The 72,089-nt window shown below is 37.9% G+C and overlaps 1 protein-coding gene across 2 annotated transcripts; it reads right to left on the bottom strand.

Moving 5' to 3' along the window:
• Positions 1 to 31,059: 31,059 nt before the first annotated feature.
• Positions 31,060 to 65,392, bottom strand: SH3TC1 (SH3 domain and tetratricopeptide repeats 1). Of its 2 annotated transcripts, none has more exons than XR_001411264.1 (18): positions 65,293 to 65,392; positions 59,207 to 59,455; positions 57,267 to 57,341; positions 54,915 to 55,042; positions 52,339 to 52,444; positions 50,831 to 50,974; positions 50,007 to 50,184; positions 49,142 to 49,215; positions 48,069 to 48,264; positions 47,026 to 47,153; positions 45,018 to 45,059; positions 41,888 to 43,567; positions 41,036 to 41,216; positions 36,253 to 36,403; positions 34,038 to 34,122; positions 33,549 to 33,699; positions 32,476 to 32,672; positions 31,060 to 32,242 (listed from the first exon to the last, which is right to left on the bottom strand). XR_001411264.1 is itself a non-coding variant. In XM_014936046.1 (18 exons), the coding sequence occupies exons 2-18, from the start codon at positions 59,409 to 59,411 to the stop codon at positions 32,012 to 32,014; spliced, it is 3,990 nt and encodes a 1,329-aa protein (XP_014791532.1). In that variant the 5' UTR covers positions 59,412 to 59,455; positions 65,293 to 65,392; the 3' UTR covers positions 31,060 to 32,011. The 2 variants fall into 2 exon arrangements, 1 of the variants encoding a protein (XP_014791532.1); XM_014936046.1 differs by having other exon boundaries at positions 34,000 to 34,122.
• Between the last annotated feature and the right edge of the window lie 6,697 nt (positions 65,393 to 72,089).

Here is a 72,089-nt window from a genome sequence, read left to right as displayed (position 1 = left end):
AAGGAAACAGGAGACTAATAAAAATGAAGAGTGTTAGGTCTGAAACATGGATCGGAGAGAAACAAGAGCTCTGTGTGTAGGTAACATGAACATTTTCATTATTTATGGTGACAGTTACAAGGAAGAGGTTGGGGAAAATGTTTCAAATTACAAATAGCAGTCTGTGAGTTACTGCTGTTGGACTACAGAATCTTTCATAGCTCTATTGGTATTCCTATTAGTTGTCTCTTTCTGTAGTCACACTTGAAGACTTCAAACAGAATATAGGAAAACAGTGAATATGGACAGATAAATACAGCAATCTGTTTGCAATCTAGGATGAGTGTAAGGAGTTTCACGGAATCTTTCATAAGATCATAAGATGAGTCTGCATCTCATTAATTTAAAAAATCTTGTTAATTGAAAAAAAAAAATCTGAAAGTTATTTTCTGCTGACTATTGTCTTATAGCCAAAATAAAACACGACATAATTTCTCTCAGATAAACATATGTGTAATATTGCCACTGCTAGGACTGGGTATTAATTATATTCTGAGGGGTGCTGATCAGGTTCCTGTTTATTATAGGAGACAAAACAAGAACTACAAGGGATACCTCTGTCTCTGCAACCATTGTTTTTTTCTTTCAAAATTCATTATTCCAAAAAAAGACAGTGATGCAGACTATAAGGCTAGCAAAAAAAAAAAATGAAAGTCATGCCAAGTATTGGGTGTTCCTCTTGGGAATAGTGAGTAAGGTTTCGTGGCTCAGTGCTATTTGTTGAACACTTTTCACTAGAATTTGAATTAATTCAAAATTCAAATGTGACACTAAAAGCTATTTAAATGATAGCTCATTCAGTAATAGTTCTCCATCACTTGGAAAAATAACCGTTTCATGGGTTCTGAATCACCTCCGTCTGCTGGAAATGGTGCTTACTGCATAGCTGGAAGGGAGGTGCCTCAAGACAAATCCAAAGCAATGCAGGAAATGTTACTGGTGACTCAGTGGGTATCTGTCTTCTCTCTTGAGGGCCAAATTGTGATTTTATGCAAGTCCCAAAGGACAGTGAAGCCTGTAGTTGCCATGTCTTTAAGAGACGGAGTTTGCTCTAAAACTCACCTACTGCATTCCAAAGCCTTTTCTTCCCTTTTTCATGATAGGAAAAGAGTCCTTGTTGGCTTTTTATGAAGTTAATTTTCCTGTTGTCTCTGCTGTTTCCCTGGTGTACATGCAGGGCAGGTTTATGGTCCCTGGCTGTTCCTACTTCTGCCTGGCTGCATGTGTGTCATCAGAGCCATGAGTGCTGGTCTCCTTTGTGCCGTGTAGTCCACACAGCCATGACAGAGAAGTAGGGTAGCACATGGCACGACACAGAATTAATAGCAAAATCATGCCTTAGTGCTGCAATGGGGATCTATATGCTGCTGGTAAAGGAAGTGCCATTTGGATGATGTCTGAATCTAAAATTACGACCCCATAACCATTAAAATGCATACTTAATTGCTTGAGTATAAGAATATTTTCCACTCTGTCTTGTCCCAATCCAAACTGGGTAATTATGTATCAGCTGATTTAAATCTCTGCATGGCTCGCTCTCTCAGTTTAAATCACTGAGTATTCCAATTCACACAGTCCTATTATTGTAATTCATCTCTGTGTGTGCTTAAGAGTTATAAATTTCTTTGGAGTGAATTTCTATATAATTCTAATTTCTTGTTATTGTTTCCTTCCTATGGTTAAAGTTCAAAAACATTCACTTCTGTCATAACCTCACTATACAAATTGTGTAAGTTAAAACCACTCTGACCTCGCCATTGAGGTCTCTAAATTAGGAGCACATGTTTAATATTCATCTTCAGTTCCTCGTAGGAGTATTTTGAAAAGAAATCCAAAGCACACTTTAAACTGAAGTAATAAACACTGTTTATTTATCAGATTGTCTGCATCTCATTTCCTGAACTAAACAGCTAAAGTCTGTTTGCACTCCTGACATTGCAAGGCTCACAAGCTGATCCAAGAGAACATCTGTCAGTTTGTTTTCAAGACTGGACATTGCAGAAGAAAAGAAGGGGTGGGAGGAGAAATAGACTTTCACAAACACAACAGTTCAAGCAAAGTGAGAACTTCTCGGCTGCCTTCATAAGCCAGGCAAGCTGTGCCTTAGAGATACATTTTGTTTTCCTTTTTGTCCTTCCTTAACAGTAGCTGAATAGCAGAGGTCATTTTTCTTCTCTGTGTACTGCTCAAACTGATTCCAAGAAATGATTTTAGGAAGTGTTAATGAGTCTAAAACTGTATTGAAGAAATACTCTCACAGTGTACTGAAAGCAAATTAAAAAATCAAGAGCTTGTTTCCTCTAACATGAGACACAGCTACTCTGAACTCCTTGCGTTTGGCACAAGAGAAGAAAGGTAGGCTTTTGGCACAGAGACAGGATTATTTGCAGGAAATGCCACAGCCTGCTCAGTTCTTCACTCTGTTTCTAGCCAAAAGAACAGTTTGCGTTGGTATGTTTAAGGGGAGGAAATTCAGACCGTTAATAACAGAACTGGCCTAGAAATCATATGCTTTAAATTGTCAGTCTTTACAGGCCTTTTTCTTGCTGTAGAGGAGGAATTGTAGCTCAAACTTTATCATTAAATGTAAGGTCTGCAGTGAAAAGGTAAGTGTATATTTGAGCAGGTGTGTGGAAACAAAAAAAAAAAGTCTATTTTTTAATTAGAAAATACTGGTTCATAACAAAGAAAGGTTTCCAGAGGAACAAAGCATGACAACTTGTGTTTGGAAGAGCTGTTTGATGTGTGAGGGTGCCTATAAGGAGACAGGGGTAGTTCTGGTCAAAGTGTGTGTTTGAAGAGGGAAGAACAGAGAATGATAGAGGGAAAGAAAAGACCCGTTTGTTTTCCCCCTCTATGAGATCCAAGAACCAAAATTTCAATATTTTTTCTGAGCTGTAAAAGGTTCAGATTCAATTCTCTGATCTTTCTGGTCAAGAGCAGGGACTTGGATTTGATGTTTTGGTGTTGCAGGTCCTGTCCACTCTGGAAGATTCAGTTTCCTTATGTAGTGTTAGAAGCCTTAGTTTTATGCAAAAGCAAAAAGACAAATATCAAACCCATTGCTGAATGCAGGTTTCCTGCTTTGCAGCCCACCCTTCTTGTAGGGTCTTCTGGACTGTGAAGGGCCATTTTGCAAGAGCTACCAGGTCTGAAGCTGCAACATGCAAGTTCAGCCAGCTGCTGAGAGGGGTTAGGTGGACCAGGCAGACCTAAGGCCAAGCCACTGCTCAGCAGGATACCTGAGTTTGTAGTTCTCTAAAAATACTGCTGTACTGTTCTGTACCTCCTGTCAGCTCTCCAAAGAGAGGCACTGTGGCACCAGCTGCTCTCAGTTCAGTAAGTGGGGGGCTATCTGCAAGAAAGACAAATCTACTTCAATTCAAAACACGCTTCTGTGGGTTCTTCAGACAAGACGTGTAGCCAGAGCCACACCGCAGTCTGCTCTAGCTCATAGGTTTTTGTGTGTGATTCAAATTTGTTGAACCAACAGTCGCATGTAAATGATCATGAGCTGTAGAAACTCCTTATTCTTGGAGTTTGGCTATAGTGACTCAGAGAAAAAACATACAAATGTAAAAGGGATTTTGCTTCTCTCTGCTCCGTGCTCTGCTTTGCTGTTGAGCAGCTGCCTAGAATCTCAAATAACCTCACCCAATTGATGTGTCCCTGTGAAAATATATATATATATATATATATATATCTCCTGCAAGATTCTGCCACATGCAAGAAGGATACATTGCATTAAAGAATGGAATGGAACAGATCATTTGGAAGGGATCTACAACAATCAGCTAGTATAACTGCCTGACCACAGGGCTCACCAAAAGTTAAAGCAAACTATTAAGGGTATTGTCTAAATGTCTGTTAAATACTGACAGGCTTGTGGCATCCATTACCTCTCTAGGAAGCCTGTTCCAGGGTTTGACCACCCTCTCAGTAAAGAAATGCTTCCTAATGTCCAGTTTAAACTTTTCCTGGCGCAGCTTTGAACCATTCCCACGCGTCCTGTCACTGGATTGCGGGAAGAGGAGCTCAGCACATCCCTCTCCACTTACCCTCCTCAGGAAGCTGAGGAGAGCAGTGACATCAACACTCAGCTTCCGTTTCTCCAAACTGGAAAAGCCCAAAGTCCTCAGCCGCTCCTCTTAGGACATGCCTTCCAGCCTTGTCATCAGTTTTGTTGCCCTCCTCTGGACATATTCAAGGATCTTCACATCCTTCTTAAATTATGGAGCCCAGAATTGCACACAGTACTCAAGGTGAAGCTGCACCTACACTGAATACAGTGAAATAAAGAAAGAGGAATGGATTTGAATAGAATGAGTTAAAGGGAAAGAATCACTTTTAGAAGTTTTCTACTGGGCCCAATGCGTTTCACCGTAGGATGCTCTTAATGGACTGTCAGAAGCAACCTATAAGTGCAGTTCACAGTAAAGTGAAAATAAAGTAAATTTATAAGCTTCCAGAAGAACATAAAGTGGTCCATGATTGAGAACATACAATGTCTCACAAATCTAATTCCATCTATAAGAGACTAATAGAAACTGTAGTCTGGGTAAAAGCTGTGGACGTCATATAAATACATGCTGACATTATTAGTAATTTTTTTATACTGTCTAATAACATTTTTCTAAGCAAACAAATTAAAGCCTGTGTGAAGCCACATGATGTATAACTTACTGGAATTCTGCTGTCCAAAAAAAGTCATCAATCCCTCATAGTCTACCTGAAATTATGTCAGGTATTTCCATAGGGATATCTCCTGAGCCCAACGCTCAGGTCTTATAATAACTGCTGCTGGCTGCAAGACAAAAGAATAGAAAAATTGAAATTTAAAATGATTTTTTTTAAATGGAGAAATGTTCCCTATAAATAAGGTGCAATTCAATAAGGATAAGTGCAAAGCACTGCACTTTGGCACAAGTAATGAGCAGTCCAATAATGAAACAGGGACTGACTGGTTCTATACAGTTCTGTGTTCAAGTTTTTGAGCTTATGAGAGACCATCAGCCTACACACCGAGGGGAAAAAATCACACCAAAACCACCCAAGCCTCTTTCTCTTGTTGAAATACATAGAACGTTTGTAAATCTTACAAAAAAAACAACCTCAAATTTCCTCTTTCCTCACTGTGGTAATGTCTCAGTTGGAATTCTGTTCTTCAGTTTGCATTTCCCACTTCAAAAAAGATGTGAATCAGTTAGAGTGTGTAAATTTATTAGAGGTTTAAAAATATGCCTTACAAGCAAAGCTTGAAAGATCTGAAGTTGTTTAGTCTAAAGCAAAAGAAGACAGAATAGGGACATGATAAGAGCATTCAAATATGTAAAAGGTTGCTGAAATAAGAGAGTAACAAGCTGTTCTCCCTGTTCACTGGGGTAACTCAAGAAGTAAAAAAAAAAGACTCAAGATGATGCTAGGGCACTTTAGGGCTGATGTTACGAAAATCTTTTTAAATACATATAAAGATAGTAAAGCACTGGAACTGAGTTTTGTGAAGAGGTTGTGGAATCTCTTTGTTTTTAGAAGCCTTCTTTCTAAGAGAGCTTAGATAGTTTTTGTTCAGAAATTGCTTAGAAAGAACTTATCCTGCCTCGGGTAGGTAGGATCTTGAGCTCCCTTCCTACTTTTCTTCTGATTTTGTGACCATAATGCAGACAACCTGCCTGATTAAAGATTATATAATCAGATAGCAGAAGTTCTAAAATGAATTTAGGAAGCTTACTCAGAATTTCAAGAAAAAAAAAAGAAAGAAAGAGATGGATTAGAATTAGAGATGAAGAAGTACTCAGTTAAGGCTATCGGGGACTAGTAATTTCAGTAGTGTGATAAAACCACAAGGCAAAACCCAAGTAGAAATACAATGAGATTGAAAGTGAAAATGGTTGTAGAGCTAGAGTTTGAGGTCTAGGGATGATCAGAGGATAAAGTGCTGGGAATGGGGAGATCAAAGAGAAATATATAACAGATGGGAGGGTGAGGGAAAGAGAAACATTTCCTCCAGCTGGCATGTATTATCTCCTGGAAAGATTGGCAAGATTCTCTCATGTTGCCAAGAGGAGGATGTGCTGTGAAGAGAGGTATACCAAGTGTATTTTATTAAATTCTATTCAGCGAGTAAGAAAAGACTTCTTGTAAATGAGTTACTCTTATAAATGTGCAAATTCCGTGTATTAATCCAACTTGCTCCCTGTCTACTATCATTATTGGTGTCACTAGGTGGTCAGTGTATAACTATGGGTATTCTCTAAAACATCACAAAATCAACCTCCTTCTGTCTTCCATCTCTTCCCTAATTATTCTTGTTTATACCATCCCATATTCTGTGACTGTTTTTTTCCCTTGCTGGCAGAGCAGCAATGTTCAGAGGCCTGCAGATTTTATGAATCTTTTTATGGTGGCTTGGCGTTGTAGAAGGGTGGTGTGGATGTCGCTGGACGTCAGCCAGTCTTTCTCTGAGAGGGTCTGCACAGAGGGTGCCAAGAGGGATGAGGACTGGAAGGCTGAAAGAGAATTGTAGAATTGATTGCAGAAACAAATACAGAATTAATTCTAGAAATCAGAGTAAAAATTTATGAAGAAAGCTTTACTCTGCTTAATCCATGAAAGGACAAATTGTTCAGTTTCACTTGGAAAGGTTTAGGGGATTTGCCATAAAAATGGTCCCTGCCTAGGGTACACAAAAAAGTAGTATATGGCCAGTTGCTTTTCTCATCAAATTTATCTAATTAAGCAATCAGTCCAAAGGAAGTGGGTTTAGGAATATTGCCGATCTCAAGTTTTCAAACTCCTGAGCCTTTTTCTCATTATGAATTTAAAAATTAATTTTCTATATTTTGTTTCTTTTTATTCTCTTCCTTTTATAAGCCTATAAGTTGCGTTTTTGAGCTTTCCTCCATAAAATGAGAGCTAGAAAATTGTTCTATTATGGAATGGAGACTGTCAAATGATTGCAGTAGTTAATGTTTTAAGAAAAACACCGCATTTTCAAGATTTGCCATAAAACTACAAGACTTGGAAACTTTGATTTAAGTTAGAGTTCTAGAACTTGAAGGTAACTAGAACTACGTCTGAGGAATTAAAGAAAGGCAACAGAAGTATACAATGAAGAAAGTTATAACTCTGCCTGAATTTTCCCTGTGAAGGCTGAACGATGACAGGAGAGAGGAGCTAGCAGAACTCAAAAGCCAGGGTTGGAGAGGTTGATAGGCTGAGTGAAACCATAAAGTGGAGAACAATGGGTCAAGTGTGGAGAAGATAAGAACATAAATGTGGTCTTTCCAGGTCTGTCCAAAGGGCCAGTGTCCTCTTGCTTATGGTGATTTACAACAGATCCTTGGAGAAGAATAAAGAAAGTGAGAACTGACAGTTCTCACACTGGACGGTGCTGCTGGTTTGTCAGCAGCAGTTTTCTCACATCCTGCCACCACTACTACATTTTAAACTGGAACTCTCCACCTAACTCTGAGACTCAGACGGATTTTGAGCAAAAGGGTCGTTAGACCTTCTCACCCAAGCTATGGGCATTTTTATCAGCTGAGCCCTGTGAAATAATTGGCCAAGGCAAGTTAAGGAGACAGGTGTCACTGTTAGACCAAGCTGTTTGCCATAGGGTTTTATTTGCTTACCCTGGCACGTTTTGTATGATGTCAGCACACAAAGAATGTTTCTGCAGATAAAGCAAACGGCAAATGATTTCATGAGACTGTTTGTGACAGATGTGTGCAGTGTGAAGAAACACTGTAGCACAAACTACAGTACTCGTCAAGATCGTGTTATTCCAGCTCATTAATCACATTTCTCTGGTTTGTCTCCACAGATGACTATCTGTGAAAACTCACTAGCAGTCATGACAAGGCTTTCTGCTTGCCACCCCCTCTACATAGATGCCTGTTGAAATTATGTGTATCGTTATTGAAGCCACACTGAAGGACAGATGGGTGTTGTACCTCTTCCATGTCTGCTTCACACTCCTCTTCCATTCAGGGCCAAGAGCTGCCTGTATATCAAATCTCCCACAGCTTTTCATGCTGAAAAAAATTTGTTTTAATCAGTATTCTCACCAAATCCTTTTTATCAATGTGATTTAAAGAGATAGGTTAAAACCTGTCACGTGTTTTTTGGTGACAACTGCGTAAAAGAAGAGCAAATAATAGGTGCTAAGTTAGAGGAGTTTGCATAATGAAATTACTGACTCATTACAGTGAAATTAGAGCGTAAAATGTATTTGGAAACGTGCAGACCTTAAGGGTTTTTTTTTTATGCGAGGGAGGAAAAAGAGGAGATGCTTGCCTTCTCTCCACTCCAAAGAACCCAAGGGAATGTATATTTACTGCTATCCCCAGGACTTCTGTGTACTCCTGGCCCAGTCTTTGGAAAATTTTACTAGTCAAGGAGTCATGCGTGCCTGTTTTCTCATCCTTTACTTGTCATGGAGCAGCTGCATTTCAGAGTTGTTAGGAAAGAGCAGTGACTACATATGGAAGAGAACAAGATGAATATACCAGTATTTGCAGTTGAGATCAAATCTGAAACTTAAATAATGTGATGTTCATTGTTGCAAGAGAAAACCAGGATTGAAAAATTCCATCTGTAGCAGTGCACAGACTCATGAAGCTTGTCCACAGACAAACCTTTTAATTTTTGGATGGTTCTGGCAGGATGAGCCTCGGTTGGAAGGACAGGTTCTTTTATGGATCTGCCACTTTCATCATATTGAGGAACAACAGCAGTGAACCAGTGAGGTCCTAAATGGCATGCACATCTCTCTGTTGAACTTTGTTGAGCTGGCATTCAGTCTAAGAGTCTTGAAGCTTCATGTTCCTGTCCCTCTCTCCCCAGCCCTTCTTACTATTCTCAGAGAAGGAAGAAGGCTAACCCACAAATTAGGATTAGGGTGAGTTTCAGCTTTCAAAGACAGTAGAGGAGGTGCTTGGCATTACGCAGTCCCACAAAGACATGCGCAACTGAGAGGACATGGAATTCCTCACAACCAGGTAGCTGAAAATTTTAGAAACGGGCTGTGTGACATTGCTGGCTGTCAGTCACTGCAGTCAAATAAATTCAGGACTGAAATTGCTTCTGCACTTAGGCATCTGGGTGTCATCTTTGATTGCATGCTTGCTCAGCAGCTTAACAGTACCAAACAGCTTTCCTTCAGGGACAGGATTTTTTAAAAAAATGGATATCTCCCTATCAGCCCTTTCTGTAATGCCCTATCTGGTAGGTAAGTTCTAAAATCAAGCTATACTGTAAAATTCCACTATACGGATAATTTGTGTGTAAGAGGTAGCAAGAAAATGCTTTTGCTTGTGGTGTGTTTTTTTTTTTCTTGTGGGGAGGGGTTGTTGGTGTTTTTTTAAACTTGAGTGAAGACTTAGAATTTCATGCTGCAAAATCATAGCAAAGGGCTGAGTCCTCAGCAAGATCAATGTTTGGGAGCCACTATGTAGACCATGTATCATAGAGTAATTTATAGCAATAGTAGCTTAATTTCACTTACATGGAACAGCAGGCGTTAAGAAGGAGATAAGAGATATCCTTTAGACTGTCCCCACGTGGGATTGCAGAGGTATTTGCTGTTGGTGCAGAACTCTGCCATTTTTGCTGTATGACATCCTTCTCCTTCCTCTACATATTCCCAGGTAGGCCCACTGCTCGACTCCTACCTGCCACTGGCCCCTCATTATACACTCATTCTCCTCACTTGAAATTAGAACTTTTCATTCCCACCTCTGACCTTGAAAATACTATTATTTCTTTTCACCTCATCCACACTAGCTCCTCTTGGCTCCTCGTCTAGTCTATCAATAGTGACTTCCACAAGTTCTTGAGAGGTTATCTCATCAGAACTACTTTGTTTAACCTTACCTTTGTCTTCTCATCTGACACCTTAAAGAATCTCCCTCCTCCCCTCTCTCTCCATTTTTCCCTGTCTCCTTCCCCCTCTACATTTAAAGAACTAGATGATATTTAAGGCCCCTTCCAACCCAAACCATTCTATGATTCTATGACTCTTATCCCAGATATCTGACTTGGATGCAATGAACTTCACTAAATAAATTAAATTATTTGTTCATGTTAAATCAGTCCCTTTTTAATCTATAGCTAACTTTCCCAAGAATTCTGTATAAGGATCTAATTTTATAGTGCTTTATGTTTGAATGGCAAACTATTCCATGGAATAATGAACAAACTTCTCCTAAAGGCACAAGTCAGATGATATCTTAGGGACAAGTTGTGCCTTTCAGTGCAAATTCACACTGGTATGTCAGACACTTAGTGCAAGTATCCCAAAGTTTTAGTTTGCCAAGCTAATCAGTCAAGTCTGCCTGTTGTATCCAGTCCCCAGGGTATAACCAACCCATTGAATTGTGACCATATTTGTCCCTACATATCAAACTCCAGATACAAACAAAAGTTATGCTTGTTCATATGTAAACCAACCTGTCCACATCTTACAATATATTTCCCAAAAACTTTTATGTGAAAGCATTTATCATGTTAAAATGTTTTTATCAACAAATGGCAACTCATCTGGTATCAATATTTAGTAAGTAAATATGATTTAGCAACAGTAAAATTGGTTTTTCTGCATTTTTGTAATTCTCTTTTCTTGAAATGCACTAAGTGCCAACAATCTGTTTTTCTATTGCAATCAATGGTTTCTTATACAGACTTTTTAATTGCAGTGGGCTTAAAACATCTGCTTGTGGACAGAATGACTTGGGATTTAGGTTGCTTTTTGATTTCTACTTCTGTCTTTGGAGTTCAAATGACTCCCACTCACCTGACAGCATCAAAACCAAATCAGAACAAAACCTCTTCTGCTTCTCGTGAATTTCCCAATGGAAAGCTGACAGCAGATCTAGAAGGGAACTGATTGTAGGGCCAAATCCTATGTAGCTTTTAGTTGGTAGAATTCATATGAATTCAGAGGGCACCAGGAGGGATCCTGGCACCCAACTCTGAGGGAGGAATGCAAAACTACACCCCAAAATGTCCTGGACTTGTTTTTATAATACTGTATAATCTGGACAGGACATTGAGGCTAATGTCTTTCCCCTTGTGAAATGTTCCATGAGATCTTTAATTGACCACAAGTCACCAAGGGTCAGGTGTATCTTTCTCAGCAGTACAGTGACTCTTTGAAGGACTTCGGGCCCTGGTTCGATGCTGCCTTGGAGGGCAGACTGCTGTCTTCTGAATCACTGCCACCGTTCCACTGCAGCATCTGGCAGTTCTTTGAAGATCACAGCTTCCATTCAGAGTTTAGCCACTGTGAGCCTGTGCTCCTTTACCAGATCTGGAGAGATCATAACCTAAGTTTGTATAGTGGCTGACTTGAAGAAAGTGCTTTACAATTTAAGAAACCTTTAAATCAACAGCTGATAACTAGGTTATTTATTATACATGGAGGCTAAATTTTCCAGAGGATGTACAAGTTCCACAATGCAAACACAGCTTTCAGGACACAACTAGGAAGAGCAAACTGAGTTAGCTAGTGAAAAGGCAAAATGTATAGGGAACTTAGATCTCATATTAAAAAGTCTGGCTCTTCAGTCTGATGGCTCCCTCTTACATCTCTCAGTCTGTGGTTAAACTGAAGCAGCTTTACTCAATTTGGGGGAGATACAGAAAATCATTTGAGCTGGAGAGTTGTAACAGTTCTCTGAGGAGAGAAAATCCTTATGTATCAATCTGGAGGCACTGGCAGAGAAACAAAAACTTCAGCACAATGTCAGTGGTCAACCACAAAACAAAGGCTCTTTAGCTGTTTTTACTGTTACAGACTTCGAGTTATAGAAAAGGAGAACATTTAGTTCATTTGATTGATATATTGAATGGAGTTTAATTTGATCAAATGTGAGTGTCTACTTTCCAATTAGACAAATAATTTTCTGTATTTTACCGATATATTAAGTCTATTAATATTTAGGTTAACCTGGACACCCAAAGCACATGGCCAAGTGTAATAACTTGGAAGACTGAATAGCCCTCCAAAATGACACCATCCAGACTGCATTATTTCGTTTTAAATAAAAGTGAAGCTAGTCAGGATCAAAACTTACTCTCATCTAATGGGTGTTTGGTGTCTCAGTCCTGTAGATAGATATCTACATCCCCAGTGAAACCAATGAAGTTGATACTAGATATGTATCCAAGACTCAGATTTTATAATACAATAAGTGAAGTTTGATTCACCTTGCTAGCTCCAAAGGTGGAGTGGTACACTACTTGGTTGCCCCAGTGGACCAAGCAAGGGCCAAGCAGGCATAGCAATTGCCCTGACAGCTGAGCGTTGTACAGTTGAGGCCTATTGTATAGTGGAAAAATGTTGGTATGAAACTTTTTAGGAATTTCTGCCAGGGACTGAGCATCCACACTGCTTATTGGATTCAAAGAAATTTGAGAGGGGCTAGAGCGTTCTTAAAACATGCTGAATGATCCAACAAACCCACCCTCTCACTGACAGCAGTGGAGGCATTTCCACTGATTCCAGCATGAACAGGAGTGGGTCTCAAAAGCACACTTCTGCTGCCAGAACTCTCAGAGCAGAAGCTCTTTACAACCAAAAAAGTGCATTTAGGAGTTGAAATGCAATACGTGTCATTTGCCTGTTAAAACTTCCTTACACATATAAAGTTGTTCTTCTTGGCATGCACACAATTGTGCTGTCCTGACCAAGCTGGATGTCTAGCTGCCTGTTTCCTGATAAAGCCCCTTACAATTCACATGTTGCTATCTTTATGCCAAATTCCTTCAACAAATTTGTTTCACTAGGCATATTCATGTACACACGCAGAACAATGAGCAGCAGGCACCAGCAAATTAATTCATTAGTCCTAAATTCGTGCAAATGCTCAAAAGGAAGAATATGCTTTAAAAAGGAGACCAATATAGCTTTTTTGTGCTGTTGTAACACTATTTCAAATTTGGCTTCTCTTTGACAGAAGAGAGAGTAGTAGAACCTGTAAGGTTTATGAATTGTCCCTAATAAACTTGTATTTCATCTTTTAGCTACATTTTTTACATTTGAAAATAACATCTGCTCCTTCCCTCCTACTCAATAAGACTTCTTAGAAGAGATTAGATGCAACAATTTTCTAAAAGCCTAGTATAATGAAACAGCTGAAAGAGAAGCTTAAAAGAAGGCAACTGAAAAAGAAATGTATTCCCCACCATGACCATAACTCATAGCTATATTTTGTGAGAACTCTAACAAACTAATCCATCTGGTTTTGGTTTTCAGTCACAGATGAACTAATAGCCTCTCATTTAAGTTACTGTATGGAACCACTATGAGCTTAAAGAAGCATTAGTCATTTTATTTGCATTCAAAGGGTTGTGTTTTTTTTAATGTAAGAAATATCTCTTCCCTTAAGAAAGGAACATATCCTGCATAGCAGGGATTACCAGAGAGGCAGGAAAATCTGTGTTAGCTAAAAAATTGATTGCACAGACTCATTTGGGTTGGGCAAGGATCCTCCTGTGTCATCAATTCCATTCCACTGCACCAGTACCAAACTGATGATACCAATTGTATTGTGGGATGGAAGAAAGTATAATTTCAGGAAGACAGAACCTAAAATTATTTCCGTGTATGTGTACAAAATAAAGGACCTTTAACTGTTCTGATAGCTCTCCTGTAGAAAACACTAGCAAGATTTGCATTGTTATTGCCAACTTTCTCCTCATTTGATATTTAAATGATACATTTTAATCCTAAATATTTGTTGTCTGTCTTCTCACTGTTTTTTTCAATAATGTTATTAGAAGCCCTTCAGTAAGCAGCTGTGAGTAGATTAATTGAGATGTAGCAACCATATTTTTGCCAAAGAGCAAAGAAGGTAATGCAGGACTTTCAGTTTGCTTCATCAGGGCCCGCAGCAATTAATGTACCTCTCTTATGAAAGCAGTTTTAATTGTGGAAATATGCATCCATTCAAGGAAAGTCATACCGTAAGGGAGGAACTTTACTCACAACAGGCTTCCTCCTCCAAGGACTGTTTCAACCCTCACTCAAGTCTGTCGTAGTTTTTCCATTGCCTCCATTTGGCATTGGATCAGGCCTCTTCGCTGATGAGTTTGAAACACTGATAGATAGGAGAATGTTTATTCTATGCAATAATCATTCCTAAAATTACCATGTTACGGTGGACCATAATGAAGAATTTTGCTGTAGTAGGAATTCTAGTCTTTCATTTTGGTTTTGACCTAGAAATTATCTGACATGCTATAGACAGATAAATTGTTACCATTTTTTGATTGTATATATAGTTTTAAATAAGCTCAAGTAGCTGTTTTTCAGTACGCTTTCTATTTTTTCATATTAGACTCATTATCCCTTAGTCCAGTTCTATCATTATAGATTTCATAAGAAGGCAGAAATTATCTTAAAAAAAATATTAAATTATACTGTCCTAAACTTATCACCAATGTGTTCTTCATTTAAGAAAACTTCTTTTTCTCAGAGACTGACAAAGCAGCACTCATCTAGGCTCGGCAGTGTGTTACCTTTTGTTCAACACATGTCTAAGTCACAATGTGTCTTGTTTTCCTGTAGATAGAAAACCAAGCCTATATGTGTACTTGGCAATACATCATTTTGTTTCCCAGACTCACTGTAAGACATTTCATTTCCCCAAGGAACCTTAGGAGGTAACAGCTTTGTTCACAGTAAGCATTTTTAGGGCATCATTGTGTAAGGTCTTAGGGAAAAAGACTCTGTGTGTGTCTGCCTGCTCAAACAGCTCATGGAAAAGCTGCCTTATGCATAATTTATGTCAAAGATGCCCAGACTGTGGAATGGAAGGACAGAACGAAGCTCTGAATTTCTAGCCATAGACTCTATGAAATAATGATTTCTCCAGTCCTTGCTGTGGTACTTATGATGGTCATTTGGGGTTTTTTAAGGTTTTGGGAGTTGTTTGGGTTTTGGGGGTTTTTTTTGTGTGTATGTGTTTTGTTATTTTTTTTTAAATGATGTGTTCCTTACTCATTCTGCTTTCAGTGGTGGCTCTGTGACTTCTCTGAACTTAGAAGCATCAGACTTTTTCTGTGGCCCACATCTATCATTAGCTGTTTTTCTAATACTTAGTAGTTGTGTCATCTTTGCTATTAGACTATAACTATTTAGGGAAGAGGGTTATGGTCTTCATTCTACAGAGATAATTTTGTGGGCACACCTGGGAGTACATGGACATCTGTTTTAAGGAATTTCTTTTAGGAGGTGCTAGGGGCAATTTTTGGTTCTCTTTGAAGGCTTCAAGATTCTCTGTTCTGTGTGGTGTCTGCTCTGTTATAGTCTGGGTAATACTGGTAGAGATCCCAGAAGTTGTTTATGTGAGAGATTAGAAACTCATTTACATAAGGTTTTACTGTCACAACCAGCTTTATAGTTCTCTCCTACAGCAAATGGGTTTTGATTTGCTCTCCTTTAGGACTCATGACATAGGTCCAGATTTTCCATGGGCAAATACAATCAGCACCGTTATCAGTTCATAACTCAAAATGGCTCTTAAGTCCACAGAAATTTTCCATTGGAGAGACATCAAATTGTCCACAGAAATCTATTTTTATGAAACCCACAGACAAAATATTCTTGAAACCACCTCCTTTTCTATGCATGGTAATAGCCATTTTGCCTGACAGTGCATTTGTGATTGTTGGATTTATGGGTTACAACTTAATAAAAAGGAGCAAATTTTCAGTGAAAATAGAAGAGGAAAGAAAGGAATATATAAATCATTGTTCCTCTGTCCTCACTAAGTCACCAGTTCTTCAGAAAGACAAAAAATTCTGCACATTTCTAAAATTAAAAATTATATCAAATGCTTTATTTTTCAAGATTCTCTGTTCTGTGTGGTGTCTGCTCTGTTATAGTCTGGGTAATACTGGTAGAGATCCCAGAAGTTGTTTATGTGAGAGATTAGAAACTCATTTACATAAGGTTTTACTGTCACAACCAGCTTTATAGTTCTCTCCTACAGCAAATGGGTTTTGATTTGCTCTCCTTTAGGACTCATGACATAGGTCCAGATTTTCCATGGGCAAATACAATCAGCACCGTTATCAGTTCATAACTCAAAATGGCTCTTAAGTCCACAGAAATTTTCCATTGGAGAGACATCAAATTGTCCACAGAAATCTATTTTTATGAAACCCACAGACAAAATATTCTTGAAACCACCTCCTTTTCTATGCATGGTAATAGCCATTTTGCCTGACAGTGCATTTGTGATTGTTGGATTTATGGGTTACAACTTAATAAAAAGGAGCAAATTTTCAGTGAAAATAGAAGAGGAAAGAAAGGAATATATAAATCATTGTTCCTCTGTCCTCACTAAGTCACCAGTTCTTCAGAAAGACAAAAAATTCTGCACATTTCTAAAATTAAAAATTATATCAAATTATTATACCAATTTTTTATACACTTCACTTTTTCACCACAAGGAAAGTAATTTTTAATTAAAAAAATATTTCCAAATCATTTTAGATCAAACATACTGCTTACAGTAATAGGCTGGCTATTCTTAATAACAGAGCCAGGACCACATTCTCCCTTATGATACATAAGGGCAAACATGATGGTTGCAAACCAGAGCCTCAGTGTTGTCCTTTTGGTCCACTAGTCTTGGGCACAAATACAGATAAACATTAAAATTAAAGGAGCTCAGTAAGAGTAATAAGAAGACAGAAATTACAATTAAAGGCATCTAATTGGCATATTCTATAAATAACAGCAAACAAATTAACACTGAATGCAGTAATTGAAAAAAATCTGCTGCTAAATTACGCCTAGCACCTGTGGAAGATAGCGGTCAGCCACTCAGCCTGTAAATTTAGTATATTTTGTTCACATAAGCAAGTCTCAGTTCTTGCAGACTTGCTTCTGAGCTTTGCCATTACCTCACTGAGGATTTGTGCTCACGGGTGTGTTTGTGTTTGTGCAGCAGTGGAAATTTTTTTTCAACAAGTATGAAAATAAAGCCTGCGTGTTTTTCAATTTTGAAAATATTTTCCTTGGCAATGAAAGTGATAAACGCAGTGGCTAAAAATGGTGTACTTTCTAGGGTATATTTCTTGCTTTACACCTGAAACAGGACATCAAAGTCAATGACAACAGATGTCTCAGCTGGCAAAGTTAGTACAGTAGCATGAACTCAGCCAATTAAACATAAGAAAGCTCTCATTAGTCTAGATTTTTGGAGGTATGTAGCAATACAGAAATTTCTTGCCTATATTACTGTTTTGATACTATGGAATGATTGATTATGTCTTTGTGAACTTCACAGTGTTCCTGGATTAATACTGTAGTCACTGAAAAAGCAGTTGTCTTTTAGTCTGTAGGATGTTTGCTTGAGTTTTCATCAACTTCAAACCACAGTGCCCAAAGCTGAAAGGCCAGTGCAGGCAACAAAGCCAGTTGGATGTGTAATGGAAGTTTACAACACTGGGATCCTTGTACTGTTCATACAATTGAGACCCAGCAAAGATAGGCATATGGTAATTGCTCCAGTGTTTACTGGTATGACTTCCTCTTCCAAAAGAAAACTTTTCTTCCAAGAAGAACCTGCTTTTGGAACTGCAAAGCCCACATGTGATTATCTGGGACATTAGGATAAGTACTAAGATTTTCAATAGAGCTGCCCATTAGTTTATGGTAAACTACAAAGCCAGAGAGACTCCGTGTGATTTCACAGTCCTACTGGCCTGTGAACATACTGATAGAACTGCATCCATTTTCAGTTGCCTCGTGATGTGGGAACTATGGTTTATACCACAGGAAGAACATCTAGTCAAGAGAATCCAGTGGCCAAAAGCATAAGTGGACTTCAGACTGCTTAAAGCATCTTATAAGTGTGAGTTTGGACGAGTGGAGTTTTGGGGTCAGGTGCCTGGTATCTAACCTATTCATTCATTCATCTGTCCAACCCACACAGTAGTACTTTGAAGTATTTTCATTGAGGATGATGGATGGAAAAGAGATGTAAGCCAGCAGAAAGCCATGGCAAGAAAAAATACTGGAAAAGATTGTGTCATGCTTGACCTGCTATTGAATCTTGATTCTTCCTGATAAATATTGTAAAATTTTGGAAGTAGCTGCATTTTTTCAGTTAAAATTAGGGAGTGTTGCATTCAGCTGAAATAAAACTGCATATAAACCAATTCTGCTTATAAAAATGGTTTAGTAGTGGAAATGGGTTGCTGAACAGACCAGTAACATGCAACGGATGTTACATTTGTGTTATAAATTACGGGTTTAAAGTCCAAGGTGCTAATGACAGCTGTTCATTGGCCTCCACTCCTCTCTCAATCTCATTTCCTAGTGGACGGGCACCCATATCAGAATTGTTAGTCTTGGTAAGTAATTGTTTCTGCATCAGCCTGAAGACTAAACTATTGTCCCATAAACTGAGAAAACCCTTTAGCATCAGCATTGCCACTGTATTTCATGCTGTGCCTGTGCAGATAAAGAAATTATGTCTGTCTCTTTTGCTGTCATATCTGCTTTCATTCAAGAGCACTAAGCTTGTCTGAGCACAAGAATAATACAAATGTGAAACCTAAATCTTCCAAAAAGATTTTTTTATTGTTTAGCTTGGGTAGACCAAAGCCCATTCAGTCACTGTAGGATATGGGATTCCTTACTAAGCATCTATCCAGTGTTTTGGTATAACCACTATTCAAAATCTCTTCTGAACTCTTCAGCCTGATTAAATCCCATGTCCGCTTGCAGCTTTGGCACAGGTCACATACACATCAGCACTGGCAGTGCCAAAGGAACAGCTATAGCCTTACAAAATTGAAAGAAAACAGGTTTCCCCTATCTCTCACTCTAGTGATGTAAGCATGGTTTGTCCCTACAGAACACAACCAAATGAAATAATGCCTTTTTAGTTAGTGGTTGGACAGCTAGACATGAAAGAGTCTGAATCACCATCCCTTTTGGCTTATATCTGCTAGGCTCTGGGACGTCTACAGATGGAGGTCTTTTGATCCCTCCACAGCTTAAGCTGTTCTGTTTTGTCAAATTAAATCCTGAAAGCATGCAAATGCAAGGGATCAGAAGGATCTCTAGGGATCTAGTTCAACCGCGATGCTCTGAGGCACAAAACTACAACAGGATACCAGATATTAAAAAAAATATTTATCTAATGTTTTTAAAAGCTGTAATGAAGGAGACTCTCCTTATGTAACAGATCCTGGTACTTCATTACTCTACTATTATGAAAATATACAATATAAATCTTATTTTTCTTTCCCCTGCAGAAGAGCTATCTTCTTCATAAGAGGCTTTTACACTGTGAAGACTATAATATCTGCCTTCAGTCTGTTCCAGACTAAACAAACACTATTCTTTCAACCCTTCCTCAACGTTCGTATTTTCTAAACTTTTTATCAGTCTTATTGTTCCTCTTTGTACTCTAATTTGTCAACATCCTTCTAGTGTTGTGTTGTGCCCAAACTGGATACAGTTCTTTATCCAAGGTCTCACTGGACAGAGAATAAATTTCTCTATATGTTGTCCATGACACTTCTACTGATCTGAAGCCCACCATTTTTGCGCTACAGCCAAAATGTTTATTCATGTCTGACTGGTTGCCCATTATGGTTCTTTATTGCATTCTGTCACCCAGTCAGCTATTCCCCATTCCACATTTATTTTCCATAACACAGGTCTTTAGCACAAGTTTCCTTTCTCGAAGAGATTTGAATTCTGATCCTACCCTCAGTACTGCATTTAGCCCCTTTCAATTTACCATCATTGAGAAATTATAGACATCCAGACTTCTTCAAAACATGTAAACAAGCCCAAAATTCTCCTTCTGAAGGTTGCTGTTTAAAATCTTTTTCATTTTGATAGTATGAAGAACCAACAACTTATTTTCAAATTTTTAGTAAATCACATTTGCATGATGTATTCTTGTACAAGAGGATGTACGACCAGACACTATTTTATATAGTTTGGCATTTATTATTTCACTTTCATCCGTTGTCCCATTAAAGTACTTTTCCTGGCAAACTCTGACATGTGAGCTCTAAGACAGTTTACAATAATTTTGGTATTTTCTACTGCCACTCTCACATCACTAGCATATATTATGCCTTTTTTTAAAATTAAATCTCATTTCTGAAGTCTTTGGGGTTGCTGAAGAAAGGTGGCTACAGATTTTGCAAAGTATAAGGACAATGGTAATCTAGGAATTGCAGTGTTTTTGTCAAATCCAAACTGCAGAGACTTTATGCTTTTCTAGTGGACTCTTTATAAAAATAAAAAAGTCCATCCAAGTGTAGGCTCTGGGGATTGAACCAAATTTGTATGTTCTTTGGAAAAGGGTGTGTGAAATAAATGTGGAACAAGATCTTTTATTTTAATGAGTTCAATTATAAGTACATAAACATATTTCTAAGTGATGATTTAAGCCTCTATAATAATGAAATGGTTTATTTGCATGGTGAGGTCTTCCAGAGACTTCTATTAGTTTATTTTTATCCATGAAAGATGAATTTAAAGAATGAACATGAATTTAATGTACAATAGAGTATGGACCAACTGAAAAGTGATACTTGACTCCACCCAGCAAAGAAGAGCCACCTCCCCTTAATGGATTGAGCATTTGAAAGGAAGAAAAATAGCTTCAGGTTATTCTCAGATTTTTTCTAAAGTTGGATGAACTTAATCCATTTTGGTTTCCATCATTTTTTCAGAAGTATTGCCTCAGGATATGGATGATTTTAAACACTGATATTCCACCACACCCCATAATATGGAATACAGCAACTAGGCACCATAGTAAAAGTTCAGACATTGGCCAAGATTGCGTGCATATCTGAGACATTTATACTCAACTGACTGAACCTGGAGGCCTGGGGAACTCAAGGGTTGTAACTTTGGTACTATATTCCATGAGATGTAACAATTATCTTTGTTTTCACATATCTTCTACAGTGTCTCAATCCTCCTTCTACTGAATGAAAATAGTTTCGTGGTCACTTTAAGCAAAATAAAAAGAGGCCTAAAATGTTAACATGAATTGTATGTTTGCAACACTACAAACATGAGGAATTTCTGAGCTGGAGTAATGGAATAAAAGTGCCTAAGATCATGAAATCATCCCAAATCTTGGTTCTGCAATCTTTGATCTTTTTGGTACGCATTTTTGGTACATGTAATTTTTGCCAAGGACTTCATATGGGAATGTAGCTAGTGAATGCTTGAATCTTAGTGGCACACAGTTAACATTTTGAGGCTCTTCATTTAAACTGTGTTACTGGTAGTACAGGAGAGGGTTTAACAGCTTTATTCTTTGATTGCTATGGCATAACTAATCAATGCCATGAGAAAAAAAATTGTACTACTTTTGAAGATGCAATAACGATATTAAGGATACATTGCTTTTCTGTGCTTGTCAAGTTCACTTTTTTTTTTTTTCTGTAGTCTGAAAGGAACTGTTTGCTTAATTTATTCTAGAGATTTATGCTTGGGTTTTTGTGGAGTAGACATAAAGTGATTAGAACCAGTGTAGTAAAAATGCATTAGATAAAAATGAAAAAAAATAGATGATCTTCAAGTGTCATGAGACTGTTTTTCTTATATTTGAATTCTCCAAACTACTTTGCCCACAATGGAAAAGCACTGCTTGAATATCCCACAATGCATTGTTACTCTAATAAAACACCAGATGCTTATTGTTAGATTGCTCACAAGACTATTTTAAATGAGGTGAGTGATGTTGAGAATGTATTTGCTTGCTTAATCAGAATCTTTATATTAAGCTGTTTCAGCTTGAAGTTAAAATTTCTGAAATTCCAAAAGAATATGTGAAAATATGCCTTAATACCACTTTTGAGAAATAAAAATAATGCACAATTCCCCTTATATTTCCCCGTAATTCAGGGGAACTGAAGGCTCAATTTCACAATTTCCTGGCTTCCTAATATTCAGAATTAAATCAGGATAAATTTATCCTTTCATTGATTGTCAGTGTCTAACTGACAGACTTAACTGTGCAAGGTTTCTGCATAAGATAATAAAAGAGGTGAGGAAGAATCCAAGCAGGAATTGTCAAAATCACACTCCAGTAAAATCAGCCAACTATTAGCTTCACAAAAATGTAAACAGAGCAGACAGTATCTTGGCTTATGAATTGTGGAACGGGAGAGGACTCTAATTGCAGAAATACGCATCAGCCAATGGAGAAGTATAGATTTTTTTCAGGAAATAAAAATAAATTCCATAAGATCTTGAACTGTAAGGAAAGTGAGAGACTGGTTTTAGAGCATGCTCTTGTAACCTTCTTCCAGAATCAGACCTCTCTAATGGGTCTTATAAACCAAATCCTGTAAAATGTGTCCTACTCTGCAGCCCTCTTTCCAGTAGAACCTCTAATAAGGAGGGGGGAAGGTCACTGAGAGGACAATCGAGGAGGAGGATGTATAGGAATACGCCAAAACGTCTACATCCTGTGGAGAAGTGCTCCTCACAGCTTAGCATGAACACAGTGCTGAGGAAGTCTCTCCACAGAGCCCGCTCCCCCAGACTCACAGGGGAAAACACAGCCACCCACCAGGGCTGCTCAGCAGATACCAGATGGGAGGAAGGTTCAGTCTCTCAGCCCACATACACTCTCAGTTTCCAGGAGACCATTCAACTTGGACCTTTATGCAGGACCTCAGCACTTAGCTTTAATCTCCTGTGGCAGGGGAGTGTCATGTTAGATAGAGACATTTAGCCAAATCTCAAATTCTTAATTTGACCCAGATCTGGGGCTTTATTTTAACGGAGCTTAGCTGATTTATGTGAGCTGAGAATGTGGTGCATTGTCCAAATCAGAATTCCATATCTCAGCAACTGAGTAAAATAAAACCTTAACTTGTGAACGCAGAGGTCCAAAGGCAGCAGTTGAAGTATTTCTAAGTGCTCCATCTAAGTTTATATTAGGTTTAACTTGTTATAGGCCATACCCAGCATATTTAATACAGTCATTTAAAAATAGAAGACAGTTCAGAAAAGATCAACAAGTACATTTGGGTATAGATTTTAAAGTAAAGTTAAGAAGCACTAAACAAGCAGTTTGCAACATTGTAGATATTTGCACATTACAAAGATCAAAATTACTCCTTAGAGTTTTACTTCTTGACAATTAAAAAGAATGTGTTTTGGGCTGTTAACAAAAAAATGACAGAGAATCTGAAGCTTCTAATGTATGATTGCTCTGAGTATGGGAGACTGGGTGTGATGCAGCGGCATCTTCAAAAGTAGCTCCCTTTTCATTTCGTCCTCATTTTGAGCATTGGATAAGGTTTGTTCATACTTCTCAAAGCAATTCTCTTATTTTCTGTTGGAAGACTCGTGTGTGTGTTTGCTTCACCCTTGTCACAGCATGAAGCATACGCATGGCAGGGCCTGCTTATCCCCACAAGATGCAAGTAGCTCAAGCTTATTCAGTAGGTATACAATTTTGGTAGCGTGTGTCAAAACATCTTCCCTACCAAGTTGCAATTTCTTAAAAGCTTGTGCCAGGAATACTTTTTGATAGGAGAAAATCCATTCCTAAAGCAACCCTACTTTGCTGGTAAATCAGTGCTCCTGGTCACTAAAGCTTTACAGAGAACAGGTAACCAGACTGCATTTGGTTTAAAATAAACATTGACCAATTAGTGCAGTTTTCTTTAGACTCATTCTTAGAAATAGGACTGATTTTTTTCCAACAGTAACTGGTATGTGGCAGACACCCAGGATTCAGCAAGGGTGATGAAAAGCCTGGCAGACCTAAACCCAAATAAAAATGGTGTCTAAAAAAGGAAAGCAGTAGAGCAAAAGTAATTGGCAAAAGGTGCAATAAGGACAATGTTTCTCTGGTTTAATAAAAAAGTGTCGTCATCTGTTCAATGACACAGAAAATCACAGATGCAAATTTATACACATTGATCAAGTGGTAGGCAGAAAAAGGAAATAGATAATCTAACAAGGTGATTCTACCCAAAAATTCCACTTATTTGTGAAAGACAAAAAAAAATGTCAGAAACAAAGACATTAATTAAAATTTGTTAGGGTAAAATACTTACTGACACACATCTTGATTTTCTTGAAACTTCTTGTAGTTACAAGTCTTTCAAGATTTTAAGAGACCTATAGTTATCAATAAGTTAAATAAAATGGGAAACTTGAAGAAGGACTGCTATCTTGGATAATAAAGAAAGAATAATATTATAGTAATACAATTATTACTTCATGGCGAACAACATATTTACTCAGCTGTATGTTTGCATGTGAGACTATTGTTATCTCTGGTATGCAGGAAGAGCAGAAAAAAGAACTTTTATGCAGTGTATAATTGACAGACCTACAGCAGAGCATAAAAGAAAAACACTTTTCAGATTACTTAGTAAGCAGTTTACAAGTGTTTTCTCTTGAGTTCAATTCATCAGCACATGATTACATGAATTTTAACTAAACCTTTACACCATGTAAGTCTTACCAATATGAGACTTTATCTTCATAATTTAAAGAAAATTACACTACATATCACATTAATCTACCAAAGAAATAAGCACAGATTTATGCCAAGAATTAAAAACTCAAAAAGTAATAGTTTCCTGGGAATAGATGTATTTATTTTACTATCCCGTTTCTTTATAATTTGGATGCCTCTGCATAGTTAGTAGTAACATAAACTTTGAAAACATGAGACAAAACATCCTGGCCTCATTTACCATGATGCTCAGTAATTCAATTCTGAACTGAGGATAAAATTGCCTCGATAAACAATAGGTTGATCAAGGCTGAAGATACTCTTTAAAAGGACAGTAAACTAAAAGTAATTAACTTACATTTTCATTTCAAGCAAATACAGATGCTTTGCTGCATTGCCACTGAACAACAACAGTGTAGCTTTATTTGGATTTTTTGTATGTCATTAAATAGACATGAATTGCTAAAGAGAAATTATGAAAAAATGCAGAAATGAACTTGGGGGTTCTGTACATCACTAGACCTAAGCACCCGATTCTCCTGAAAACACAGACACATTTATTCATGACCAAAGGGCAAAATGTACAAGAACTCCAGAAAAAGAGGCAATAGGTTCAAGGTCACTTTCAGTCACTTCTTAGGTGCTTCCTTGTATGTCATAATACCCCTATGCTGTTGCTTTCTGGTATTACAAAAAGTGCCCAGTTACACTGGAACCGTGTTATTTCCTTGTCAAGAGAGAGAAAGAAGCAGGTGTGTTGCATCTCAAATGTAACTATGGCATATATTAGAAAAGGCAGGCACATGGAAATGTATCTGCACTTTAAGCAAAATATGAGCAAGTGGATAGTGGTCTGTAATTCCCGATAAAGTTTATAACCTGACTGATGGAATAGAAGTATCTAACAGCAGCTAGTGATGTTAGATATACTTCAAGAAACAGTCTGAAAGAATCCGTATTATTTTTAGAAAGGCAAAAATGCTCAATTTATCATACCCATTCCAACTTCCAAAAAATTAAATATTTTCCATGCAGTGGTGAAATTCCCTTCTGTTGACTTGGCAAAGAAAGGGTACTTTGAGCAGATTTTGTACATCTGCTACATCAGGAAAAACACCTGCTGAAAATTTTCAAGAGTTTCCCAGCACATAACTCTCTAAAGTAATTCAGCATCTAAACGGCATGTAAGTTTTATATTGTAAAGTCAGAGTAATCTTGAGTTTGCCTTTCATGCAAAGATACAATCCTTTTAGTATGTCAGTGCACTGTATGGGCAACTCAACCTGCCACTCACTGATTAAAATGCCAGACAGATAAATATTCTGGGAAATTACACATTATTTTTCTTCCCTTTGTTATCTGAAATGGCAAAATCACGGCAGAAAAGCATTAGAAGCAGAATATGTAGGGCAACATCTTAGCACATCAGCAGACACTGACACCAGGCAGGCAATTTATATTAAGTGGGAAAAGGGCTACCAAGTCTGCTAGTATCTTGGGGACATTTTCAGAAAACGTGGTTTGCTCCGTAGGTTAAGTATTTTGAATGTCACTGCGTAGGATACTGCAGCACCAGGCTCATACAAAGCAGTTTATACAGCATTTCTCTTGACAAACAAGTAGCTGCCGAAAGTTGGCCATTTTAAACTAACACCAACAGTTTTCAGCATGTGTTGCTTCTAATTTCGTTTACCAGGTTTCTTCTCTACCGCAGAATTCTGTATTTACATTCCCGTTTTCCTGTTACCAAATAAAGCTGTGTCCTACCTCAGAGCAGCCAACTTTCCCTAGGGTGGTTGTAGACAAGTCAGTTACCGGAACTTTAAGAATTTCAAAGTAGCTTAGAATTACTATCTTCAACTCTTTTTGCTCCCTGCAAGTGTCCTGTTGTTTTCTGGGAGCACACTTCCTTTGTGACAGAGCAGAGAGATGTTTGTCTCAGCAAGATCTGCATTTCTCCTGTCCTGGTAAATGAGCTTGAAGCCTTAGCTATGAGATACGTCTTTAGTTTTGAATGCATCATGTTTGAAGGGGTTTTTTGAGTGGATTTTGGTTTTGGGGGGTTTTTGGTTTTTTTTGGTTTTGTTTTTGTTTTTTTTTTTTAAAGGTATGAGATTTAAGCTGGAAAGAAAGGATAATGAAGAAACAGTGTGCTACTTTTTCAGGTTTCTGATTCCTTTCTTAACCTTCTGGGCTGGAGGCTACTAATGCACAGCTAGAGAGTGCCACCCCGTGGCTAGAGGCCCTCTCGGCTGGCAAACTCTATAGCTCCGTCCTGCAAAAAATGAAGTGTTAGGATTGAATGGATTAGGTACTGAAAAAACAAACCAAACACACAACGTAAAACAGGCTTCAATTTTCTGAGGTGGCCAAAGTTGCAAAAAATGCACGCATGAGAAAGCAGTGGAGAGTAATGGATGCCCAAAGACCACTCCAGATGGATGTGTACTTGATGCAGAGGTACTTAATGCAAGCCTTTCAGAGCATGGGTGATGGACACCAGCCTTCCTTTACTCCTAAGCTTGTTCCTTAGCCGTAAGACAACAAGGCTGTGCTCTGGGTGTGTGTAAAGCAGAGAGCAAGCAGATTTGCCATATGTTTTTATCTAACCAGGAGAGATGGAGGGAAGTCCAGGCTCCCAATTAGGACAGCCTACTGATTAGGGTACTCTGAATTTTCCTCTTCAGAAATGTGGGCTTCTACAGGCTGAGGAAAGCACAGGGGTTGAGCTCCCCCCTTTCCAGTAATTAAGTATTCCATACCCTGATAGCACCACTACCACTCCCTTGTCTGTAATCCCAACATACGTCATTTCTGGGTGAGAACCCACCACGAGCATCCAGTTCTGTATCTGACAGGGTTCAAGCTATGTGGCTGCTCACACACACCAGTTCGTGCCTTCCTGGAAGCAGAACCTTGTTATTTCCAATCAAGCAGAAATACCCACAAGGTGTTAGTGCCTGCAGAGCTTTTAGCAGCGATTTTTTTGCTCATTAAGATTATTAAACTTTTGCTGACTAGCTATATAACTACTTCTGGTTAGAAGCCTTCTGACCCTTTCCAGTAATTAAGTATTCCATACCCTGATAGCACCACTACCACTCCCTTGTCTGTAATCCCAACATACGTCATTTCTGGGTGAGAACCCACCACGAGCATCCAGTTCTGTATCTGACAGGGTTCAAGCTATGTGGCTGCTCACACACACCAGTTCGTGCCTTCCTGGAAGCAGAACCTTGTTATTTCCAATCAAGCAGAAATACCTACAGGGTGTTAGTGCCTGCAGAGATTTTAACAGCTTGGCAGGGTGGGCTTCTACAGGCTAAGGAAAGCACAGGAGTTGAGCTCCCCCCTTTCCAGTAATTAAGTATTCCATGCCCTAATAGCACCACTATCACTCCCTTGTCTGTAATCCCAACGTACATCCTTTCTGGGTGAGAACCCACCACAAGCATCCCGTTCTGTATCTGACAGGGTTCAAGCTACGTGGCTGCTCACACACACCAGTTCATGCCTTCCTGGAAGCAGAACCTTGTTATTTCCAATCAAGCAGAAATACCCACAGGGTGTTAGTGCCTGCAGAGCTTTTAGCAGCGATTTTTTTGCTCATTAAGATTATTAAACTTTTGCTGACTAGCTATATAACTACTTCTGGTTAGAAGCCTTCTGAATCTACATCTGCTTCCTATGTCTTTTTTTCTTTTTTTTCATTTGTCTTTCAAACATCCCATCTCTCACTGTCTTTTCTACTAAACAGACTCTGCGGAAGCATGCCTTTTATACCTTGTTTAGGAGGCATCTAGGCTCCATGCTGTTCTGCCTTTTTGCTTCATTAACTGGCAGAACATTCTTCTAGTTTATCTAACCCAAACTGACCATTTACATAAGAGCTATGGGTAAAGAGGGCTTTGTAATCTCAAATAATCAGACTTCCATAAAGACTTACACCAGGAGGCACATAGGTAAGATTCATCTCACCCATCTATAGAATTCTGCATTGCAGACAATTGATGATTCTGATGCTAAAAAAGTAAAGCTCTGACAGGTTTCTCCTGAAGGGAAAATGAATCTTACCCCTCCTGATCAAAGGGAACAGAACTTAACAGTAAAATCCTTTAGCCCAGATTCAATTCCTCCCAGAATTTGTTAATTCCAACTTTGCTGTCCAAGTGCACTTTATTTGTTATCGCAGAATAATAAAATGACATTGTGCTACCTGAAAAAAAAATATATATAAAAGTGGTCTAACTTAAACAGCAGTTTTAAAAATTTATAATACCATTTATATATCTAATAGGAATGCAGTTCTTTGAAATTCTGTGCCTATGACTCACTTTAACCACACTGAGTAGGAAAACACAGAATTCCTGTGTCATCAGAGCAAGGAGAGAATTTGGGCATACTGCCTTTTCAAAAATCAGGTAAATTTTTGTATGCTGTTCAACTGGCTTGACTGGAATAACCAAGAAATTCAGCATTTTCTACACTGCCCAAGCACAATTTAACATTAAAGGATGTATTAATAATAGAGGACTGGATTGCTATGAAAGCAAAAATTCTGTGGAATCAGGGCAACAAGATAAAGTAGCAATGGACGAAAGATAAGGTCTTAGCAGAATTGAATTCTAGATTAGGAAGTGCAGTTTCCCTTCCCAGAACGCAAAGAGGCTGCCTGTGATTACAGCAATCAAAACCAGAGAGAGGTTATAAATTTATCTAGTCTGAAAGCCAAATGAAACGGAAAATAGACTGCCAAGCACTGAAAAGCAAGTTAATGAGGAGAGCAGCATCCACAGTTTTCCCAGTCCTGCAGAGATCATACAGGACTTCTGTTGAGTTTTCAGGTCATTGCTATGAAAGCAAAAATTCTGTGGAATCAGGGCAACAAGATAAAGTAGCAATGCAAGAAAGATAAGGTCTTAGTAAAATTGAATTCTAGATTAGGAAGTGCAGTTTCCCTTCCCAGAACGCAAAGAGGCTGCCTGTGATTACAGCAATCAAAACCAGAGAGAGGTTATAAATTTATCTAGTCTGAAAGCCAAATGGAATGGAAAATAGACTGCCAAGCACTGAAAAGCAAGTTAATGAGGAGAGTAACATCCACAGTTTTCCCAGTCCTGCAGAGATCATACAGGACTTCTGTTGAGTTTTCAGGTCAAGACAAGGAAGAGAATATGGCATAATTAACTTCCCGTGCTTAGTGGGACAATATGACAGTAGTCTAAATCTGAGTCTTCAAAATGAGTTCGTAAGACACCCAAACAGTAAAACTGTCAACTTTAATATTTAGTTCAATTCTGATTGTGAGTGTCCAAAAAAATTATGTGCAGAATTGCTTTGAGCAGTATACACATTTATACAATCAAGACACTAGATCCACTATTTTTTAGAAACAAAGTGCTGAGATATATTTAATGATCCTGCATATTTACAAGCAAGGGATTATCATGTTAATTATCTTTAGCTATTTAATCCTCAGCATGAAACTGGAAACACAGGAGCACTTAAGTTCTCTTTACAGTGTCAAAAGTTGCCTTCTAGAAATACCAAATATGAAGTGTTTAAGCTCAAAAGTATAGAGCTAAAGCCCCACTTCATTTTGTGGCCCTTTGAGCCAAGTGCAGGGCTGCAGAGAGTTACCTTGTCTACCTAAGTAGTCAAATCATCTCTTCAAGATAATTCCCAGGTCGCAATTATGACAGTGGCAACTACCTGTTATATAGACTATTGCTTACAGCACTTGCCAAGGAAGCTACACTTCCCATCTCCCTGGAGCATTACAGCACTTGCCAAGGAAGCTACACTTCCTATCTCCCTGGAGCATCTGTCTATCTAGATTATATAAGTATTATATATATTATACATAAGTATCCTCTCTCCCTCTAGGGAAGATGTCAAAAAACTAATATAGAATTCACAAGTTCAAAAAGACAAGCAGAAGTCAGATACCTGAATGTATATATGGAAAGTGTTCAGAGTGCACTGTGAATGGCAGATTCTGGGAAAAGAAAGATTCTTGGGCAGAGAAGGAAGCTACACTTCCCATCTCCCTGGAGCATCTATCTAGATTATATAAGTATTATATATATTATACATAAGTATCCTCTCTCCCTCTAGGGAAGATGTCAAAAAACTAATATAGAATTCACAAGTTCAAAAAGACAAGCAGAAGTCAGATACCTGAGTGTATATATGGAAAGTGTTCAGAGTGCACTATGAATGGCAGATTTTGGAAAAAGAAAGATTCTTGGGCAGAGAACCAAAGCAATGACAGTACACAACTACCCCGACCAGGGGAAAAAAAAAAAAGAAAGTTTTTTGCATAGTGTCGAACCCAGGGAAAGATAAGCAAATAAAACATAATATGGAGCCAACAACCCCAAGCTGTGCATGCATCTTCCAAAGATGTTTCCATACTTCCATTCTTTGTAATGTCTCAAAAATAAACTAGCAGTTTCTGCATGAAGTTGTTAGAGAATGAAAAGACATCATTTCAAAGTGTAGCTGAATATTTAATTGCAAGATTAGACTTTTAAGACACTGACATTCTTCTCAAAATATACAGCATGATCTGTCGGTTCTACCATAGCTTTGCTATGAAAGTGTTTTGAGGCACAAAGATTTAGAACTATCAAAGTTAACAATCTAGAATTTTTGCAATTAAAGCAGCACATTTTTCTGAACATGATGTAGTTATATGTAAGACAGTAGGAAATGCCATAATAAAGTCATTACAGACAATACTGACAGCTCACAAAAGGGTCAGTGAAAAAAACCACCCAGGTAATTTGCCTTTGAAAAGAATGAAGAAGGCTTTTACATGACCACTGAAGTCCACAAAGCTACAACTTAAGTATTACTAGAGACTTCAGTTCTGGAAACCAGTTATTACAACATGGACATAAGTGTTTTCAGGCACTCATTAAAGATTTATCTTGTAATTCCTGTAAGTACTGCAGTAGATTAATTTGATAGGAAATGAGGGGTGATGTCTGGGCAAATGAATCAAACCAATTCTCAAACACCCGACCTAACATTCTTGTGCATATATTTTTATGACATCAAGTAAATAAAATAGAGCTAGGTCATACAAGAACTAGGTAATGCAAAGAAAACCACATTTTTTTAATGGAGTGTTTTATTTCTGGAACACTTTATTAGATATTTTTCATTGCATTTATACTTGATCATTTTCCAATATCCAGCTAGACAGAAACAGATAGCAAAGAAAAATTTATTTAAAAAAACTGTTGGGTTTTGGTTTTTGTTCGCAGGCTGATCCTTAAACAAAAAGTACAAGGCTGTATCTTGAAGACAATGAAATGTAGTTCACTGTCATATAAACTGGTAATTTAGCCTGGGTTGCTGAGCTCCAGCTTACAGCACATGCATAATGAGACAATGAATGCATTTTGCATCCTCCTACAAAGCCAGTGCAATATTTCTTTCGGTACTGCTGTAGTTGTCAGACTATTTTCCAAAGATGCTTATGAACCCTTATAGCACTGATCAGGAGCTAGATTTATTCTCCTAACATTCAACTCTGTTGCAAAGGTTCTTGCCTTTTGATAGAAGAAGAGGGACATTTCCCGATCCACAAGGAAGTTATGGTAGATGATTGCGAGTCTTGTGTAAATCTTCAGTTGAGCTTTTTTATTGCCCAGGTCCATGGCAGCAGCAAGTGCCAAATGATAATAGCCTGCTGCATCAAAGGGATCCTGAAATAAGAGACACAAAGATAGTACTGTCTATGGTATAACCAGTGTAAGACAACATAAAAGCTCAGTTTATTAGGTATCAAATGAGAATAGCATAGATTCTGAACTTCATTAGATTTTCCCACTTCATTATTTACATACTAAATGCATAAAACCAGAATGCAGTAAACCCTGATGTTATGAAACATCACTCAGTGTAACGACTTTCTGCAGCAGTCTTTGGTATTTCTTACCTTAAGGTCATAGAATATAATGTCTCCTAAGATCAAGTACACCTTGACATAATACAGCGTTTCCTCCTCAAACTCCAGAGGAGAGGAACAGAGGGACAAGGCCTTCAAATAAAAGTGTTCAGCTAGTTCACAGTGACCCAAATGATGATGGATGGCAGCCAGCCGATGGTAAGCTATTCGTTCATTTAGCTGATTTCCTAATGAGATAACGTATGAGTCAGGATAAAACCAAAGAGACAAAGAAGTCAAATTGCCTCATGCCGGAATACATTATGGTATTTTTGTTTACTTCTGTATGGTATTTGCTCATCAGTTGTTGAACAAAACTAATTTTGCTTGAGATTCATGGCCAAAACCAGCCCCTTAAGAAAAATCCCACAGAATTCCTGAATTTCCCAGTGTAGGATCGACAGCATCTGGGATTTTCTTAATAACTACATTCATATCACATGTCTGTATTTACACACCCTGCACATACTTACAAAAAATACAAATAGATTATTTTGAAAGTATAGTAGCTAATGGGGTTAAAGACTCCCTTGCCCCTCCCAGTGCACACTTTACTTCAAAGTTATGACAAAAAGATGATTTTCAGACATCGCAAGATGACCTCTGTGTATGGAGGGGTGAGAAGGTTCTTAAGCAGTCAAATAGTGCTCAAGTTCAAAAAATAGCCATGATGGAAGCTACGCTATTGGTTTTGACTACTTTTTCCTAGGTCAGTTCACCAGCAAGGCTGGGAGCAAATCTGAAAGAAATATATGACACTCAAAAGCTTCTCAGGACAATATTATTCATTAATATCACAGCTTAGCTGAAAGAAGAACACTCAATTTGAATTTGGTGATCTCAGGTTTAATTCGGTGCTCTACCAAAGGTTTTCCATCTGAGCTTGGAGTTAAGAGAGACTAGTTAGAGGTCCACATTCTTGAATGAAAGCAAAAATAGGAGTGATAGATTTCTTGCCAGGATTTCATAATGATACTAACTGAATTCAAAGGAAGAAAGATTTTTAGAATTGTTGTATTTTGGAGATATCAGTAACATTTAGCTATAATTGCAATTGTTCTTACCTAAACTTACACTGAGCGTAAGAGATGCTTTTGCATATTCCAGACTTTCCTCATAAGCCTTCAGAGTCACCAGCAACTCCACCAGTTTATTGCATAATCTGAGTTCGGTGTTTTTGTTGCCAGTCTTAACAGCAAGTGGAAGAGCCCTGTCCTGAAATACATAAAACCAGCTTAGGCACTGCTGAACCCCAGGATGTGAACTAACAGGCTTCCACTTATGTCACATCAAGCAATTTCTGGTTTTATTTTGCTCTTTGCATAAGGTATATCTAACACCCAGGAGTTGCAACAGGTGAAATCTATTAACACCATGACTAAGTACTCAGCTGCAAGAGGTTATAAGGTTATAAACTCTTTGTTGAGAGGATCAGCTTTTTGTTCAGCATTTGTAGAACACCTGCTGTGCTGGGAGGGTATATAACTGCTGATGCAGTAGAAAAACTGCACAAACCCTGTAGAAAGTCACTGCTTTCTCCTTTTCCCGAGTACCATTGAAAAATATGTCTCCAGCAGCTTCAAACAATTCCATTCCAAAGTTTGCATCTCCTGTGTGAAGAGCAGCATCCTGAGCAACCTATAAAAAAAAAGAGCAAACAAGGAACAGATAAAGAAAGAAAATCTTGGTTATGAGTTCGTTAAAAAAAGTCATTAGCAACTGAAATAAAGATCTTGTTAAGGCCTCTTGTTGTAAGATAGGAAAGGCTATACTTTATGACACCATGGTCTGTCTCTTTGGTACTCTGGTTTTGAGTAGGCCAGTGGCAGGTGCTGAAGAAGGAACATAAAGACTTGGGTTCATAGTTTTGTGGTTTCCCTTTTTCTGGCAATAATACCCAGCTACTTTTGTCAGCACACCTCTCTGAAAAAAACAGCAGTGCATTTGATAGCTGCAATATATTTTGAATTAAATTGCACTTATGGAAATAAATTCTAATTGCAAGTTAAATATTGGTAACAGTGCAGATTTAAAAGCATCTGAAGTGTATTCTGTAAATAAATGAGGCTCCACAATCTTGTTATTCTGAGATAAATAAATGCCATTTTACCAAAAAGGTCTTCATGAAAGGCAGCATGCGTCCTCCTCAAAGCAAGGATACCAGGATATTAAGTTACTGATAGGAGAAGTAGCAAAGAGAAAGGGAGCTTACACATGAAGCAAGTTGAAGAATCTTGCTTTAGTTTTAGAATCTTTAGTTTTCGAGTAACACCCAATTAACACAAGTCCAGCTTTCTACTTCAGCACAAAGGCAGCAATCCTTTCAGCCTGTTTGGGCTTCAGGCTCCTTCAGGCTCTATTGCATCACATTTTTGGAAGCTGTTTTACATGGAAGTTAAAACGTGACGGCTTGTACAAATTACTGGCACAGTGGTCAACCTTTCAGTGGGCAGCTTACTGCTTTGAGGCTTTCCTCATGGAGAGGCGCTGACTCTGCTCTAAACACCAGGTTCCATACATGCACAGTATGGAATACACTTGCCTGTCCCTGGCCCGCTCCTCCTCTTGGAGGAAATAAAGCAGAGGGAGAAAGCCATCCCACATGCTGATTTGGCTTTGTACTCACTGGCTACCAGCTAAAATCATTTAGGAAAAGAAATAACAGGTCTATAACACAGTCCCTTCCTGTAAGCACATTTATTCAGTTTTCCTGGTAAGTATTCAAAAATCTAATTTAATTGAGAGAATTGTGTCCGAGTACATGTTTTTCTGCTGCTTTGTATGTTTTTTTCAAGACCTCTTAACAACAGATATGTGAATATTTTATTTAGAGATCATGTTTTGGTACCACTCACACACCAGCCAAGACTCAGATGAGGTACTGTACACTTTCTACACTACAAGACAGCACTGTCCCTTATAACAGGAGAAAAGTATTTTTAACCCCTTTACAAAAGCAAGAAACTAATTCCCCAAAATGCTTCAGTGAAAGGCAAGAAGCCATTTAGATGACAGAGTCAGATCTGGGCTGCAGTGCAGCTCTGAGCAGAACTCCAGATCATCTAGCTTCAGCAGCCACAAGGGCTAGATGCCTGTTTCAGGTCATTTTTCAGCCCGTGTTAGCACAGCAGTAGAGGCAGCAGGTCCCAGCTGGTCCGAGGTGTGCCAGCCACATGCCCCCTCTCTCTCTGTTGCAAAGGCAGAGCAGCAGCTCCAGCTGGCTCTGTGCTGGGCTATGCACAGCCACAGAAGGAAAGCTTTAGATGCTTTGGAAATGCTTCCTGAAAAAGCTAGTCTGTTTTTCTGGGGATCTGGCCCACAAGCCAGCATGCTAGGATGATGTCCTAAACTTCTAGATCTCCTGATCTCTTCCTCTCCTCTCTTTTTTGTGGGGGAGTCTGTCAGTCTGTTTTTGGTAAATTTAGCTGAAACCATGACAGATGATTATTATCTCATATGCACTAGCATGTAGCATGCATACATGGTTCAATTGGTGTGGTACTGTAGAGCTGGTAGACAGTGAAGAAATGAACAGAATTTATAACAGAGCAGACAGTAAGAAAGGTCACTGCCCAAAATCTTTCCAGAGGCAAGCAACAGATTAACATGGAGCACCACCAGAAAATGCTGAGACTTTCAGCTGTTAAGCATTAAGCACAGGACATCAGTTAGTGAAATCTCTGGGGTAATTATATTGAATTACTCTTTTACCATGCCACCTGCACCATGTTGATATCATGTGCATGCCTGTAGGTGTTGACAACATACCTGAATATAAAGATCCACAAGCTCATTCTGCCTCAGAATATAATATATCTTTCCTGCCCGCAGCCAAGCATATGCCTCTTTTTCTTTCTTCTGGAGATCTATAAATATTCCAAGGCTTCTTTTGGTATATTCCAGAGCTGACCTGTAAGCCCTGGAACAGGGGAAATTGCTAATCACTGAGGGGTTCTTCAGAATTGGGAATGTTTTTCTACATAATGAAAATAGCTTTATCTTAATATAAGAATACATATCTGTTTCCTCTAGTCAATACACAACTATAATTTCTCAGTTATATTCCATTAGTAAATAGTAAATTTGGTCTTCCTCTTTTGTTCAACCTATGTTTCCTGTTCAATTGTTATTATATTCTTTCAGGATACTTTATTTTAGATGTGTCCTTCTCCTACACCGCAGGCTACTGACAGGTGGAAAAAATTTTCCTCATCTTTAGCTCTTTATCATTTATCATTATCTTTAATGGTTATCATTTATGGCTTTTTTCCTCACAACACTCAGAAAGAGAAATATATGACACTCAAAAGCTTCTCAGGATAATATTATTCATTAATATCACAGCTTAGCTGAAAGAAGAACACTCAATTTGAATTTGGTGATCTCAGGTTTAATTCGATCTGCTAATATTTTTTTTTTTTCTAAATATCACCTAGGCCTCAGACTTAAGCACAACTCAAACTAATCAGCATTTGTAGAAAATCTTGGAGGAGAATGGACAGACCTGATCAGTTCTAGAAGCACTGAAATTATCAGGTCACTGGGCAGTGCAATTTTCTTTAAGTGTAAGGGGATTGTGTTCTCAGAAGAGTAGTCATACTTTTCATTAAAAAGACCTGTAAGATTGATTAAGCTTATGGTGCATTGCACCAGACAGAAGTCCTGGACTTCCTTATTAAGTCATTCTCTGTCTTGTAATAGACTCCCATCACCTTGACCTGGTGTATTTTCCTCCAAGCACAAGACACAAACATACTGAAATCCAACATGAACTGCGCAGTTACAGTGAATCTTTACACAGTGAATCATTAGAACCGCCTGCTTAGACCTCCAAAAAGATCCAAAACAAACCTAGAAGTGATATGCTGCCCAGTATTTCACTTTATTTAGTTCTGTCTCAACAAGGTACCATTCCAAAGTTTGCATCTCCTGTGTGAAGAGCAGCATCCTGAGCAACCTATAAAAAAAAAGAGCAAACAAGGAACAGATAAAGAAAGAAAATCTTGGTTATGAGTTCGTTAAAAAAAGTCATTAGCAACTGAAATAAAGATCTTGTTAAGGCCTCTTGTTGTAAGATAGGAAAGGCTATACTTTATGACACCATGGTCTGTCTCTTTGGTACTCTGGTTTTGAGTAGGCCAGTGGCAGGTGCTGAAGAAGGAACATAAAGACTTGGGTTCATAGTTTTGTGGTTTCCCTTTTTCTGGCAATAATACCCAGCTACTTTTGTCAGCACACCTCTCTGAAAAAAACAGCAGTGCATTTGATAGCTGCAATATATTTTGAATTAAATTGCACTTATGGAAATAAATTCTAATTGCAAGTTAAATATTGGTAACAGTGCAGATTTAAAAGCATCTGAAGTGTATTCTGTAAATAAATGAGGCTCCACAATCTTGTTATTCTGAGATAAATAAATGCCATTTTACCAAAAAGGTCTTCATGAAAGGCAGCATGCGTCCTCCTCAAAGCAAGGATACCAGGATATTAAGTTACTGATAGGAGAAGTAGCAAAGAGAAAGGGAGCTTACACATGAAGCAAGTTGAAGAATCTTGCTTTAGTTTTAGAATCTTTAGTTTTCGAGTAACACCCAATTAACACAAGTCCAGCTTTCTACTTCAGCACAAAGGCAGCAATCCTTTCAGCCTGTTTGGGCTTCAGGCTCCTTCAGGCTCTATTGCATCACATTTTTGGAAGCTGTTTTACATGGAAGTTAAAACGTGACGGCTTGTACAAATTACTGGCACAGTGGTCAACCTTTCAGTGGGCAGCTTACTGCTTTGAGGCTTTCCTCATGGAGAGGCGCTGACTCTGCTCTAAACACCAGGTTCCATACATGCACAGTATGGAATACACTTGCCTGTCCCTGGCCCGCTCCTCCTCTTGGAGGAAATAAAGCAGAGGGAGAAAGCCATCCCACATGCTGATTTGGCTTTGTACTCACTGGCTACCAGCTAAAATCATTTAGGAAAAGAAATAACAGGTCTATAACACAGTCCCTTCCTGTAAGCACATTTATTCAGTTTTCCTGGTAAGTATTCAAAAATCTAATTTAATTGAGAGAATTGTGTCCGAGTACATGTTTTTCTGCTGCTTTGTATGTTTTTTTCAAGACCTCTTAACAACAGATATGTGAATATTTTATTTAGAGATCATGTTTTGGTACCACTCACACACCAGCCAAGACTCAGATGAGGTACTGTACACTTTCTACACTACAAGACAGCACTGTCCCTTATAACAGGAGAAAAGTATTTTTAACCCCTTTACAAAAGCAAGAAACTAATTCCCCAAAATGCTTCAGTGAAAGGCAAGAAGCCATTTAGATGACAGAGTCAGATCTGGGCTGCAGTGCAGCTCTGAGCAGAACTCCAGATCATCTAGCTTCAGCAGCCACAAATTTTTTTTTTTTCTAAATATCACCTAGGCCTCAGACTTAAGCACAACTCAAACTAATCAGCATTTGTAGAAAATCTTGGAGGAGAATGGACAGACCTGATCAGTTCTAGAAGCACTGAAATTATCAGGTCACTGGGCAGTGCAATTTTCTTTAAGTGTAAGGGGATTGTGTTCTCAGAAGAGTAGTCATACTTTTCATTAAAAAGACCTGTAAGATTGATTAAGCTTATGGTGCATTGCACCAGACAGAAGTCCTGGACTTCCTTATTAAGTCATTCTCTGTCTTGTAATAGACTCCCATCACCTTGACCTGGTGTATTTTCCTCCAAGCACAAGACACAAACATACTGAAATCCAACATGAACTGCGCAGTTACAGTGAATCTTTACACAGTGAATCATTAGAACCGCCTGCTTAGACCTCCAAAAAGATCCAAAACAAACCTAGAAGTGATATGCTGCCCAGTATTTCACTTTATTTAGTTCTGTCTCAACAAGGTATCTATTTCAACTGAGGGGAAAAAAAAAAAAATATATATATTTTTACCACAACCTGATTCTTACATAATTTGAAGAGACCTGTCACTCCTTTTATACTCCTGAGAGGAATTAAAGATCCACTGAACAAGCCTGACATTTCAGTCTCTTCTTTGCTAACAAGCTGCTAACATAAGGAAAGGCAAGGTAGTTGAAGTAGTCCAGCTCAGCCCAATTACTGAATGCCAATTCCATCCCTTCTTTGGATTTTTTGCTTTTACAGCAGACATATACCAATCCATAAGCAGCACAGCAACCGGTATGGGTCAGGCTGTGTCCCCTGGTGTGGCCACAGTAACATACAATGGAGGTGGTGACACCAAGGACATCACTGTTCTTATTACTTCATCATAGACGCATATTCTTGTTACTTGGGACTGTCAACTCAAAGAATACTGCAATATTATGGTCTAATATATTGAGTACATGCCATTATCCAGTAGTCTGCAAGGGTTACACAGCCAACATTTGGGACCCAGGCTTCTAGATGAGAAGCAGGGAGTTGGATGTGACAATCCTCAGGTGTCCCTTCTGACTTGATGAGATATTCTATGATAAATTCCACGCTCTGAATGCACAAAAAGTAGCAGGAACCCCAACTAGTGAAAACCTTTGAATTCCAGGTAGTTTGAATTCTTAACCAACTCCTTTGTTTTCAGCCTCTCCAAAGGCTTTTCACCAACTATTTCATTAAACAGCAGTGAACAAAGCAAAATAAATTAGGTGACATATTAGGAAAGTTAGAGGCTTGGACTGCAGCCACTTAGACCTTAAATAAGTATCTACTCCCTCTTCAAAACTGGGGATGTTTTTTCCATCCTTACTGAGGTATGCATGAAAATACCTGAATCTGAAGTGACTCCGTGAAGTAATATACAGTAAGGAAAAAAAAGAAATCAGACAAAGCTGCATTAAAAAACACTTTAAATATTGTCTAGAGAAACCTGTACAATCCCCCAGCACCTGTTAGTTACTATAAATTGACTTCTGCAATCTGTTTTTTCAATAAAGCAAAGGAAAAAACTGTATTCTGAAAATAAGAGCAGTGTAGAAAAAAAAATGGAGACTGACACTATGCAGTTTTTCACATAGGCTTTGTGCTTTTCTAAGTTTTGGAAAAAAAACCCAAAACAAACCCCACAACATTTCCTCAAAGAAAAACACTTACATAGAGACAATTTGATATCTGACCTGCTTGGAATATGTAATTTGATCTCTAATGGAAAAATTGTCTTGTAAAACTCTGTCACTGCAAACAAGTCACCTGCCAGCAATAATCCTAGAGCTATAGCAGTCATCAAGAGTTGCGTAACATGTAATACTTTTAAAACGTATTTAAACAGATTTAAAAATTAATTTGGCTCTTGAACTGGTGCTAATCCCTGATGAACATCTTGTCCTTCCTTGGGAGATGATAGTTACTTAAAAAAAACCAAACAACGGAACAAAGCAAGAGAAGTCTCAACTAGCATTGAGCCCTTCAATTCTAGTAAAGTGTATTGGCAAAGCAGAATTTAAAAAAATCAGTCATATTTAGCTGTTGCAAAAATTGAGATCCTTTAGCATGACAGAAAAGTTAGTGTCAGAATAAAAGCAGTCATTCAGCATGTCTTACCTTTCTGTTCCTAAAGACAAATAGAGCTGACTAATGGTTTCCAAAATTTGTCCCTCCAGAACTTTGTTGGACATCTTTCTAGCTAAAGATAGCTGATATTCATTGTAGATGACACACTGAGCCTCATTGGGAACAACTGTACTGTAGAACTGACACAGCAGTTTAATTGCTTGTAGCTGACCTAGGAGAATACATTTGAAATACTAACATGAATCTTTATTTTAAAATGAAAGATGAAAGTTAATTTTAAAATAATTCATTCTTACTGTTTCACAAGTTCAGCACAGTCAATGAATAACAATGTAAAATTAACAACAGAAAGATTCCACTGCCAGTTTCTTCACCCCCAGAGTTATCAAAGAGGTTACTTCAAAGTTGATCTCCAAAATAAAATAATAAAACAGTTACATTACCTGTATAAGCTGCCTTAATCATGGTAGCAAGAATAAATAAAGCATAGGTCTTAAATACAACTATATTATGCAAAGCTAATTCAGATTACTGATTGGTTTTATACCTTTAAATTTGAGTCAAGTGATACCATAACTATTGTAAATATTACTGAACATAGAAATCTCTAATCTTTTTACAAATTATTTATTTTTTCTTAACACTTCATTTTCTCTATTGTTTCTGAAAAACTTAGTTGCCACCCAAAGAACAAGCCAACATGTATTTATTTCTCTACCATTATGGGACAGAGCAAAGATTTCAATCACTTTGGTAATTATCACATAACATGTTTAAGGAACAACCATAACATACCTAGGAACAACTATAACATGCCTACATAACAAACATTCCCAAATGGTGTACATTTTATAAATGTAAGAGGAAAAAAAAAGTACTTACTTTCCAGATGACTTGTCTCCATTGCAAGTAAAAAAGCCCATTCGTAATAAAACCTTCCTTTTTCTCTTTGAGTTCCACCAACATAGTAACATCCCAACTGAAGGAGGACTTGGATAAAGTCTTGGCCACAGTCCATACTTGGAAGTTTGGAGAACAGCTTCACTGCCCTGATATAATAATGTTCTGCCAGCTTGCTGGCTGCTGCATGCAGGCAGAGTGCCCCAAAATTAGCCAGGGCTACAGCCTGGTTGTGGGTCATCTCAGTCTCCTCTGAAAGACACAGTGCTTTGTAGTAGCTCTCAGCAGCTTCTTTTGTATTGTTTGTTCTTTTCAGAGCTATAGCAAGCATATTATAGGCGATGCCTAGTTGTTGAGTGTTACTCCATGAAGAGTCTACAACAGCATTTAAAATGGCTAAAGCCAGATCGTATTGCCTGTAAAGAATGTATAACCAAGCAAGTGAGACCAAGTAGTTAATAGTTTCCTCTGGCCTCGCAGAAGCATCAGCATCCAGTGCTTTCAACATGTAAACAATGGCTTTTCCATACCGTTTGTGGTGACTGTACAGTTTTGCTAAGCTAAGGTAGATGGTGCTGCATAGTCCTTGCTGTTCGTTAGTGAGCACAGAGGAAAGTGCTTGTATGAGGTAAGGTGCTATTTGGGATGGGAGTATATGTCTGAATTTTCTCAGGCCGTAGAGCTTGGGAGCATTTTTGATGACTAAATCAATCCTTTTCAAGGAATCCGCTAAAGTATTTGAGCTCTGGGAAGAGGCAACCTTTATGCAACTTAACACAATGTGCGGCAAGCACTTTTCATTGTAGGACTCTGCTAGTTTGAAATAACAGTTGTTTGAGAAGTTGTTTTGTAAACCCAAGTCATTAAGCAACAGCTGAAACCTTTCCAGGAACGGCAGCGCCTCTTCATGCTGTTTGTGTGCACTGTAATGTTTTGCCAGCAGAAAGCATGCCCTTGCCTCCGCATGTTTGTTCTGGCTCAAAATTGTCGTCTTCAGAGCATACTTTAGAATATCTGACTCCAGGTCAGCACTGCAAATGTAGTTGGGAATTCCCATGAGAAGAGATGTAGCCTTGTCCAAAACATGAGCACATTTTTCTTTGTTCTTCTGTGTCAAGTAGATGACAGTTAGATTTGTATAAAGAGCAATTACAAAGTACAAGTCACTAAACCCTCCAGCTACTGCCCCCAACGCTTCCTCAAAATACACCCGAGCTTGGGAAAACTTCAGCTTTTTAACACTGAGCCTGCCTAAGAGAAAGCACAGCCTTGCTAATGCCCAGGACATACCTGCTTTCTTTGCTGCTTCCCTCGCTAATCTAAAAAAGCCAACCAGTTCTTCTTCTTCAGAAAACCCATAAAACATACTATTGATAAACGGATAAGAGAAATCATACAAGTTTTTGAAGTTTCTGTCATACTCTTTCTTGTTTAAGAAGAGTATCAATGACTCAAAGATGTCAGATGCTTGAACATCATCTTGACATATGTGGAAGCAAGGTGGAGGAAAGGTTTCTGTATTTGGAGAGCTAGCAGAATCCTTTCCTTCAGTAGTTGGCTCTTCTGCCTTGGTGGCCTCCAAATTCTTGAAGTTCTTCAGGAATTCTTCTATTTTGCCATTCTTGCTAGTGGATCCTGTGCTAGAATGTGAACATGGAATTTCTGAAATTCAAAAATAAATTACAGATCACAACTTCATGTGTGCATGCACACAAAGAACTTTGATAGACCAACAAAAAACATCAGTAGAAGATGCTATGAAGAAAACACTATGTAAACATATTTCGCTTTCTTAACATGATGTCTAGGAGACAAGCCAGAGGTGGGGAAAGAGAGAGCTCAAGAAGGATCAGGGAGGAGCAAGTGTGGGAGAGCAGAGGAGTGGAGATAAGCAGGACTTGCCACACGTAAGCAGGTTGGTGATCAGTACGTTTGCCCAGCCAGGCCCTCTGCCTCATCCAGCACTAATCCAACTGAAGTCCAGCATTAATTCAAACTAGTTTGTGCCTGAGTTTATACTCAAATAATATGCACTGAGGGCATATTTTCTCTTTGTGTACATGAGAGAGAGATCTGCCAACCAATTACAGCTCAGACTAATTGCTAAGCAGAACACCAGAATCCAGAATGACCCAAGATCTGACCTGGAGGCTGGATAAAGGGCCCAAAGTTAGAGCATGGATGGACTTAAGGTCTAAGGGAACTGTGAGTTTCAGCATGCGAGTTGAATAAGGACATGCCTACATCCTGATAGAAAGCTAAGGCAGGTTAGCCAGGGAGGGTGTGTAAAACTGAGACATCTGTGTTGTTTCTTCTTTCAATCAAATACCAACCCCTGATTCTCTGCTGGCACAGATTAACTAACTTTCTCAAAATTACCAAGTTGGTGGTCATTGATCTAAATTCTCCTAGTACTGACATTGATGAATATCTTAAATATAAAAAAAGAGATATGCCATCATTTCTTTCGTCCTTCTACTGTTATCCAGCCAAGGTAATAGGGCAGGGACTAGGGACATAGCTTGCAGTTATAGCCTTACAGCTGCTTATCAACAGGAGCTTTTTGAAGTTGCAGATTTAGAGCATTTTCTCTAGAATCTCATTTCTGAAGCTGTTCAGCAGAATCATAAATATAAAAATTGGTATTTAGAAAAATGTAGTACAATATAAGTAATGATAGTTACAGCTTAGCAACTAAATACCAAAGGGAAATAATTCTGCATCCTCATCAAAATATCTCCTTTGAGAAATATATTTATGGGATGAAGTTTCCTAGCAGATGGAAAATCTGCTGGAATTCAAAGTCAGCACTTGTCAGGTGCCCCATAAACAGTATTTTGCCCTGTTGAACAAGGTGGGGGAGGCAGGGGGGGTTGGGGTGTGTGTCTGCCACAGCAGTAAAAATTAGTCAGAGTTTGCAATTGCATAGCAAGGTCTAAGAAAGACTTCCAATAGCACTGAAAACCCACCGTGTCTTACAGCAAAACCTAGGAAAATATTTGAGAGAAGAAGGTTAGAATGTGAAAAGACAATAGAAAGAGAAAAGCTGGCAAAGATACAAAAAAAAAATATCAGAAGTTGCTTTAATTTTAGATGAAAATTGAAGTATTACCATATTCATGAGCTTTCTGAAATTCTTGTTCTTCTAATCGGTCTGTAAGAAAGAAAAAGAACATGTTATTTATGGTATTTTGGTTCTTTTTCAGTTATAAATATCAGACATACCAGGGACTTACCACTTCTGCTGATACAGTTCACTGCTTTCTACATGGTTGGAAAGCAGCACTGCTGCATTGAAATGCAAGTGGGCAACAGAGATACAGTCATTCCCCACAACCCATTCCCTAAAATGAGGTAACAAACCCCCCTTAATACTATTGAAATAAGTTTTAGCCTCATTCCCAAGGTGGGGAATCAGTTTGTATAGATCAGAGTGTCACTTTTGTGGCCATTCCAATATTATGCAGATGAAAAATCTGCATCTGAATCTATGGTTTTTTTTAATACTGTAGACATTGCTACTGTAGATCTACTTTTAGGTTTTTAACATAAAACATCTGTCAAACATTCAAGAATTACTGTTGTTTAGAAGATATTTCTCAAGGTATTTCATTTGTCGTGCTGCATTTTAGGATTATATTCTCTTTCATATACTAGATGCAATTCTGAGTGTACAAAGAATATATGTAAAAGCAGAGGCTCACAGAACTAGGTCTATTTCAGCTCATGGAAAGCTATTTTGCTTGCCTTCAAGAGCAACCTCTCACTATTTACTTCTGGATCTCCTTTCTTTAAATGCTTTCCTGTGGACAAACGCCACAGATGTTTACATTTAAGTCATAACTTAATGCTCTGAATAGCTAATAGGGGAAGTACTCACAAGTAAATACTTCCCATTAGGTTGATGTAGATGGAAGGAATCAAAACCCCATTTACTCAGATCACACAACAAAACACCAAGTGAATTTTGAAAGTGCTTGCTCTAGGCAAGTTGTGTTGATTGATTGTGCATTTTAAGAGAAAAAAGTGATAAATATGGTACTATTAGCTGGGGAAGATGTGAAAAAAAGTTGGCATTTGTAAAAATTAAGGAAAAGACAAGACATGGTGAAAAAAGTGCAACAGGCCAAAATAGCAGTATGTCCGTTAAGCCTGTCAGATTGTTTTAGTAACAGAGTTCTGAGCTTTTGTTCCCAGGCTTTTCATCTGAGCAAGAAAGGTGAGATGAAGTCATTTTGTACATTGACAAGAGTTGCATTTTGCAACTCAGACCTGACATGCTTTAGTCATTATTCACACACAGAGTTTAATTTGTGGAATTAAATCAATGCACCTGAGTCAAACCTACACACCAGCTCCTTTCAAATTGGAGCCTACAGGCCTGTCTCTTAGAATACCACTAATGGAGATAAAACTTTGTTAGATATTTGACAAGCATACACATTGCCATGGAACAGCCTGTGGTGAGATAAGAAATTGCTGCTCCTGTTTAGAAAGACAATTAAATTATGCTGCCTTAAACTAATTGGGATAATTGGGGTTTCACCTTTACAGATTTGGTGGATGTAAAGCACGAGCATTTAGATAAATAACAGCTCTGTCAGAGATGTAGTTAAAAGTATATTTTTTTCTTTGCATGAATAGATTTTGCTTTTTTCTCTACCTTTGGAAGTTAAATCAAGCACAGAGGTGTATGTTTGCATTAGCTGTCAATAATTATTATGCTACCTTTGCTAAGATGAATGAAAAGCCAGCAGTATTTGGGTGAACATACTGCCTTTTATAATGCAGTACTCTTGACATTTGAAAGCTTATTCAGCTCAATAATAGAGTTTTTAAAACCCTGCTGTTTAATTCACTGAAAAAAAAAAAGGACAAAAGATTTGTAAATGCTCTGCTGGGAAAAGTGTTGCATCAGCAGGAAAGTAGCAAGGATGATATAAAGGATTTTTACATGCCATATCTATGATCAAACTGAATACCAAGATATTTCTAAGTAGGTGTAAAGACTGGAATGTCATTGAAAGCGAAAAAAATATAAATAAGTTATAACTGATATAATGGGTATAGGAACTGCATGTGTATCTTGTGCAGTAAAAAGGAGTAGAACTCATACTTACCTATTTGATACACAGAGCAGACATCCGTGATGGAGGTTTGTTTCAACAAATTTATGACTTCATCCACATTTTTTTCTTTTGAAAAAAAGGATAGTTCTTCTGCTTCAAGAAAATCCAGGTTCTGTGGTCTAACAAAGAAAGGACCAACTTTGAAAACAGACTTGGCTTAAGGAGCTCAGTACATTAGCCAAATTTGAGCTTGTTAGAGAAACTAATACTATATTTACATTATGGGTCATACTGTGTTCAAAATTAGTAACAGACATGTTTATAAAATACATACAAATTGATGATCACTATGCTTGCAGCTAACAGTTTCTGCCATATCAAAGTAAGCTATATGTCTATATGTGCTGTGGTGTAGCACTTTGAGACAATTTATTAGAAGCACAAATCTTTAAGGACATTATGGTATTGATTTTTCTAGTATAAGCTTAAAGATATACGTCAAATCAACCTGTAAACAACATTTAAGAGCTCCTTGTTTCAGCATGCAAATAGTCCATACGTATTGATAGGAGCAGTTTATTTACATGGTGCAAATGTGTGCTGAAATGCACACTTTTTACAGATTTCTGTCTGCTTTATGAACAATTATTTGTAAAAGCAGGCTCAATTGAAACAAATTAAGGGCTGTAATTGAGGGTACATCCAAGCAAAAATACAGCTTGGATGCTTTAACATCGATCTTGACAGACCAGCAAAAATGTAATGTTCTGTAACAGTAAAGCTTCTTGGATCTTGTGATGCAAGGAATAGAGACAGATCCAGGGACAGCAGCTACATCAACCCCTTTTCCTCAGTAAGAAACTCAGGTAAAGGCTGATAACATTTTCCACCATTTAAGCAGACTTGGTGTTCCAATTTCTTTGTATTTGTTTTGACTGATACACACTATGATGACTCCCATTTAAAAAAAACAAACAAAAAAACCACACAAAAAAGCAAACAACCAAACCCAAACAAAACTGAGTTTAACAAAGTATTTTAAAGATTAAGTCACAAAATTTCTTTTTTTTAGGCATTAAATACATATAACTTACTTAGTTCTAGATAAGTCCAGTTTTACATGACTTGTCTTTACAAAACCTATTTGGCCAGTAAACATATGTCTTCCAAGAAACCATTCCATGCATTCAATGAAGTAGCCAAGGATCTCAATTTTGTCCCCTTCCTGGAAACTAATCTCTTCCAACACAATACTTTCATAATTCATCACAGCTAGACAGGATCCTGTTGCTGTGTAATGGGGAGAGAAATAGTGTTTGCAGATAAAGTAATTTAACAATAGAAATACACACAATAGAATAGCAATTCAGGAGAAGAACATATTTAGCAAAAGACATTCCTGGAACTCTCGAGTTGCACATCTGATGCAGCAAGTTTTAAATCATCCAAACCTAATCAGCTTGTTTTGAGCAATCAGAATTATAAATAACAGCATAAAACTCCTTATTTCCCAGCCATTAGAAATGAAAATCTAAGATGTTTTCAAAATTCTAGCAAATTTCATCTTGAGGTAACAAAAAGATGTCCCTACTTCAAGTCCCTACTTTTGCTTTTTAATAGTGGACTCAATTTAGGCCAGAGTAAAAACCTTTGAACCAACAAAATCCTTATTGGAGAAATATAGTTATAGAACATTCAATACAGTATTAAAACAAAAATGTGGTAGAAAACAATTGATATTTACTCTCTAACCTCAGATGATCTGTACAAGTTTTATTTCTCTAGCAGTATGTGTGTGAGATACCCACAATAATCCCATCAGTGCATTTTTCTATTTTTAAAATTTCATGATAAAAATCTACAGAGGCATCCTCAAATGAGTTATTCTTTGCTAATTTGTCTACCTACTTAATACAAAATTTAGGAGAAAAAAGGGCAGATATAATACATCAGATTTTAACTCAACTTAGACATGCTTAGCCGTATGTTTTGTAAAACCCTTTTGTCACAGGCATTGCTAATTTTACTTCAATATAATTTTGAAAGCTGTTTTCCCATCCTAATAAAATGGGGAAAATATTGAAGCTTTCAGAGTCTCTCCTAATGAAAGCATGGAATAAGTTGGGTTTATTTTTTCCAATGCTGATGTTCAAATGGAGTTTCTTACCAATATTCTTGATGGATTTAGATTCAGTTTTGTGTGCAACATCAATAGGAATAGAATACATTCTAAGAAACCATCTGAAAGTAGAAAAAGAAATTAAAGTTAGTATATGAAACACTTCAGTAAATGTTGTGACAATAACATTGATATTTTAAATCCACTAAAAACAGATACACCCTTCCCACAATTATCCTTCAGTTTCAGTCTGTACACTTCAGACACAGCTATATTTTGAGTAATATTAGTAGTAAAAGAAGTACAGCCAAACAAACCTGAGAAAGTCATGCTATTTCTCCCTGCCAAAGGTAATAGAAAAAGTCCATCTTTTTAACTACTAAGGGCACCAAAAATGAATTCTTTTGTGGTGATTCCTGAAGAAAATCCACTGATAAGTTTATTGTTATAGTTTGGACTTTATAGCAATTACAAGCTTGGACAAACTTGAAACAACTGCGTTATGGAGGTAGATAGCTCCTGTCAGTAGTGTTGAGTAAAAACACTGCTAGTCTGTTATCATCCACACTTCCAAGCATCCCACCTGTTACCCAGCCATGTTTCCAAGCATCCTGAAAAATGAAAATTCTCACTTTATATTATTCTAGAAACGTTAATAGGTTTTATTTCAGACTGAGGAAATAATCCACAGTACCTAATTCACAAGACAGGAAACCATCTTTAAATAGTTCTCTGCAGGCATATGGATTAATTGCAGTTGTATGTTATAGAAGGAAACAGAGCATTTGTTCTTAGTGTTAGTGGAAGATGGATGTTCTGTAACAAACTACCAACTAGAGACATCTGTGTCTAAGCAGACTTGTTCATATGAAACAGATGCATATGAAATAGGTAGCTGGAGTTAGGTACCTACTGATGAAAAGGGATCAATGGCTCCAGAGAAGCACTAGGCAGTAGGGTCTTGTCACCATCCACAGATCCACCTATTACATCTTCAGTAAAAGTTCCAGTCTCCAAATAAGTGTTTATTTCATTGTCTGTAGCCGTTATCTTTCTTATCAGGTTGTTGGGACATAAAACAAAAAATGCCCCTAAAAAGAAAGCAGTGAAGCAGATGTCATTTTGTTTTAGTGTCATACAAGCTTTAAAACTGGCTTCAAGAGAATCAGTAATATTCAATTAGAGACTCAAAATCTGAGATTTCACAAGAATTTTCTTTCCAATTCTTCAGATATTCATACTTTTCTGTCTAGTTTCTCTTTCATTAAAAAATAAAATGCAGAGCCCAGGTGTTCCACAAAGTGTAGAACCTTCTGCTGCTGCACACTTTGTGTATTCCTGTTGCAGTAATCAATGACGCATCTAGCACATCACTGTCTGATGATGGCAGCAGGTGATGCTATTTATAAAAAGCACATGAGCCTGGCAGCTATCTGTAATCACACTCCTGGACATCTGCAGGATCTGCAATAATATTAAGCAAGTTGGAATGTACATCCCTTCCTAATCCTTTTTGTACCCATTTATGGATCAGTCGCACATTAATTTCTCTAGTAACTCTATGATCCCACTGAACCCAATCTTTCTTTGTTCCTTTCTCTTCTCTTTCTGGTGCATTTCAAGTGAATAGATATAAATTTCAACTTACATTAAAATCCTTTATCAAATATTAAAACATATTCAAATACTTAAAGATAATTCTCTGAATTTAGCCTTGGCATGTATGGTCTTCCTTACCTTCCTGTACTAACAGGCTTCTGTACATCAAATTTAATGATTTTTCATTTATACAGACTTCAATGCCTGTTTCTTCCTCCTCTTGAGAATAGAGCCAGAAAGATTGATCTAGGAATAAGTTCTCCATGCAATGATTTATAAAACCTAGAAAAAAAATTCCAATTTGTTTTCTTTGCAGTTTTACAGTATTATACAAGAAAATAACTTTTCAGTAAGTCAGAGACTGGGGTAGACATTCACATAACTCTATTATTGCTTAACCCACAATGTATAACTAATTTTACTACATAGCATTGGCAAGTCACATTCATTACAGCTACTTTGAATGCTTAGCTCTCACAAACTGCACCTAAAAGATGCACAACTTTTTTGTGCCCAATCCTGCTGAAAAAAGACCCTTACAAGGTTTCCCCATGGTTTAGCTGTTTTTGAAAGGTTTGGAGTCTGGAGAGAGAGAATCACTAGGAAGCTTTGAGCAACTGGTGCTTAGCACCACTTAACAGATGACTGGAAATAATGTCAAAAAATAATATCTTTATAAATTTCTGTTGCCTGATTCAGCAATGTCAATTTATGCAGATATCGTGCTTGTGTATCAGATCCCTGCAATTTCTTTGGGACAGAGATGATGCAGCATACCACAGTCATATAAATCACAAGTAGCGCTTTAGCTTAGAAAGTGGGACTCCTTACATTAGGATTTAGGGCTTTCAAAGCTATATGATAGTTTCAGGGAGATCTGGATTGATGTATCATAATCAGCACAGTATAGATAGTAGATTATTACTAAAGGGCCAAGATTAATATATTAAAAAATCTTTTGTGCAAAAATTTATGATGAAGACAGGAGGGCAGATCAGTTAATAAGGTGCTACTCTGCTATTTGGAAGATGCTAAATCAATTCCCTGTTAGCCACAGTCTTGCCCAAGAGGAAATTTCATCTTCTTGTGCTCCCTCTGCAAAATTAAATTGAAACAGTATATTTTCTAGTTCTCTAAAAATAGCAAATAAATAGCAAACATGAAATAAAAAATAGAATTCATTATTTTAAATTCATCTGATGACGGAAACAACATTGAGTGGAAGTGCGGGTTAGAAGTCTCCAAATAGGTATTAGCATGGTGCAAAGAAAGAAAAGTAACCTCAGTATCTCTACAGCGAGCAAAAAGAGCTGTAAAAGCATTTAAGTTGCAGCACAGGTTAGACTTTAGGACAAACTCCTGGATTGCAATAGACTGCTTAGAAATAAGATATGACCTGATTCTGGAGTATCTTAGACAAGCCATCTGCCAGGAATGATAGCCACTACCTGCTTTGGGACAAAGGCAGGTTCTCCTGGAGGGTCTCACCAGCCCTGTTGCTAGTACCCAGTTCAGGAACATTACTTACTGCTATGAGGAGTTAATACAAAGAATCTCAAAATCCTGTTTAACAGGTTCCCAGTCAATCATAAATTATGTGCAGAGGAATAAAAATATTGAACTGTTATATGGTGAAACAGCTTTACCTAGTGAGTGATAGGTTAGGAACTTCCATATTTCTTCAAAAGTTTTAAATGTCACCACTATTAGATCTTGATCACTATGAATAGACAGCAGTCTGGCAGAGAGCTCCTAAAAAAAAAAATAAATCAAAACCAGTACTTTAATTACAGTTGTACTTTACACAACCACAATTTCTCACTAGGTAACACATGCTAAGTATTAAGGTAATAGGTAGTACAGGTAATATATGCTATGTATGAAGGACAAAAAATTCATCCAGGATTTTCTGAGTATGAGATACCTGTTCTTTAACACATACTTACAACATACAGTGGACTGTATGTTTCAGACACATCTATGTATTCTCTCTTTAAGAGTGTGAAAGCCAAGCAAGCATCTACTGGCTATTTCCAAGAATACCCTTTTAGCACAGGGCAATTTACAGCCTGGAGACTACCTTTGCCAGGCATGTAGGCATAAAGAAGTAATAGGGTTTCTTTTAGTTTGTTGGGTTGGTTTCTTTGACTTAAAAATTCTCTAGCTTACTGGAACTACAGTAAATTTTTAGGATCAACAACATCCTGCTGTTAGGTTACCTTCAGAGCTCAGTACACATATGAAAACAGACCTCCTTTGAAGCATCTTTGAACCTACTACATGGTACCTTCAGTCTTGTTCCAGGGTAGACATTGAATAGCCATTACCTTATTGACTCTTTCTATGCTTAAGACAATGTACTGGATTTTTTTGGGTGTTTGTTTTTTTAAAGATGCAGTAAGATCCTCATTTGTACTGGTTCGTGGTGCTAGAGTAGCATTAAATTGTGCATTTAACAAAGATGAGCAATGATCATTGTAAATTATAAGGATAGATTTTATAAGGAATTTCATAAATGCTATGAAGGAGAACTACATAAACCTTCAAATAAGTGAAAGAAATACACATTTTGATGAATTCTAGCCAAAGAGTGGTAATATACAGTCTGGTTGCACTTCAGTTAGCTTAAAAACAGGGCTCTCCAATGATGCTGGCTACTGTCTTCCCAGGAAATACAAGGAACTATGGCAATTTGAGACAAGTATCTGAATCACTCTCTCAGAGAATAAATCAGGGGCAAAGCTAACAGATATAATCCTACTGTATGATTTCCCAGTACTGTACCCTTGCTTCCACCACATCAAAGTTGAAACGCATCTAAAACAATTTAAGGACTGATCAAGAAACTGATTCTAACTCAGGGGGGAGGGAAGAAAGTTGTCCCTCAAACATTTTCTGTAATCTGAGCAACATGGAGCTGATCCACTGTTTTTGTGACTGTTATATCATGATTTAAAAGATCTGACTTAATTCTGTTTAACTTCCATATTTTCAATTCACACAACATGAACAAATTAAAATAGTAATTCATTTTTGAAAAGAAAAGTCCAACCTAAGCCTCTTCAACAGGCATGCCTCATCACTGCTTTGATCTTCTGCATGCCCCTTTCTACACTAGATTAAATATTAACGAGAGCCTGAAATCTATTAATAAATTGCCAACACATGCTAAAATATCTCAGCCTCAAGGGCTTTATGCACTGCTGAATATCAAAACAACATTCTAAGGAAACTTATCATTATAAATCTTGCTTCCTTCAAAGTCCTTTTCCTAGTCTGTTTCTAATAAGGCCACAAATCTAGTCTATTTGTATGCTGTTTTCCTTCTCCTCCTGATCCCTTCTCCCTTTCTCCATCTTTCTCTAAACAAAAGCCAGAGCAGAGCAGCAGGAGTACAGACTGTTTTCACAGCCACAAAAATCAGCAGGCTGGTGATACAGAGTTCACAACACATGAAAGGAAAATCATGTAGGAACACATGCATCTGAGAGTCATAAAGCCATAACTAATTAAGATTTCAGTGCTTGGCTTGCTAGAAAAGTAGGCTGGAACTCATGGCTCAGACAAAAAAGGGACACCAGAGGTCAAATGGTATCATCCTGCTTTTTCATCAAGAGGAAAGACTTTAAATTCTATTTGTAGCAAACCTCATAGGCTGTAGAAGACAGGTTTCCTTTATACAAACAAATTAAAGACAGCAATGAAAATATGCTAACCCTGGTGTGTACTATTTAAAGCTATAGCCATCTAGCCTTAGGAAGCCCAGTATTTATGCTATTCTCCTCAGACTTCCTCTTTGGCTCAGCAGTGGGCTTCCTGGGTAACCTGCAAGCCAAATGGCTCCAAGTGGCTGGAAACTGAAGACTTAATATGAGGGCAAATTAAAAAAAAAAAATCAACCCCAAAACAAAACCAAAAAACAACCAGAAAATCATTATTTCCTCTGATCAAAATCAAATCAGAACATGTTTAAAATAAAACCCTTCAATGCCTTTAGCTGGATTTATTTATTTCTCATCAATTTGGTGTTCCAGTGTTTTCCAATGGCTTGATATTTCTAATGTCTCTAGATGGTTTTGGGCCATGGGAAACCCTGGTCACTGAACTCAAGCATACAGCATGTAGACGGGAATGGGACCCAAAGATCACACAAATTATTTCAGTAGCAAAGAGTGCATTCTCTGACTAAATAAATTAATTCCCAAGCAAATGGCTGACTTACACTGAAAACTGCCATCACTTCCCTGCTGTCATTTTCCAGAAGACGGAGCTGCCCTCTGAGCTGTTTCTGGAGTATGGGATCAGGACATCCACTCTTTCGTCTTACCATCATTAACTTCAAGGAGATATCTGGAGAACAATATGCATTTAACAGGGCTACAAGTTTTGCGAATCAGCTTTGGAGAACCAGAAAGTCCCTCAAAATGATAGAATCCACATTAGGAACTAATTTTTTAGGTTCAGAGACACAGAAAATTGACCTACCGCATGTTTCTTTTTCATTTTTATTATCCAGTAGAGATAGTAGCCTAGCCTGAAACACAAGATTTTTTCAGTTTCATAGTAAAGGCTACAGCTACACAAAGGAGAGTGATGTGAAAGTCTGTAGAAATTTTGGGAGGCAACTGACACACTTGGGAATGTAGAAGAGAGAAGAGGAAAAAGGCAAGCAGATTGGTAATCTGTCTAATTAGACAGCTCTATGGACATTGAGAACATGCCCAGATTTCCAAACACCCCATGCATATTTTAAAAATTGAGGCAAACAGATACTGGAACAAAAAAAAAAGTAAAAATAGATAGTTCAGCATGCTGCAACAACTTTTTATGCTAATCTTGAATTCATGGTTATCTGACATGTCACCTTCACTACTTCAGAAGGCTTCTATAAATTGAATACTGAAAAAGCTGTTTCTCAGCTTAGCTGGTTGAGCAGTACCAACCAAGATAAATAGTCCAACTAAAAACTCACTTACATGATTCCCCCAGCACATCTCAAAGCAGCTAAATACCTCTTCCCAGATCTTGACATCTCTTTACAAGAAGCTATTACTGCAGCAAAGGGTACAGTTTCAGGTAGCTTCTCCCAGATAAAGAGGGTCTTTGATAAAGCTACTTCAATTCCATATGTCTGTTAATTTAACTCAATAACAGTAAATCATATTCATAAGTTTTCAGATACCCAGATGGGCCCATATAAGCCTACAATACCCACTCAGGAAGAATTCAAATTGCAAGTATGCAAATAGGTCACGCTTCCAGCAATAAATGGGATTGTTGTACATCCCCAAAATATTCCAACTCCTGAGTTTCACCTTTTAATCAGGTAAAAAAGATATTTTTCACATTCTAGTCTAATATGCTGCATCTTAATCTGTTTTCAGAGGGCTTCCTATGGAGATCTCCAAGAATTCTATGATGACTTGAGTCTAAATTACTCGTTACTTTAAGGTCAAGAAGGGTGGCTCAGAAATACAAAGCAGTGTTATTGAATTACAAGACCTCTGTTTAAGCTGTGGTCATATAGTCAACTGCTAGTACAAAGAACATAAACTAAAGTCTTTGAATGTTACTCGGATCACTGTTCAGTAACAGTATTGCTGACATTTTCATTTTACCAGAAGCCATAAGTGATACTGGCACAAGAGACGACTACTTTAAAATTTACATTTTTGTTTTACATAATCAAATTGACTCCAAGTTAAATTGTTCCCACAGTTACATATTTAAATTTTATATAAAGTTAATATTACTGACATAATAATTTCATTGAATTAAAACAACTGAAATACGGATGCTTCTGCCAAAAGAGCTATTAATAATGCCTTATGGAAATAAAACTTGGTCCAAAAACCCATTGAACCTGCGGCAATCTTCCTGTCTGCTTCTGTGAGTTCTGATCCATACACCCAGTAAAGAACTCCAACTCTGTACAGAGTGAGACAAATAGGTATATAAGCACAAATAATTGAACTACAAATAACCATATGCCTGGGGGAGACTCTCTACCACTGATGTGATTTGTCAGGTCAAGCCAGACAGCAGAGCGCACACCAGTGTTGGTTTTTTGAGGATTATTTCTCTTCCTTCACAAGCAAGAGAAGGGAAATGTGACTAGACCATCAATGTCACAAGCCTTGCAGAAGGGAAGCCTGCTGTACCTACTTTACTGAAGAACTGCTCTCACCTGCAACTTCATTGAAAATACAGCATTAAAAAAAAAAAATCAAAATAAAGACATGAAAAGGCCACATACTTAAAAATAAGACATTTGAAGAATTGAAATTAAATAAAATAGGCAATGAACTTTTTTGCTTTTCTTCTTTTATTAGCCACTACAATACAGTCCATAAATTGTTTCTGGCTTTTATAGCAGTTAATAAGATACTTCTCTCTTTTCATGAGAAATTCTCAACAAATCTTATGTAGAAGTTGGACACTTCACAGGTGCCATGAAGTATGTTATAAAGTTACAGGAGTGACTGCTATAAATGTTGTCATAGCTGTCTCAAAAAGCAGTAAGCAATGAGAAAAGTATTATATTTAAAATATATGATGGAAGAAAATGTCTTACCAGTTGGAAAATTCTCTGCTTGACTAGGAAGGATCCTTGAACTGACATCAGTGCATTTTTCACTTTGAGAACACTCTATTATGATAAATGAAAGGAATGGTTAAGTGTATTTTCTAAGTCCATATAAATCACACTGAAAAAAAAACCAAAACCCCACACTTTCAACCCCTTTGATGCATGGGATAATTACTAATAGAAAAAAACCTATATTTTTCCTGCTTCTGCTATGCAATTGCCAAAACCACAAAAAGTATCTGAAGATTCTTTCTTCTACTGGGGAGGAAGGTAAATCTTGATTTCATCATTTTGATGTGAAGCTTCAGGATGATGGAGAATTGGTAGAGAGTTCACCTCTCAGGAGACTGAAGTTCCATTTAGTAGGAAGCAAGAGTTCGACTTCATTTTCTCTTCCCTTGCATCTGTACTAAATGCAGCCTCCACCAAACTTCAGTGGTAAAAACTGGCAATGATATGACTGCCTTGTACCAGTTTATACGTGGACAGAAATAATCCTTCTCTTTATTTGTTATGATCTTAATACTTGGGAGTAATGTAAAAACAAGTGTTTTGAAGTTTTAGAAAAAGGAAAAAAGTATCACTTTGATCATAATTTAATGGTTGATAAGGGCAATTCATTAGCAGTTGTTTTTGGTATGCAAATTTGCCATTCTTATTATTTCAATAGCACCAGATATGGACTTTCCTTGAAAGGCATTTATTGAGACATTAATATCCAGTGAGTAATATTTTTATTTAAAAACTAGGCCTAATTTCAGTAGCTTTTAGGAAAAGTAAAAAATATGAGTAAGCATTTTATTACTCATAGGAGTTTAATTATAAATAATAGTTTGCTATTAAATTTGAGCAAAGCATAAGAGTCCCTATTAAACAGTCTCAATGTTTAAAATGTATTTAAGTCCTATAATTAGATTCAAAGACTTAACATGAACTCTGTGTCCCATTCCTAATTAATGGGATGACTTGTATACTTCTTGGAAAGCTGAAGAGAAACTTTATACTGTCCTGGGGTGCTTTTACCTGGTATTCTTTGATGTCAGAGTTGCAGTTGTGAACAGAAAGACATTGTCTTTCTGAGCCATAGGACATGCAATTTAAAATTAAGTAGTTTTTTCGTGATGGCTTGAAGTATTTTCACATTCAGAAAGCTCTCAGCCCTAAAGAAAGCATCTGGCCACTGGTTTTGAAAGACAGTCACCTACGCCACTGCCCTGTTCCAGCCAAAAAAGGTTTGACTTGCATGTTTTTACTGCATGAATTTTGTTTTCATTTGCAGAAAAATAAAGATAGCATTACATCTTTTGCTGAAAAAAAATGAGAATCTGAGATAGTCCAAATTTGATCACTTAGGACACATTTAGCTGCCCAGAGAGGTGTTGGAGTCTCCTTCTCTGGAGACATTCAAAACCCGCCTGGACGAGTTCCTGTGCAACCTGCTCTAGGTAGACCCACTTTAGCAGGAGCGAGGAGGGGGTTGGACTAGATGATCTCCAGAGGTCCCTTCCAACCCCACGTGATTCTATGATCAAAATAGAAACATGCAGTGTAACACATCTTTGCTTCTGACTCTTAAGTATTGTAGCAAAAAGAGCTAAACAAAGTATTTACATTTATATTCTGGCACTTGGGTTCTGATAATTTTCATCTTGGCTTGCCTTAGCTAATAGATAATTCATCTGCCCAAAGAGAATTTAATACAGGTCATTTAATAGTCCAATCTGTGCAGCACTGCCATGGAGGAAATGTACCTGTTTGCTTTGTTACATTTAACAGTTGTAGATGTATGCTAAAAATAGCTCAGCTGAAAATCACCTGATAGCTCTCTTCTCAAGCACAGCAAGCAATGTTTAAAGAACACAGTAATTTAAACGTAAAGAAAAGTCAAGAGCAGAGTGACCAGGCTGTACTGATCGAGGTCTTACCCATTTGTTCTTGCAGCCTGTCCATCCCATCTCCTTCCCTGGCAGTGCCGATGGCAGCATTGGCTTCTGCATGCTTCCAGTCAGAGCTCCACTTTCCCCGCTCCATTTCTCTCCTCTCCAAGTTCCTGTCTTGCTGTCCCTCAGGACCAGGGATGATGGCGTTAGCACTGGGCACGGACGTGCTCTCCACCACCGAACTCTCCATAATTTGCAGTTCCTCACAGTGATGCAATTAACATGATCAACAATCTGAGGGAAAATTCAATAGTATATTTTAAAATAGCTCTCATAATATATGAACATGTTCAAGAGCTGTTCCTCTCTTGCAGGAGTTATTTTTAATTGTAATATACAGTATTTCCTTTAGACTTCTTTGAGGGGCATTGTGGTTTAGCACCCAAATTCATCCTAGAAAAAGCTCCTGCAATTAGGTGGCATCACTGCTTTAGCAACAAAGCAATAGATTCAACCACTAGCCAACAATCCAAGGCCTCCAAGGCCTGAAGTGAAATGTCCTCATGCCTACTGATAATTATTCATTCTTGGCCAGCTTTAATGCAGAGCCTCCAAGGGATAGCATCATTCACATTAACCGAGGCAATGCAGGGGAAAAACATCATTTTCTGAAGGTGATGAGAATAGAACGGGTACTGCATGCTTAATCCAAACAAACAGGAAGGTTTTTGTAAATCCAGATAAAGAATGAATCCTCTGCAGGAACTCACACTGAAGGAAGACTGCTATGCAAGGATCCAAAGAGGTTTTTTTGCAGCAAAGCACTAAAGCAATCTACTGAAGGTAGAGGGCAAGTCTGGCAGCAAGACTGTTATTGGCATGAACATCAGGAAAAAGGAATAGAAATGGAAGTAGAGCACAAGAAGTTGCAAGCTTCACTGCTCCCTCTCCAGTCACTGAGGTGGGACATCCTGCCTTCCCATTTCTTGGGCACAAGCTACTGCAGCTTCAGAAAAGCTCAGCCAAGCCATCAGCCAGTGCATCTGCAGAGGACATGACTCATAGCCAGCACGGTCCCCACTGATATTTAGACCCTTTTCCTCAGTGGGTTCTCACATGTCTCTTTAACTGATTTCATAAAGCTACAGGATAGATTTTGCTGTAATCCTGTCACTTGAACTGAATCCAAATTCCTCTGTGCTTACTCCAGCTATACTCGTTAACAAGCTGCTTTTATTATGAGTATACAAACTTGAAATCTTTGTGAAATTTCCTCTCTTATTTCTTTTCCAGCAGAAATTGGTTAAAACCAAAGCTGTTGATGGAAGATTGCTTTTTCTCTGCCAAAACCTCAGACTTCTGCCTGGTCACCTTTACAATCTGCCTTCAGACTGGTCTGCAAATTTCTCCCTTCTCTGTTCACCATAATATGGGGTATCCCAAAGCATATTGTTGTGTCTTACTTCTTCGCATACATCCCTTCCAACACTTCTTGCTCTCCAAGCTTCATCTTCTAGATCCCTAAACCTGAGCCAACTGAGCCCCAACATGAACAGCAGCAAGAGCTCCTAGCTGTCTGCCGTGGTGGGAGGGGACACAGGACAAGGCAGCAACCTGTTTGCACAACTTCCATACTCTGTTTTGCAGTCATTGTGACCTTTAGCCCATGGAGCACTTGAATAAGCAGTAAACTATATATAGACATAAGCATGTTATGCAATTATAAAAAAATTAATGAGGTATACATACAGGTGGTATGACCAGGTCAGAGAATTAAACCATGACCGTATCTACCACAAGCATGTAAGTTACTGGCGCATGAAGAAATCTAGGCTAGATATTGTTTTAACGTTTTCATGATCCCATTTTGCCATTTATTCAAAAGTGCAATGAGGCTGATTTTCAAAAGATGCTTTGTGATGTCACATCAGTTTTCCATATACAATTATATGTATAAATTCATTTATGCCAATAAAACACAGATAGTAACTCAAACACAATTGATTTTGATGCCTTTTCTCAGAAAAGAGTATTTCCACTACCACAATTGGTTAACATTGTAGTTCTGACTTTAGATCTCAGTTTCTCTTGCGAATTTCCCTGAAAAACTGCTTATCAGACTCAATGACCTAGTTATAAATGATTAAAAATAAAGGCCTGCCACAGACCAAACACACTTTGATAGGGATAAGCTTTTCCATTTGTATAGCTGGTCTTTTCTTTAAGGTAGTGACAGGAGCTAACACCATTCTTTGCACTACTGTACCAGGATTATATGTAATGCATTGTGATTTCCACACTTAAGAATGAAACGCTCTTCTGCATATGTTTTGTAAATACTGCTATCTTCTGTTGATGAAGATGTAAATATTGTGATATTAAGGGTAATTCAATTTCAAAGGTGGTGGTTTAATTTACATTGTTCTATGAATCCAAAACCAGTTGTTATTTTTAGATCAGGATTATCCTTAATCCCAGAAATAAAATTCAGTGTTCAGAATATTTTTTTTTCCCCCATCAGCTCCTATCTACAAGCAGAATTATCATCCTCAACAAGATTTAGGAAGAAAACATACTGTGACTTGAATTCTTAGAATTCAGTTGAGTTGAAGAGATATCAATTAACTTTTCGTGTCTTCTGGGTCAATGCATGTTGGTAAACGTAACATAAACAGGGTTGTGAATGGCCTACAAAGCATGGTGCTGTAAGAGCAAGTAGGACATCTGAACGAATCAAAATGGGTATGATCTGCTTAAGAAGATTCAGTCATAGTATCCCAGAGCCTAAGCCAAGGGAAAAAAATCAGAATGAGTGAAAGAAATGCAGGAGTGGTATATTCTTATCAATTTTTTCTCTTGGTTTTTCTAAGATACACAGCATGAAAATAAAAATCTTTAAAACATTTTTAATAGTCATGCTCTCCTCTTCAGATTCCTTTCCCATCTATAATGTTTGTTTCAACTACCAAATATCAACTCATGAGGCTCTGAGAACAAGATAGCAAACAACTTTCCTGTAGCTAGGCACCTAGTATACGTAGGACCTTTCAAATGTTTATTTAGCATCTAAATGTATCCTAAGTGATGCAAATTTGGTCCCAAATAACAAAGATTTCATAGAACTTTGCACCACATCTCTGTCCTTCTACTGTTCACCTTTGACTATCATATAAGTATCCCAAGGAGCAAAACTGTAACACACAAGCAATGCTATGGTATAACCATCATATTTATCATGCTGATGGTTTCTCATCAATTATTAAACCATTCCAGTACAAATTAAAACAAATTCAGGGGCACCAAACCAGAGAAAAACATTCAGCCACTATAAAACAGAGAATATTAAACTTCAGTACTTGAGTCACCCTCATCATTACAGATTTTTCATAAACGTGTGATGCTAACTTACTGTTATACTTAATAACAACTAGCCATTTGTTGGTAGCAACAAACACAAGATGAAGAAATGGATTAAAGATCTAACACTCACCTTGTAAAGTAAGTTTGTCTTCTATAATTAGTTTGTACAATCTACAGTTACCTGAATTTTATTTATAATTTAGACAAAATTATTTTACCTCATGCTCTTTGAGGCTTGACCAAGAAATGTGTATTTGGTGCAGGATGTTGACCATAAAATTTAATGATCTTCTCATTTTCCCAAACCAGGAGCCATCCTCTATTCAGAAGCCATGCAGGCAAGAGTGGGCACTCCCCGCTGATGTGGGAGAACCTCACTTTCTAAGGCAGGCACTTGCAGTGGGGATGAGGGTTAACAGAGGAAAGGCAGATGGTGGACAGCTCAAGAACTCCTACAGGAGTCATCCCTCCCCATGGCCTGAGCTCCCTGGACATGCTGCCCTCCACAGAGCCATTGGTAGCTCCTGTCCAGGCTTACGAGGCTCAGAAGGTCACTCCACATCCCCCTTGCCCTCTCACAGGGCAGGGCAGGCTGGAAAGGTCTGTATTCAACAGCTGTTAAACACAAGGTGGAAATAAGACTCTTTTTTCCTACTGGAAGTTACATTCCATTATCATGCTTTTCCCTCTGTTGCTGCTTCCTTTTCATCAAGTGTTTTTATCTAAAACCACAGCTAACCAGAAGGAAAAACTTATAGTTGACATTTTCCATTTCCCTAACTATGCAGGTTGAGTGGGTTTTTTCCCCTACCTTTTCTTGTTTTAAGAGGAGTTGTGGATGACAGAAACACTTTCTCTTCCCCCCAACTCCTTCCCATTGAAGGGGGTTAAAGAAGAAATCTAATACCATCCACCAAAAAAGTTCTGGCTCTCTCTTTAAAGGCATGTTTCTAAGTATTAGAATAGGACCCAGTATATAAAAATGGTTTATATTTGAACTAGTTGCCTAAAAACCTTCATGCAATACAATATTTCTCTTTCATTCATCATCTTCTCTCTAGGAGGCTCAGGACAATTTATTAACTCCTAGCTTCAAGTTATCACCAGCAACTATAATTATTGCAGTTTTACAGAGATGGAAATCAAGACAGATTATTTATGGTCATACAGGAGTGCTATAGAAGTGCTGGAGAAATAGCCAGAGCACAGAGGTGAATGTAAAGTGGCATTAATTTATCCCAAGAGGATTATTTATACATATTGAAAACTTCCAGGAAGGTACAAGGTTTCTGCCATTGTTCCTCTTTGCATCAATCTCCATATAAACAAAAAAAAAAAAAAAAAGATGAGCATCAGCTACTGTGTTACTCCACTCATCTCATCTCACCTAAGCCCCTGGTGGATCAGAGCAACTCTTCTAAATTTAAAGTCTCCAGACTCTTCTAACCATTGCTGCTGCACCTAAACCAGCCAAACTCTGGTTACCCCAAAATTTTTACTCATTTCATGCGGTGTGTTGCATTCAGGGCTCCAAGCCAGCCTAGACGACTAGTGAAACCTGGGTTGCATTAATTTCAAGGACCTCTGACTGCGTGCACACCCTTAATCTTCTGCTCTGCTTCATCTCCTGTACATCCCACGTCACACAATACCTGTCTTGCAACAGTACTGTCTTAAGTTAACCTGGGTCATTTTCCCAAACTGACACTGAAGTAGTTTTATTATTCCTTCTCCCCAGTTTCAACTCACACTTGTTCCACAGCTTCTGTATCAGGCTACAAACATCTTACAACCAGGATCATTATAAACTTTATCCCAGAGGGTAAATCACAGCCTTGATCTCTATGAAATTCAGTCACAGACATGAATTTAGAGAAATTCCATACCATGTACTGTACAGGCAACACTTAGCAGCACTGGAAGAAAAAAAGTGTTATGTATTCCATAGAAAGGTAAAGCCTGTCTGTAATCAGGGTAAAAGCACTTAGGAAACTTAGTGCTCTCCAAAATTGGAAGATTGACTCCTTTATCACTGAAGTAACTTTAGGTTAGTTAGCAATTCTTAGTAAACTATGTTGCAAGCAGCATCATTGTTCAGGGTTGTTCTACAAACAAACGAGCCCTAGCAAGATTAAAAGATGCATTAGATTCCTTTACAAGTTTTAACCCTTTCTTATGATTCAGTTTCTTCATACCTGAGTAGCACTGAAATACACTTCCCATCTGCAATCCGGTTGTCAAAGCACTATAAATCCAAAATTTTAAAATTTAGATATTGAAAATTGTAGACTAAAATTCACAATTTCATAGCTTACAAAAAATAAGCATGAACTATAGGGGTGCTTTAAAGAAAAATCAGTTCACTGCTAGAAAACTATAAAAGGCATCTATGAATCTCGATACTTCATTGTGAGTGCTGGATTTGAGGGCGTTTGACCTGTGGCAGCCAAAGCAGGGGAATAAAGCAGGAGGAATGCCCCTGCTACTGAACAGCAGCTCAGCTCACACCACGCTGCCTAGAAGAGGGAACACGGAGCAGCACAGGAACTCCCAGCAGGTCCTCATGACCATGACAGATCGCAGTTATACCTATTTTCCAGTCATTTTGTTATAGCCACACCAAAGCATTGAACGCTACTGAAATCACCCCTGTTTAACTGCCTGCAGTTCTAACATGTTGACAATAAACCTACAGTCAAATACCAGACCACAAGTGTCTAAAACAGAGCAAAAGACAGACGTGCAGATGCAGAGCACAGGACTTCTCCTACCTTTTCCAAGTCTGATTCACTGTAATAAGCCGGCAAAGAGCAGACAGATCTGTGCCTTCCTCAGCTCTGCTCAGAACTGACTCCAGCACAGCTCTTCCTGTTTGACCTTCTTATCTTTCCTGTTGATTGCACAGCCTGGCTTGGATGTGGCAAGTACAAAAAGTTGTCTATTAACTGATACTGTTAATTCAAAACCTTTTTTTTTTTAAAAAAAAAAAGAAACATTCAGGAGCACGGTGTGTTGAGCTACTGAAGTTTATTATGCGAAGCAAAACTGTATCAAGTGTGCTGGAAGGTTCATTCACACACTCCTGCTTTTCAAAGCAATAATTCATGTTGGCATTTTGCATTAGTGGCTAAAAGGCTCCATGGGACACATCCAGGCCATTGTGCTACACGAGCATTGTTCAGACAAAGTGACAAACAGTCCTTCAGACTGAGTACCGGGCTTTTTTGCCCCTTTGCTTCTGATCACAGAATTAGATTTCTTGCAGCCATTCCAGCTACAAAAAGCCTGATGAAGAATTACTTGGAAGTGAATTTGCTCTGATACATTTGGGTTTAAATTGTAGAAGTGTGGAGTTTTGTGGATCTATCATTCCCTATGCAGAACTATCAGTTTTGGGAGTTAAGCAAGTCTGTTGTGGAGTACATGTAGAGCATACTTTCTGTGTCACAAGACTATATCATTGATCCAGATGCCATATCCTAAATGACTCACAAAGGCAAGGACAAGAGAAACTAAAAATAATCCATCCTATTTCAAATCTGCTCACTTTTTGTCCTCCACACCTTGAGAAGTTGTTATATTCTCTTCCTCCCTAACATACTGAAAATTTCACGTACAGTTAGTCACAGTTACACTACACTCACAGGTAAGCATCAAGTACCCCACGTGTCCTTGCTGTGGGCTGCATTGCAGCAAGCACCACATGAGAACAGAACAGTGCCCACCCCAAAGACCATACATCTGTTATCTCAGACATCTCTAGCTGGCAACATCCCAACGTTTGAGATACCAGCCCATTGACAAGTTGTGTGTGTGTTGTCCTGCGACACATCAAACAGTCAGGGAGAGCCTGTGGGGCTGGGAAGCACCTGAAGAACATGGTTTGAGGTGGTGGGTTGTTCTGCACAACACTGCTGCCCTCCTACAGCTCTCGCCAGGGGGAAAAGATAAAACAGGCCCTTCAGATGCCCTAAAGAACTTAGTTATGACTCCTGCTAATCTGCTTCAAGGAACATGTGCCTAAAAGTCAGTTTTAGACTTTATAAACTAGGTATTAATTACAAATCATACTCTCATTTACCTTACTTCATCCCATCACACCATGCTAACGTGAATTGTAAATGCTACTCCACACTGATCGGCCAATCTGTTCCCGCAGTATGCTTGGGAACTCTCCATCTTGCCAGACATTATGAAGTTGGAAGGTATTCAAGTAATTGTATAAATCACAACTAACTAATCATCCCACAGGGCTCTCCTCCCACTGGAATTAATTTGATATTGCACTATAACGCAGTACACAAAGCACGCCACTTCAGGTTTAATTAATTTATGTAGTAGCTATGCCAACAGCATGAAATACCATATTTCTGTCACCATTTTACTGACTAATTTTCTGAGAGTTTCATAAATGTATGAGTCTTTTCATCATGTTTATTTTATTTGTATATTTAACAATAATCTTTGGTTACATTATGTAACCTCAGTTCTTCACTGGCATTCCCTATCACCTCTTCTTTTGTGTGGACTCAAGGTAGTTTTGCAAAAAAACCCATCTAACCCTATATTTTTCCCAATGAATACCTGTCTTCCATCCTCTATTTCTGTGGCCCAATCATTTTAGTATCTACCACCAATTAGCATGCCCCTAAAATTTCAAAAAAATACAACCATTTTTTATTTTAGAGAAGTGAAATTAGGAGAGATGCATCTCACATAGGGAAACAAATAACAAAATAGCAACAACTGAACTCCAGGCGTCGTAACTCCATTTTCAATGCCTGCTTTGAATCATAGTATAGTTTGGGTTGGAAGGGGCCTTTAAAGGTCATCTAGTCCACCCACCTAGCCTGCCATGAACAGGAACATCTTCAACTAGGTCAAGAATCTTCAGCTTCCTCTGTGATTTTACCCCAAAGTGTATTTCACACCATGCATAGTACTTCAATTCTTGCGGATGTGAATATACTCACAGTTTAAGTGGAAACAAGGAAAACAAAGTTTTCAGCTCCAGGGTAATGACATCAAAAGTTGGCCCTGAGCTTCCTGTTGTCTTATTTAAACAGTACCAATCTGCATTACAGAAAGGTAAGTGAATAATCTTATGGAAAACGTGAACAGCTGCTCTCATGAAATAACTCCAGAGACCAATATGTTGTAGGAAACAGGAAAAAACAGAGGTAGCACAGAGTGGTTTCTGTATTAGTAATTGCATTGCTCATACAACATTTTAATCACTAGAAATTCTACTACCTGTTCAGGTTTCCTTATGCTAAAAATTGGTCTTGTGAATACTTCTTCTTTAACTATTAAAATTACATGAAGACTTGGTAACCCTGTTTATGTTGGGTTGTCCCTGATCTTTTCAGGATTATTAAAAGAAGCTGCCAGGAGGCCAAGGAGGACATTGCGTGTTGAAATAAGACACTTCCTCTAATTGTCTCTCTCTGGCATTGCTTTTCATCATCCTGTTTGTCTGCCCTTCTGCAGCTGCATGTTTGTCTGACCGCTTTTCACTACAGCGGCTTGTGTTAGGAAAAACAACCCATTTTAATATTAAGGCCAAGTTATACCTTCCAGTATAACTATTGTTCCACCCCAGTTGGGGACATACCTAAGAAGGAACAGTCTGCTGCTTACAAGCACATTGAAATGTAACTCATTTGACTGCTTACTGATAGCAAATACCAGATTCAGGCAAAGAGGGGTTGCCTTACCCACTTCACTGAATTCCCTTCTGATCTCTTTCATCTCCACCCACTAAACATTACAAAGCTTATTTCCCCTTGCTGAACCCTGTCATTAAAAGATCCTCTTTGTTTCACATTCTGCTGAAATTAGCATTCTTCACTATTTACAGCTGGCATGACAAATTTGAAATCACACAAGATACTGCTTAGTCTCTATTGGTTCCTATGTCATCCGGTGGTTAAGGTATACTCACTTGGGAAAAAAAAAAAAGAAAAAAGCAGCAGTGTAATGCAATCTGAACTACAAACTTCACAGATAAACATCAACTGAGCACCTAGATGTGAAACATATACATCTTGAAGCATCAACTTAGTGGCAGCTGTTTACATAGCAAATTTACCCAAATAATTATATTAATTTTAGCAGGATTAGCAACACGCATAGATGTTAGTTGCGTTATCACATTCACACCAGGCTTACACAAAACTTCCACAGAAATAGATTTAGCCATATGTTTCCTTTTGATTAGCATGTTATCTCTCCACAGTAACTGCATATAGAGTTAGCTAAAGAGTTAAAGTGTTTTCTCATGGAATCCTGTCATCTTTTCGCCTGCCTGGTTGGAACCCAGATAGCTTTACTTCCCCCAGGTCTTGAAAACAACACCACCCCAGCTCCACAGCCTGGTTCAGAAAGGAAAAACAGAAAACATAAAAAGAAAAATATACTCCTATCCATCTGTACGGAAATGCCGTCGCCTTGTAGTCTGCAGGAAAATGCTGAGTCAAAACATCCAGCTGTTACACCACTTAAACAGCTCCTAAGCTGTTTACCCAGCTCACTAAATAATAGTTGAGTTTACTCACAATTACCAAATGTTAATAATAGATGTTACTGAGCTTGTTATTCCTCAGCACAAGCCATAACATGGTACACACCTGACAAAGCTTCCTCCTAAGTTCAGCAGCTCCCGAGAACCACTGTTACTCACTTGAAGACATTTTTGGCCATGGACCAAAAAGCCAACACGCTCCTACCAAGGAAACAATTTGGACTCCTATCCAAATCCTAGCAGGCAAGAAGGTTATGATGGGATTCCCTTTTTGGTCTTAGCCATGACATGGACCATGGGCCTCCATGTATTAGAAAAAGAGAAACCTTCTAAACCAGTTTCATCATCTCAGAATAAAAATTTATTAGCACTTACCAGTTAGAGGATTAGTCATTTCCTTTCTTTACTCTCTGGGTCACAGAATTTATTTTCTGCCCCACAGGGCTAACAACCTCCCCTAATTAAGCACAGGCTTTTGAGTTGCACATGGCACAGAAATCTATTACTTCTCCATGGCCCCAAACCAAAAACATCCAGAGAGCTTATACTCACAAACAAACTCCAGTAGAGGGAATGAGCTTTTTCTAACTTTTGTTTCCAAATTTTGAAAATGAATTTTATTTCCTTATATCTTCCTAATCTACAACAATTAACAAACCACCTGCTAAACAAGGCTTCTAAAACATCAGACAGCACCTTAAAAATTTAGATAACACACATTCATATAGAAGCAACAATACTGTTCTACAAATCTCCAACTATCAAAAGGGGAAAAAAATGTCCACAGGCAATTCAACTTGTACTTAATCTCCCACAGAACACCTGTCTTCCTAAAAAAAAATTATTTTTTTTACCCTCCTCAGGCAAACAACCCACCTTTTATAGCATTGCAGATGATTTAAAGGCACATGGATACTTCCTTTTATAATCAGGTGAATTGATTTTTCATTAAATGTTAACTTTTTCCAGCTGCTTGAATTTTGCAGGTAGAAATAAGAGTTTATTCTTAAGGAAAGATTTGTAACCTTCTTATAAACAGCTAGGAAATACTTATGTAATGTTATATTAATTTGAGATTATTTATTTTGTTGTTTGAATGAATTTGGTGTATCTTTTCCTTCTGGGAAATCTTTTGTTTTCCTTGTTAGGCATTCTGAAAAGGGCACTAATGAAGGTTTTTTTCCTGAGTGAGATTTCTGACACAGTTTTCCTTCTAGCTTTTAAAACAGAGAAAAGTATGTCAGTATATCTGAAACTGTTTATTGTGAGGAGACAAATCACGTGGCTCTGTGATTTTGAAAAAGAAGGGGGAGAACCACCAGCAATGAATATTTAGTTCCGCTTCATTTCCTTCTCCCTTCTAAGGATTTGCATAAATGTATACTATCTGATAGATATTTTTATATTTCTATATACATATTCAAGCTTTTTTTTTTTTTTTTTACTAGGGTGTTAAAGCATTTCTGGGATGGATAAAAAGACATTCAACAGAAAAGCACTTACAATCCTTAGCTGTACGCTGAGACACTTAATTTGCAGTACTGAAATTTTACCCATCTGCTTGGTGATTTTGCTTAGTGCTAGAAAATGCAGGGTGAGGGAGCTTTATTTATGGCAGCTTGAATATACATGGAATACAGATATCTCCTGAGCTAGTTTTGGTATTGGGGAAATATGGATTCAGTGGAAACAAAGCCTCACTTTTGCTTCTGTGGAAGAACATGCCTGAAGGAATACCTGAAGGACCCAAAATGATAGATAGCCACCAGGATATTATCATCCTATAATCTCTGCACTGTCCATGAGGTATAACACAGTTCAGCGTCAGTAACTTCTGTGTAAAACGGAACGAATGCTGGTGGTAGGCATGCCATGTGAGGGTCTTCCCTTTGATCAAGGTAGCCCAAAACACTGCCTTCTTATATTTTGGGATTAACATCTCCAGCCACCAAAATGTCTACAGTATAGAAAATCCTATATTGATAATTTTGACTTTAAGGAATAACTGTAAAAGTCTGCATCCGTGTAAAACCAGCAAAGTAATTAGGATTTCTCCCAATTAGTGCTGCCCTCTAGTTGAGACCTGAAGAAGGGCTCACGTGGGCAAACCGGTGCCCATTTTTTCCAGCTTTATCTGTAGATCCAAGTTACAACTTCTGGTAACATCTTTTCTCTTATATGTATGTTCTTAGACTACTCGGCCACAGATACCCCAACTAAGTATATAAAAAGATGGTAACAAGCATAACAAGCACAGCACTTTCTGCTTCTTAAATATCCAGCCTTGGCATGCTTGGTGCACTATTTCCTAGGTGAAAAATAGAGTCTTTAGAAAGTATAGTGCAATCAGCAGTCTTGGTAAATATGAGGAAAGATTTCCTATTTAGTAGAGAGTATCTGAGGTATGGTGGGGCTTTTGTTAATATAGATCTGAAAATTGTCAAAACTCTAGATTTAACTCCAATTTAAATTTTGGTCTTTGAGCCATCCAATTCCAGTTATGGACTTTGGTCTTTGAGCCATCCAATTCCAGTTATTAATCCAATTCCAATTATTGGTTAGAATCCAATTCCAGTTATTGATTAAGTGATTTCATGGCAAGTGATTTCACTTCCCATGACAGACAATAGTGATGTTAAGGTGTGAAAGCATAGGGGCATGCTATAAAAAGATTATTAATATGTGTAAGAGCATGCAACTAAAAAAGAAAAGTTATACAGCCGGGCTCACTCCATTAAATGCACAGTATGTGTCATATCCATTGTATTCAGGAATTATATTCCTGAATATATATTCAGGAATATTTTTTCTATTTTTTCCTGTGTTTGGAGAAGAAATTGTTTCCATGCCTCTTTATTTTCTAATTGACATCTGTGCAACCTCACCTGAAACCTTTAAGTTATCTTTTAGGTAGGCTCGGCCCAAGCCATTACGTACAGACTGGGACCTTCACCTTGTATCATTAAGCCTGGAAAGCAACACTGATCATGTTTGACAGCTTCTAGGGAGTGACCTCTTCAAGCCCAGGTATGTTCCCTGGTAGAG

Source organism: Calidris pugnax, unplaced genomic scaffold (genome assembly GCF_001431845.1).
Source record: "Calidris pugnax isolate Ruff unplaced genomic scaffold, ASM143184v1 scaffold14, whole genome shotgun sequence".
Taxonomy (NCBI): Eukaryota; Metazoa; Chordata; class Aves; order Charadriiformes; family Scolopacidae; genus Calidris; species Calidris pugnax.
Note: the sequence above shows the minus strand (reverse complement) of the source record. Positions and strands in the feature narration are given on the sequence as shown.

Bases quoted from the DNA above. Each gene is read 5' to 3' on its own strand.
- SH3TC1 (XM_014936046.1), bottom strand. From the start codon at position 59,411: ATGGAGAGTTCGGTGGTGGAGAGCACGTCCGTGCCCAGTGCTAACGCC. The intron at 50,185-50,830 runs GTAAGGAAGACC...CTTTCTTTTTAG, and splicing joins AAGCCTGTTAGTACAGGAAG to GGGCATTTTTTGTTTTATGT. The intron at 41,217-41,887 runs GTAAGTACTTTT...GTATTCTCCTAG, and splicing joins GGAGACAAGTCATCTGGAAA to GTCAGCTACAAGCAATTAAA.